The sequence below is a fragment of the Sceloporus undulatus genome, chromosome 3, assembly GCF_019175285.1.
Source record: "Sceloporus undulatus isolate JIND9_A2432 ecotype Alabama chromosome 3, SceUnd_v1.1, whole genome shotgun sequence".
Taxonomy (NCBI): Eukaryota; Metazoa; Chordata; class Lepidosauria; order Squamata; family Phrynosomatidae; genus Sceloporus; species Sceloporus undulatus.
Genome location: NC_056524.1, coordinates 2,795,170 through 2,862,981, shown reverse-complemented (window position 1 = coordinate 2,862,981; position 67,812 = coordinate 2,795,170). Strand labels below are relative to the sequence as shown.

General features: G+C 44.2%; 2 protein-coding genes across 4 annotated transcripts in view; both read right to left on the bottom strand.

The window, feature by feature from the left end:
* WDR73 (WD repeat domain 73) overlaps window positions 1–4,176 on the bottom strand; it is an 18,485-nt gene extending 14,309 nt beyond the window's left edge. The window contains exons 1-2 of one of the 3 annotated variants that reach the window (XM_042460696.1): window positions 3,756–4,176; window positions 1,100–1,188 (exon numbers count right to left, since the gene is read on the bottom strand). In XM_042460696.1, coding sequence (XP_042316630.1) covers window positions 1,100–1,170 — 71 coding nt within the window. In that variant the 5' untranslated portion in view covers window positions 1,171–1,188; window positions 3,756–4,176. The remainder of the gene's footprint in view (window positions 1–1,099; window positions 1,189–3,755) is intronic. The other 2 variants (XM_042460695.1, XM_042460697.1) reach the window with 2 other exon arrangements.
* A 3,363-nt stretch (window positions 4,177–7,539) lies between these two features.
* On the bottom strand, window positions 7,540–53,941 carry LOC121926566 (disintegrin and metalloproteinase domain-containing protein 21-like). Its single transcript, XM_042459635.1, has 21 exons — window positions 53,824–53,941; window positions 51,861–51,943; window positions 50,481–50,542; window positions 49,407–49,485; window positions 46,397–46,473; window positions 44,986–45,172; window positions 42,122–42,190; window positions 40,159–40,230; window positions 38,748–38,917; window positions 36,536–36,620; window positions 33,387–33,544; window positions 32,331–32,496; window positions 30,762–30,851; window positions 28,424–28,616; window positions 26,940–27,045; window positions 23,849–24,032; window positions 19,665–19,742; window positions 17,243–17,354; window positions 14,828–14,921; window positions 13,375–13,474; window positions 7,540–7,869 (listed from the first exon to the last, which is right to left on the bottom strand). Exons 1-21 carry the CDS (start codon window positions 53,867–53,869, stop codon window positions 7,852–7,854), a joined length of 2,229 nt encoding a protein of 742 aa, XP_042315569.1. The 5' UTR covers window positions 53,870–53,941; the 3' UTR covers window positions 7,540–7,851.
* Between the last annotated feature and the right edge of the window lie 13,871 nt (window positions 53,942–67,812).

The following is a 67,812-nucleotide window of genomic DNA, read 5'->3' as shown; positions in this document are numbered from 1 at the left end:
AGCAAGGTTGGCTGGTTTAAACCAGGTTAATTTAAAGCACAGTTTAAACCAAGGTTTAATGTAACAATGGTTTAAACTACCCTGCTTTAAACCATGGTTTAAGCTACCCTCTTGCTGGAACAGCAATGACTACACCAATCCAACACTTAATCTATAATAATCCAAAATTACTAGTCTGAATTAAAACATTGTAATTGTAACAGGGTTAAATGGCCCTTGTTCATTGTTAGACCAGTCTCCAGTACCAGCTGCTTCTTTTTCTAGTGCAAGAAATGCCATTTGGAAACAGATCCTTACCAAAAGAACTGGCTTTAGAAGAGCACTCTTTTTAAGAACAATTATTATTTAAGAGAGTGGCCAGAACATCTGGGCTGCATTTTCCTACTTAATGTTCCAATTTTGTCCAATACTGATGTAGTCCTATACTCCCACATATAAGCTACAAACGTCTCAATATAATTCCCGAACTTTGATTGAAAGATATATAAAAGCCTAGTAATTTTGGATTGTTAAAGTCTGAGTTAGAGACTACGACTCTAGAGACCTGGGTTCGATTGCCGGCTCAATTGCCTTGGGCGAGTCACACTCTCTCAGCCCCAGGGGAAGACAACGGCAAACCTCTTTTGAACAAATCGTGCAAGAAAATCCCATGATTTTCTGCCCCTTGCCTGCCTATTCTTAAATTTTAATGCTGTTTGTTTTAATTGTATTTATTTTAAAGGTTTAATTAATTTAAATTATAATTTGATGATTGTATTTTAGTTGAGGGATAAGGGAGCGAATTTTAGTCTATATGTGTTCAGTATTTTTATGTAATTTTGTAAACTGCCTTGATCTTTTGGAAAGGTGGTAGATAAATAAAAAATTATCATTACTTATTATTATGATAGGTTTGCTTTAGGGTCGGCACAAGTTGGAAACGACTTGAAGGCACACAACCCACACACCGCGTTACTAGATGGTTGATCAAGCTTTCAAATACCATCCCGTCCCCTGCAACCCTGTTATAAACTCTAGGTAGGAGGCTTAAAACAGGGATGGGATGCGAAGTCCCTCCCAAGTTCACAAACATTTGGAGTGTTGTTGGTGCCCCCATTACCTGGTTCTCCTTTGCGTACAGCCTCTGAGGTAGGACAAGCTGGAGAACTTCATTCCTCTTCCCAGTTTCATAGCCAGCTACACAGACACCTAAAGGAAGAATCACCAAACCCAGGACTCTGAGACCAACTCAGGTTCTGCAAAGGCCAAACAACAACGCAACACAGCCGGAGGGCAGTGCTCCTACCATTGGCACAACCTCCGAGTTGGCATGCCCTTCCGATAATAATCTTAATACAGATTGAGTTTCCCTTAGCCGGAATCCCAAAAGGTGAAATACAGTTGGCCCGCCACAGCCACAGATTTTTCTTTATCCACGGATGCAAGCATCCACAGGTTGAAAATATCCCAAAGAATGTAAATCCCAAAAAGCAAAGCTTGATTTTGCCATTTGATATAAGGGACACCATTTTAACTATGCTATTGCATGTAATGGGACTTGAACATCCATAGATTTTGGTATCCTTGCAGGGTACAGGACCCAAACCCCAGCGGATACCAAGGGCCCACTGTAATAATAATACTAATACTAATAATAATAATAATACCCCATTGCATTTAATGCAACTTGATTTTGGTATCCATGGGAAGTCCTGGAATCAAATCCCTGCAGATACCAAAGGCCCATTGTATTAGTAGTAGTAATAATAGTAGTAATAACAATAATACCCCATTGTATTTAATGCAACTTGATTTTGGTATCCATGGGAAGACTTGGAACCAGATCCCAGTAGATACCAAGGGCCCACTGTATTAGTAATAACAGTAATAATAATATAATACTCCATTGTATTTAATGCGACTTGAGCATCCATGGGTTTTGGTATCCACAGGACATCCTGGACCCAAACCCCAGCAGATAGCAAGGGCCCACAGCTTTATTTACACAGCGCTGTAAATTTACACAGCAATGTACATATAATCAGATAAAAATAGAACAAAACAAAATAAAATAAACCTGCCCAAGGTGCACATTCTACTAAAACAATTTAACATAATACATATTAATACTTGCAAATTTTATAGCGAGCTACACATGACATTAAATATGCTGCACATAACCCATCTCGATCCTCAAAAAGGGAGAGGCAGGAGGATACAAATAAACATTCTATTATTATTAAACCTACAATAACAATCAAGAGGTGTCTGGGAATGCTTCCCTGAACAGTATTCTTTAACTCAGCTTTAAAGCTGGGGAGTAGTTGTCATCATCGTCATCATCATGATCATCATCATCCCTCCTTATATATAATGGGATCTGAGCATCCACAGATTTAGGTATCCACAGGGGGTCCTTGGACCAAACTCCAATGAATATCCAAGGCCCACTGGAGATTGTGTATAAAATTACCTTCCAGCTTTGTATATAATGAGTCTTATGAAACATACATGAATTTTTTCTTTAGATTTGGGTCCCATCTCCAAGATCTCTCTAGTTATTGTTGTTGTTGTTGTTGTTGTTGTTACTATTAATCCTCCAGCCCCAGTGCAGAAACACCACTCACTTTTTTCTCCCGTCCATTCGATGACTCTGGTGGGATCCTGAAGCTCAAAGGCATGAAGGTCGTTATATCTGCGCAAGAGGAGCACATGGCTAAAAGGCATGCAATGTAGGCGGCTGAGCAGTGTGCATCATGTGTAACTGGCGAGTGGAAAAGGTCCATAACCCGCTCCCAAATAACAAATTAAGGCTACCAGCCTTTATATTTCCAAGGGAGCATGTCCTGGGGGTACCATTTTAACCACGTTGGACCCTTGGTATCCACTGGGGTTTGGTTCCAGGGCCTCCTATGGATACCAAAATCCACGGATGCTCCAGTACCTTATATACCACAATATGGTAAAATGGTGTCCCTGATATAAAATGGTGCAGTGGAGCTTTGAAAGCTTGCAATATATGATGCATTTGCATTTGCTGCATGTTTTGTTGCTCAATAAAGACACAACCTTTCTCCTCTGTGGATTTTGTGGAATAATAATAATAATAATAATAATAATAATAATAAATAAACAATTAAGAAACCAGTGGAGCTTGGAAAGCTTGCAACATGGTGCAATTGTTGCATTTTTGGTTGCCCAGAGTAGATACAGTCTTGCTCTTCTGTGGCTTGTGTTGAATAATAAGAATATAATAATAATAATAATAATAATAATAATAATAATAATAATAATAATAATTTAAAAATTATATCCCGCCTTTCTGGTTGAATTGAGGCAGCAAACAGCATTAATATTATTCTGTATTATGATATGATATTATTATTATCATTATTATATAATATTACGATATTATTCAATTTATTCTGTTTTATTGTATTAGACGTGTATTTGATTTTTGATGTTTTTATTGTGATTTGTGTGTTTATTGTGATGTAAACCGCCTTGATCTCAGGAAGGGCGGTATATAAATAAAATTTTTATTATTATTTATTTATTTATATTATTATTCAATATTGTTCACTATTCAATGTTCCATAGCAGTGAAGAGGCCACTCTGGAGCCTTGGAAGCTTGCAAGGGATGCATTTGCTGCACTTTTGGTTGGTCCATAGAGTCTTGCTCTTCTGTGGATTGTGTTGAATAATAAGAATAATCAATCAAGAAGACGGACCCAAATGCCTTGGAGCAAGGCAGCCCTAACGCAAGAGTCCCTACCTAGTTCCTAGAAAGATGGCTGGGGGATTCTGGGAGTTGTAGTCCAAGGAAAGAAAGTAAAAAAGGAGGCGGCGGGGCTTGCCTAGGCTTTGGTTTCTGCAATGGCCTGAAAAGCAAAGGCGGTTCCTACAGACAAAGGCCCGGGAAGCCCTTCGCTTACAGCCGGAGGGAGTCCAGGAGCCACGCTTCCTCCTCTGCTTCTGCTTCTTCTTCCTCGTCCCGCCGCTCCATCTTTCCTCTCCTGCGCTTTCCTTGAAGGCACTGGTTCCCAAATGGTGCCCTTTTAAGAGGATTTGGACTTCAGCTCCCAGAAGCCTCGGCCACGTTGGCCAATAGTCTGGGATTCTGGGAGATGAAGTCCAACAGCCCTTTGAAAGAGCACAGTTTAGGGACCATTGCTTGAAGGAGAACAGGCCAGAGGAGGGCGGGGGAGGGAGAGGAGGAGGAGGAGGAGGGGATCCCACGTGACCCAGCCCCAGCATTCCATCCTTCTTTGGCCCAATCAGCCTCCGCCGGAGCGGGTGACGTAGCTCCCTCGGCTGACGTCAGAGCAGCCATGGGGAACCCCCCCAGCTGTTGGTGCGTCGCTTTGCACGTGGGAACGCGCTCAGGATGCGGGCAAAGGGAGATGCGTGTCAAGGAGAGGGAGGAGAATCCTTTTTTTGGGGGGGGGGGGGGTTTGAGAGATGCCCAAGAAAACATCCCCCCTTATTCTGAGGCCCTCCTTTTCCAGGACCTGCCCTACATTTCGTCCTCCTGTCCGGGGAGGAATAGTCGAAACTGCCCTCCATTTGGAGCATCACTAAGAAGCAGGAGTTCATATTACATTCGTTTTTTCCTCAAGTGTCCAGTCCAGCCTTTGGGGGCCTTTGTCCTCCTCCTTTTGCCCTTAGGACATTGGTCACTCACTGGGCTTCTAGGGCTGAGCAGGATTTGAACCCAGGTCTTCAGAGCAGGACTTTATCACACAGGGAAAATCCGGGGTTTAACCAGCAATTAGCCCGTGAAAGTTGTGCGATTAAAGATTTGCACAGCGATATTGCGCTCAAAGGGCCATTCTCCTGAGAAGGGAAGAGGGCTTGGACTGGAGGGGATGCTCTGGCCTTCTGTCTCCATCAAGTGATATCAAGGAATCCGGCAGAAGACTCTCTTGGGAGTCCGCTTCCTCAGGTGCCTCAGAAGTGGCTTGGAAGGAGTCCAGAGGCGCTTATGCTGGCAATTTCCCATTTAGTCTCATGGAGAAGCAGGCTAAGCCCCCCCCCCCCCCAAAATCAAACAGGAGGCATTGCTCTTAAATTCAAATGAAAAGACAGTGGGGCCAGAACGCATTCACTTAAAGTCACTACTGTAGTTTAGCGTAATTGTGTGAATGCGCATTGCGTTCAAACTGGCTTGCCATTGCCCGAAATTGCGTGTGGTAGTCTAACACACAAAAACACAAAACCCCATGATTGCTTTCAGATTGCCATTGGATGATACTTCCAATTTCCCTTGTCTGATCAACTCCATTGACCCACTTGCCAGGTAGGGATGCCAAGGTCCCCTCCAACCAACCCTCCCAATCCATTAGGATCCCAAGAGCCCAAGGGGTGCTTCTAAACTATCCCTTTGAAGCCCTCATTGGCAAGAAGTGCTTTCACTGAGGTCTCATCTGCCTTTGCAAAATCAGTGCCGTTTGATGCTGCTTGAACTGCTGTGGCCCCATGCCATGGAGTTCTGGGATTTGCCGTTTGGTGAGATATTTAGCCTTCTCTCTCAGAGAGCCCTGGTGCCGCACAAACTACAAATCCCAGGACCCCAGAGCACAGAGCCATAGCAGTTAGAGCAGTGGACTTTATCAGATGGGAGGGAAGTGCCCAAATCCCGTGGATAGAGGGGAGGAAATCTGGGGATATCCTGCAAAAGTGGGATAGTTTTCAGATGACGTTGCTTGATGTCGCCATTATCCCAGACTTAAACCGTTCATTAACGTTTTTGCCGCTTATTTTGGGGGAAATTCTGGAGGAAATAAAAAGCAGCGCATTTTGGAGGCTTAATTCACAGGTTAAGTCCGGGATAATGGTGACATCGCACAACGTCATTTGAAAACAATCTCACTTTTGTAGGATATTCTCAAGATTTAAAACCTGTTTATCCACAGGATTTGGGTGCTTTGCCTCCTGTGTGATAAAATGTCATACTGGATTATTTCTGCAGTGCTCATGAAACATTAGAATCCAGAAGAACATCATGTGTTCCAACGGGATCAAGATTGAGCTAAGTATGGATTATTTAACAGGTGTGGATTCATCTTAATGTGCGTTGGTATTTGAATCCTGTGGTTCTCTGTTCTCCATTGCCCATTTTGACATGATAATCATAGAATCATAGATTTGGAAGAGACGGCAAGGGCCATCCAGTCCAACCCCCTTCTTCTGCCATGCAGGAACTCTCAATGAAAGCATCCTCATTGACAGATGGCCATCCAGCCTCTGCTTAAAGACCTCCAAAGAAGGAGACTCCATTCCATCCGAGGAAGGAGGGTGTTCCACTGTCAAACAGCCCTTACTGTCTGGAAGTTCCTCTTAATGTTGAGGCAGAATCTCTTTTCCTGGAGCTTGCATCCATTGTTCTCTGAGCAGCAGAAACCAAGCTTGCTCCCTCCTCAATATGACATCCCTTCAAGTATTTAAACAGAGCTATCAGATCCCCTCTTAACCTTCTCTTCTCCAGGCTAAACATCCCCAGCTCCCTGAGTCATTCCTCATAGGGCAAGTTGTCCAGTCCTTTCACCATTTTAGTCACCCTCCTTTGGACACGCTCCAGTTTCTCAATGTCCTTTTTGAATTGTGGGGCCCAGAACTGGACACATTGCTATTCCAGGTCAGGCTTGATCCTTGTGGCACAGTGGTTCAATGCCTGTCCTGCAGCCACTCACTCAAAACCACAAGGTTGTGAGTTCAAGACCAGAAAAAGGGCTCAAGCTTGACTCAGGCTTGCATCCTTCGGAGGAGGTCACTAAAATGAGTACCCAGATTGTTGGGGCAAATTAGCTTACAGTTGTAAACCGCTTAGACACTGCTTAGGCGGTATGAAGCGGTATATAAATGAAGCTTGTTTGTTTTGTTTGTTTTGATCAAGGCAGAATAAACTGGCACTGTTCCTTACCTTGATCCAAACGCTATGCTTCTATTGATGCAGCCTAGAATCGCATTAGGCTTTTTAGCTGCCACATCACACTGTTGACTCATGTTCAACTTTTGGTCTAATAGGACTCCTAGATCCCTTTCACACATAGAAGTCTCTCATTCAGCCAGGTGTTCCCCATCCTATATCTATGCATTTCTTTTTTCCCCCGCCTATGTGCAGTGCCTTACATTTCTCTGTGTTCAAATTCATTTTGTTAGCTTTGGCCCAGCTTTCTAATCTATTAATATTGTTCTATCCATGTGCACAAAGTCTGTACAAGTACAATTTTTGGAGAAATAGAACCACGTGGAAAACATGGAAAAGATGCTGGTATAGACCTTTTCTCCAGATGGATTTGTCCAGGAACGTGATCTCTACATGATAGCTATTATTAGTTTGACTCTGCTTTCTTAGAATCATAGAGTTTGAAGAGACCACAAGGGCCACCCAGTCCAACCCCATTCTGCCATGCAGGAACTCTCCCCTTTAACTGCCATGGCTCCATATATCTTTGAAGGAGGCCAGATATATAATACACACACACACACACACACACAGTGTTTTAAAACAGAACAGATCCGTGGGACTCTCAAGGTAGGGTGATAGATGTAGTATATTTATGGAGCTGCAGGGCTAACTCCTGCCAGAGAGAGACAGCAATGGGAATTTCATGCAAGGAGTCCAAGATGCTTTGTCTAAAACCCGATGGAGAGAGGGAAGGAAGTAAATAGAAATTCAGGAGCAGAAGACCAGACACAGAGACAAAGAGAGAGCATGCATAGATGGGTTGGTGAGCGCAAAGGCAGCTGGCAGAATGAGCTTCCTCCTTCCTTCCTCTCCAGTGACCTTCGCATGGACCTTCCTTCACATGTCTCTTGCCGGACAAATGGTCCTACGCAGAGTAGGACAGGATGCCACCTGCTGATGGTTAGCTTTCAGTCAATTCCTAAAACAACAAATGAGAATGATCCCTCTTGGGATGCTGAACGACCCTCTTGCCTTTCACCATATACTTATATATAATATGAGTTAAAATATAGTACTTACACTGACGCGTGGATATCTCGGCTCAGGTTTTTTTGGGTCACTTTTTAAACCTAAATTTCTAGGCTTAAACATGAGTATATACAGTATGTTCAGAATTAGTAGGCCATCGGCATTTGAAGCTCAACATGTCCAAGACGGAGCTTCTTGTCTTTCCTCCTAAGCCCACCCTTCAACACTCCTTCTCTGTCTCTGTGGACAACATTTCTATTCAACCGGTCCAGCAAGCCCGCAGTCTTGGTTTTATCTTTGACTCTTCTCTGTCGTGTATCCCTCAGATCCAGACCACAGCCAAGGCTTGTAGATTTCCAAAATCCGACCTTATCTCTCCGCCTCTACTGCCAAGATCCTGGTCCATGCCCTAGTGATCTCACGACTGGATTACTCTAACGTCCTCCTGGCTGGGCTTCCTCTTTCTCACCTCCGTCCTTTAATCTCTGTCCAGCATTCAGCTGCACGCATTATCACTTCCACCCACTGCTCTGACCATATCTCTCCTGTCTTGGCATCCCTTCACTGGCTCCCACTCCCTTTCCGCATTCAGTATAAGCTCCTGCTGTCAACGTTTAAAGCCCTCCATGGACTGGCCCCTCCTTACTTATCAGACCTTCTTTCTCCTCACCTTCCCACCAGGACCCTCCGTTCTGGTAGTCAAGGTCTGCTGTCTCAGCCCAGGATTTCCTCTGCCCCATCCCGGATTCGCCCCTTTTCACTTGCTGCCCCTCACTCCTGGAACCTTCTTCCCCCGCGAGACACAAGAGCCATCACTTCTTTAACCAGCTTCAAAACGGAGTTGAAGACCATCCTGTTCAGAGAAGCTTTCCCAGGCATTGCATAATTGTTGCTTACTATTTGATATTCTTTTGTTTTATTGAATCATTTCCTGTATTGCTATGTATTTATATGTATTATCCTACTAAAGAGGCAGGCTAGCTCCAACTAGGCTTGCCATAACCCGGTGGGAGGCGTGACTCCCCCGCTTTCTAGGGGGCATTCCCGGTCCCGTCACGCCCTCTTCAATTCTGCCCGGCTCCTGGCCTTGCTGCATCCCTATCTTGTGATGAGCGCAACAGCCAGGGCTGGAGCTGGCAGGGGAGGGCTCTGCTGCTCTGCCTTGCCCCTATTGGCCAGCCCTCCCAAGGAGCAGGCTTAGTCAGGCAGGGCAACAAGGCACCAGGAGGAGGAGCAGGGTCAGGCAGGCAGCAGCAGTGGACCCTGCCCATCCAGGCAGGCCGCTGGGAGAGGGGAGGAAAGGGCCCTTTTCTGGAACCCCTGCCCCCCAGCCCTTCTCCTCCTCCTGCTCTTGCAAGGAAGGGGCTCTGAAGCGCCAGGAGAGCTGCCTCACTAAAGGGGACCCAGCCATCGGAGAGGAAGAGGAGGAAGAGCCTCGGCAAGGCTCAGAAGAGGAGGAAGGGGCTGGCACCCAGGAGAGGCAAGAGGGCACCTTCCAGGCCCCTCCTGGGCCCCAGGCTCCCCCCAGGATCGCCCCCGTTGGACATTGGAAGCCCCCTCCCCAAGGCCCCCCAAACACCCCCCCTCTCCTCTCTAACCCTCTCTCTGACTCCCTCTCCCCCTGTTACCCCACTTTAACTGAGCCCTCTCTAACCCCCTTCTATCTACCTCCTTTTCTCCATCTAAACTCCCCTCTCTCTAACCCAGTGATCTCCAAACTGTGCTCTTGAAGTAATTTTGGACTTCAGCTCCCAGAATCTCAGACTATTGGGTAACATGTCTGAGGCTTCTGGGAGTTGAAGTCCAAAATCTCTTAAAGGACACAGTTTGGGAACCACTGCTCTAACCCCCTTATTTAATAATAATAATAATAATAATAGGATTTATTTATATACCACCCAATCACTGGGAATCCGAGCAGTTTGTGAAATTCACAGATAGCCAAACTACACAGGCAAATCAGCTCCTGGCACTGAACAAGCAGAGCTCTGCTCTGGAGCCACAACAAACTACATTTCCCAGAATTCCATAGCATTGATCCAGGACAGTTAAAGTACTGTCAGACTGGGTTATTTCTGCAGTGTGTATGTAGTCTGAGAGCCCTGCAGAGAGAACAACTCTGGTGCTTTAGAATTTAAGCCCATCTAATCCCCCTCTATCTAACTCCCTTAATTAAGTCTCTTCTAAGCCCCCCTCTAACTCCTCTCTATCTTACTCCTCCCTAACCCCCTCTAGGTACCCCATCTAGCCCTCCTTCTATACCCCCCTTTCTCAAACCCCCTTATTTAATCCCCCTTCTATCTAACCCTATATATATTTTTTAAAAACCAGCATTTCCCCCATGTCCTCCATTTTTATAAAAGTGTCCTACATTTGAAAAGGTTGTCCTACATTTGTCCCACATTTGTCCCAGTTTGGAGGTCCTGACTTATGGCAACCCTAGCTCCAACAGGCCTCCCTGGAAGATGATTAACCATCCATTAGGAAGCCAAGCCCTCCCTCCAGTCCCTCTCCCCTGATCCAGGCCTCGGAGGTAGAGAAGAACTGCTGGCCCTCATCCCCTTTCCCTCCACCACTCCCTTCTCCTTTTGTGTTGTGTCTTTTTAGATTGTAAGCCTGAGGGCAGGGAAACATCCAATTAAAAAGATTGTATGTACAGCGCTGTGTAAATTTACAGCACTTTATAAAGTGCTGATTTTATCCATTTCAAATTTGTTCTTTCTTCCTTCTCACGCGCCCTCTCTATGGCTAAACAGAATTATTACAAATCATTGATCTCTGCCAATGAGAGGCACCCACAGCGTTTGTTCTCCATCTTCAACACTTTGCTTAAACCTCCCTCTCCTCCTGTCTCTTCATCTTTCTCTCCTAATGACTTTGCTAACTATTTCATCTCTAAGATTACCACTATTCGCTCTGAGATAGTCCCTCCTGATTCTTCTTCTGCTCTTAATCTTCTATCACCTTCGCCTAACAAATTTTCTGTCTTTCCTCCTGCCTCTTTGGATGAACTCTCTACACTTCTGAACTCTTCCAAACCTGCTACCTGTCCTCTTGATCCTATTCCTACTCGTCTTCTAATCTCTATAGCTCCCTCCTTTCTGCCCTCGCTCCTCCATATCTTCAATCTCTCTCTCTCTACAGGCTCCTTCCCCTCGGACTTCAAACATGCTCTCATTTCCCCAATTCTGAAAAAACCTTCTCTTGACCCCTCCTCTCTGTCTAGCTATCGTCCGATTTCTCTTCTCCCCTTTCTTTCTAAAGTTTTGGAACGGGTTGTCTATTCGCGCTGTCTTGAGTTTCTTGAAGCCAATTCCATCCTTGATCCCTTTCAGTCTGGTTTCCGCCCAAGGCATTCTACAGAGACAGCTCTCACTAAGATCTCGAATGACCTTTTACAGGCCAAGGCTAATGGCCTTTACTCTGTTCTCATTCTTCTCGATCTGTCTGCAGCCTTTGACACTGTTGATCACTGTCTCCTAATTGACATACTCTCTGACCTTGGGTTCTCAGACTCTACTCTCGACTGGTTTAGATCTTACTTGTCTGGCAGATCTTTTGCAGTAGTTGCAGGGGGTCTGACTTCTTCTCCTGTTCCCTTCTCTGTTGGAGTTCCCCAGGGCTCTGTTCTGGGTCCCCTTCTGTTTTCTCTCTACACACTGTCCTTAGGAAAACTCATCAGCTCTTTTGGTTTTTCCTACCATCTGTATGCCGATGACACCCAGCTGTATCTTTCTGCCCCTGACCTTTCTCCAAGGCTTGAACAGCAAGTCTCATCTTGCCTTACAGCTGTCTCGCAGTGGATGCGCCATCGGCGTTTGAAGCTCAACATGTCCAAGACGGAGCTCCTTGTCTTTCCTCCTAAGCCCAACCTTCAACACTCCTTTTCTGTCTCTGTGGACAACATTTCCATTCAACCAGTCCAGCAAGCCCGCAGTCTTGGCTTTATCTTTGACTCTTCTCTGTCGTGTATCCCTCAGATCCAGACCACAGCCAAGGCTTGTAGATTCTTTTTGTACAATATTGCCAAAATCCGACCATATCTCTCCGCCTCTACTGCCAAGATCCTGGTCCATGCCCTAGTGATCTCACGACTTGATTACTGTAATGTCCTCCTGGCTGGGCTTCCTCTTTCTCACCTCCGTCCTTTAATCTCTGTCCAGCATTCAGCTGCACGCATTATCACTTCCACCCACCGCTCTGACCACATCTCTCCTGTGTTGGCATCCCTTCACTGGCTCCCTCTCCCTTTCCGCATTCAGTATAAGCTCCTGCTGTCGACATTCAAAGCCCTCCATGGACTGGCCCCTCCTTACTTATCAGACCTTCTTTCTCTTCACCTTCCCACCAGGGCCCTCCGTTCTGGTAGTCAAGGGTTCCTGTCTCAGCCCAGGATTTCCTCTGCCCCATCCCGGATTCGCCCCTTTTCACTTGCTGCCCCTCACTCCTGGAACCTTCTTCCTCCACAAGCAAGAGCCATCACTTCTTTAACCAGCTTCAAAACGGAGCTGAAAACCATCCTATTCAGAGAAGCTTTCCCAGCCATCGCATAATTGTCGCTTACTATCTGATGTTCTGTTGTTGGCTGTTTATCGATCCATTTCCTGTATTCCTATGTACTGTATATGTATTATCCTACTTGTGATTATGTATTTTCTCTGGATAATGATTAACCATCCATTATGAAGCCTTGCCCTCCCTCCAGTCCATCTGCCTTGGTCCAGACCTCGGAGGTTGAGAGGAACTGCTGGACCTCTTACCCTTTCCCTCCACCACTCCCTTCTCCTTCTGTGTCATGTCTTTTTAGCTTGTAAGCCTGAGGGCAGGGAACCGTCTAACTAAAAAGATTGCATGTACAGCGCTGTGTAAATTTACAGCGCTTCATAAATAAAGGTTAATAATAATAATAATAAAAATAAAGGTTAATAATAATAATAATAATAATAACAACAACAACAACAAGGAGGACAAGACGATGGGAGGCCTGTTTGTTGATTTATACAGGGGTTTGGGAGGGTCCCACCTTCCACTTGTCACCCTCCTACAGATTTCTATTGTTTTTCCTACCTTTATTCTTCACACACACACACACACACACACAAAAATATCTATGAATGAGGAAAAGACAGAACAATTGTACTCTGCCTTTTGACCTGTAGTGTAAGACACTCTTCTTCAGGAAGCTTCCCAATATTTTGTTTAGTATTAGGCATTGCTTCTGTATTTGTATTTCTTGGTGGGTTTCTTCTTCTTCTTAAAGGAAATGGGAAGCCTGGGTTAGAAGCTCTTCTGCAATAACACTTCTCAAACTTTGGCTCTCCAGATGTTTTGGATTTCCATTTCCACCAATCCCAGACAGCAGAGACATTGTCAAAGGATTGGGAGAGATGGGGAGGGCCAGCCTTTGAGAAGTGACATAGAAGAACCTTTTGGAAAAGAACTTGGAGACACTTACGGAATTTTCTGGAGCAGAATCCCCTTCTGGAGAAGAATCTTCTTCTGGAGAAGAATACATTGGCTCTGGAGATAGTTTTTGTCTCATTCCAAACCTACTCCTGCCAAAAAGAAAAATAAGAGGTCAACATACCGTCTATCCTCATTTATCAAATGACAAAAACTGCAGCACCTTCTCTGGATCTGCTGTTGTATTAAAAGGTGCCCCGTTACCCCAAACTCAGGCCCCAATCACCCCTCAATTCTGATATCAATTTAATATTAAAAGGGACACTGCAGTGGGTGACTTGGAAAGATGACTCCAAGGCGGAAACCTGGCAATATTATATTTGGGAATCTGGCTGGCTCCAGCAAGGGAGGAAGCAAAGGCACCCGCCGCCACAGTGAGATCAACCAAGGCATCGGCACAATCCCTTTTGTCTATGGAGGGCGATGATGGGATTTTGGCTGAAGGAGATCGAAGGAGAAGGACTGTCTGTGCATACTCAGACTGAGGACACTTCTTCAAGAGTGCAAGATTTCCTTTGTCTGAGATATTCACACCAATTGTCCTAGCATTTTCCTTAGTCTCTCAAGCATTCTTCTCCACCTAGGAAACCATTTAGTTAATCCATTCATTCTGAAATTACTGCCCCAAGACATGATTTTGAGTACCTATATCAGTGCTTGCATGCTAGCAGTTTGGTCTAGTTTGGGACTGTGCAGACACTCTGTTGGTTCTACTAGGCTCCTCAATAAGCCGGCTGCCTCACATGCCAAGGTGGCTACTGAAACCTATCCATTCCAGATGTCCATCGAGTTGAACCAAGCTTCAATATTGGTACAGTATCACCGTTAGCAAGGCCCCCACTATTCACATTCTCCCCCCTTTCCTTTGTTAGTTCTTGTTATGTGCGCATGTGCATGTGTTTGCTTCTGCATGTGTTCATTATTTTCTTAATAAAACTGCAAAACCTATTTGGAAATGCCTCTGGAGTTCTGTGTGATTTGGAGCCGGTATAACAAGGGTTAAGATCCCAAGGCTGAATATTGCCCCAGACAAGGTATTTCATGTGAGCTATTAAAATTCCCTCTAAAACATATCAATTTGTGGGTGCCCTCCTGGGACCCCCAGCATTTTGGGTAAAAGTCCACCCACCCGCCGCTGTCACCTGAAAACATGTTTTGGAATAAAATCATCTGGGAAACAGTACTGTAGGAGGGCACGGTTGGGGTTTCTTTCGTACAGAAGAAGGCACAACTGTCAGGGAACAGAGCACACTCGGGTTTGAATGGAGAATAAGCCCAAACTGCCAGGGAGCACAGCAAACTTGGCGGCTAGACTAGATGGCACTTTGAGTCCTGTCCAATTTTACACTTCTGTGATTTGTCCTCTACGCAAACTGTTTTCAGGAAGAGAATACTGAGATGGCCAGGGACTTTTCTATATGGAGAATGCAGGAAATGTTACTTACCAAGCATATATATACTTCTTAGTCATTATACCAATAGTCACCAAAAGCAAGGCCACCCCAAGCAGTGAACCTAGCATTAGCATTTTTTTGGATTCTGGAAAAAAAGGAGAGCAGAAGAAGCAAAAAAGAGAGGTCACCTCTGTTCACAGGCCTGGAAAGAGGGTTTCTGGGGGTGTTTTTCGAATACCTCTTGCATACCTCTGGGCTCCAGGATCTCTCCAAATGTCAGCTACTTTGCATTTGATGCAGTGTTCATGTTTGACAGCCAAGTGGGCAGTCTGCAAACATTTGAACCCTTGGAGAGGTATGAAATGTGTTTGCAGGTAACAATCATGGAAAAAATTTGCACGAAGGACTTGAGTGGACATGTATCTGAAGGATCTAATGTGTGCATCACTTTGTAGTTAGGGACAGTCAGCCACTGGTTTTTATACTTTGCACTAAGGGTAGGCATGCTCCTGATCCTGGGGGACCACACTGGCAGATTTTGGCTCCTTCAGAGCTCTGGAGGGCCATTTTGGTAACTAGAAGTCCCAATGTGACACTTCTGGCTGTTTTTAGGGGATAGGGTTAACTGTTATAGATATGGGGAGCACCCTGAATCAGCATGGGATGATCTTATACAGAATGGTTTCATATTTAAGATGTGTTTGTGTGTGAGGGGAGGCTGGGCTGCAAAACAACTTTTCCAGTCAAATTTTAAGGGTGTGTGTCCCAAGGTCTTGAGGTCCCAGAGACTTCACTAGGTCCCTTGAAGGCTGCATACAGCCGGTGAGCCACATGTTTCCCTTTGCACAATTCCCATGGGACTCTGGGTGTCCTGTTATCTTCCCAGCCAAGGTGACTAGATGTCCTCTTTTTTCAGGACATGTCCTACATTTCAGCCTTCTGTCCAGGAGGAATTTTAAAAATGTCTTCCATTTTGAGCATGACCAAGAAGCATGAATTTATATTTATATGGCCCCATTCCCACTTACAAATAAATCAGTGTGCAATCTGAATTGATGGAGAAGAGCGGAGCATGGTTCCCACTGCATTTGCCCTGATCACATTTTCTCCAACTACATTTGCCCCGCTCGCATTTTCCCCCTCTAAAATAATCCACTTGTGGTTCCCATTCGTGAATGAGTCAATTAAAAACGATTCGGTTCCAGCGGCCGAAGGGGAAATTTAAATCAATTCTGATCTGCATGTGGTTCTCACTTTTGCACATTCGATTTACAAAGAAGCTGAAAAAAATCAGCGTCAAAAAGACACGGGTTAAATGGGTCTAGTGCATGGCACCCCTCTCAGAATCGCTTCACCTATTCAGATTAAGTGGCAACCAGGGTTGTTTGAATTGGTTCAAACCGATTCACGATTCAATTTAAAAGGCAGTAGGAATGAGGCCTATGAGTGTTTTTAGCTTTTGTTTTCTAACGCCCTACTTTTGTATTGAATACCCTACATTTTGCAGCTCCTTGTCCTCCTTTGCAATGATGACCTCTGATCTGCCTATGTCCAGCTCCGTTCTAGAGCCCAAAGGGCTGTTTCTGCTCTAGCAGTTCCATATGGCCCTGGCCTTCAGTCCCTGAAGGAACCCTCACTGCCAGAAATGGAGGTCTTTGGTGACCTTCCAGCCCTTCTTTCAGCAAATAACTCAAATGGGGTAGGTAGACCTCAGGGATGGCACTTTTCTGGGCGACGCGTGTTGAAGTAGCAACCAAGATCTCTACCAACTGGCATGCAGGAGGGGACTTACAGGATCCCGCAGGGCAATCCTAATGTATGTTTGGACCACTCTGAATCCCATTTGCCTTGTGAAAGCTTATGCGGATGTCATGATGAGTTGCATGTGCACCTTGCCTGCCATAATATGATGGGAGTCTGGCTTATACATGAAAAACAGCATTGCTGAAACATGGTGATCTCAGACACAGATGCTGAGATAGCAATGGAAGGGAGGCGAGCTTGAGTCAAGATTATTCAAGGTTGTTTCACAACTACAAAGGGGTGGCATGGGAATGGGCTTGGATTGATAGTTTTTTAATAAAGGTTTTCTGAGTTATAACTACTGAATCTTTGGATCACTGAACTTGGTATCCTTCCAGCTGTGACAGTGGCATGTGGCTCCTATCCTTTGTGGGAGCCCGGCAAGGGTCTCCAAGGGTCTTTCATGACCCCTGCCACAGCCATAGCCAATTTTGCTACGCAGTGTGTAAAGCAGCATTTTCCCATGTGCTCTCATCAGACTTAGAGCCAAAGTCTCAAAATGTAAACTGCCTAGGTTATTCAACCTTTCTTTGGTGAGAGATGATGAATCCTTTGCAGCAGGCACAAAAAATGAATGCAAAGGGCATGCCTTTGGGGCAACAACAGGGAAGCTGATGGAAGAGTGAGGGAACCCAGGATAACTCAAGATATTGTGATACTCACTGATTTGTTCTGGAGGGGGCCCACTGTCAATGCTTCCTCCGAATCCCCGACTGCTACAGTATGGAGGAGCCCATCCATAAGCACAATGGCAATTCTTGTTGTTATTGCACACCTGAAACACATCAAGTAGTCGAGCAGCACATAAGGGAGTGGATTGGTCTCCCTTTTCCCATATTAATTGATTATCTTGGTCTTGGGGTCTTAATATGCTACAAACTAAGCATGAGTCAACAGTGTGGTACAACAGCCAAAAAAGGCCAATGCAATTCTAGGCTGCATCAATAGGAGTTTAGCAACCAGTTCAAGGGAAGTAATAGCACCACTCTATTCTGCTTTGGACAGGCCTCACCTGGAATGTGTGCAGTTATGGGAACTACAATTCAAAAAGGATTTGACAAGTTGGATCATATTCTTTCCAAAAGAAAGCAAACAAGATTTAAAGACCTTGGAGGTCTTGAAACAGAGGCTGGATGGCCATCTGTCAGGGATGCTTTGATTTGGATTTCCTGCACGGCAGAATGGGGTTGGACTGGATGGCCCCAGTGGTCTCTTCCAACTCTACGATTCTATGATTCTATGATTCTAATATAGTAAAAGGTCAGGAAACCAAATCCAATGAGCAGTGATGTATTCAAGTCTTTTAGTCCACGTCTCAAGTCACATCTCAAGACTCTACATTCAAGCCTCAAGCCGTGTCTCAAGTCCTTGCAAGACACTTTCAAGTCAAGTCTCAAGCCAACTTTTAACACAGGGGTGCATTTCTCAGAGAGGAACAGCAAACACATTAGGCAATGGGCTTGAAGTGAGGGTTGAGGTCGCTTGGCAGCCTGTCGCTGCTGCACATGAAAAGCTTTCAAAGGATTCTGGGCACCACAATTCAAAAAGGATGTTGAAAAATTGCAGCATGTCCAAAGCAGGGTGACCAAAATGTTTAAGAGTCTGGAAACCATGTCTTATGAAGAAAGACTTAGGGAGCTGGGTATGTTTACCCTGGAAAAGAGACGATTAAGGGATGATTAGATAGCCCTCTTTGAGTATTTGAAGGGATGCCATATAGAGGAGGGAGCAAGTTTGTTTTCTGCTGCTCCAGAGACTAGAACTCGAAACAATGGATGCAAGCTCCAGGAAAACAGATTCCACCAAAATATTAGGAAGAACTTCTTGAGAGTAAGGGCTGACCGACAGTGGAACACACTCCTTCCTGAGAGTGTAGTGGAGTCTCCTTCCCTGGAGGTCTTTAAACAGAGGCTGGATGGCCATTTGTCAGGGATCCTTTGATTGAGTTTTCCTACATGGCAGAATGGGGTTGGACTGGATGGCTCTTGGAGTCTCTTCCAACCCTAGGATTCTATGATTCTGCCTTAAGCCCACTGCCTAACACATTTGCTGTTTACTTCTGAAAAATGCACCCTGCACTTTGGGGGCAGGTTTTGCCTGCTGCTTAAAATGAATGGCACAGCAAGTCAGTCACTAAAAATATACAAGTCTCAAGTCAAGTCAAGTCAGTGTATCGTTTTTGCCAAGCCAAGTCCAAGTCATTAAAGCAACTTAAGTCTGACTTAAGCCCGAGTCAATTGACTCAAGTCTACCTCAGTGCCAACGAGGAATGATTTAAGGGACCAGGAATATTAGCTTGGAGCAAATTGAGAGGTGACATGGCAGTCATCTTTAAATGGCCATCATTTCTGATCTTCAGGGATACTGAGGGTAACCATGGCTCTTCCTGTACATCTATGAATCAAGCTCAGATGCTTTTATTCTCTTCCTCAATTGGCCATCAACCATGCTATAAACAGTAATGGAGATAGGCAATAGATTGGAGAGAGAGACTCAAGGAAAGATGTTATTTTTAAGAAAGAGTGAAAGGAGACATTGAAAGGGAAAGGGGGGGGACTAGAAGTGTGTGTGTGTGTGTGTGTGTGTGCATGTGCCTCCCAGTTGCCTGTCGACTTATGGCGACCCATGAATTTCAGAGGGTTTTCTTAGGCAAGGAATCCTCAAAGATGGTGCTGCCAGCTTTCTCCCTTCAGTATCTTGGCGGTCTCCAAGAAAAATATTTTGCAGCATTTTTTTTGATAAAATATCTGAAATGTTTTACTGTACCATCAACATGCAGCAAAAATTTTAAAAGTCAGCATCAACAAAAACAACCTATTCCGTTCATTCAAGCATGATTTTTCCAACCCTGTTTTAATTTTCCTTTTGGTGTTTTCTAACCTCTATTATAAACGTCAATCTTGAACCCCAAAGGAGTGGATTCCCTTACAATTTACTTCTGCAAGGTTTTAGGGTGTGTGTGTGCGTTGGTTTTAGAGAGACCAACTCCAATAAACCATCTTCAGGAGCTGGGAAGGCAACAGAGGGATGCCACCAAAACAGAAGCAACTTAATAGACCGCTTAGTTCGCATCTTTGCTACTTACGCCTTGGTGGTTGCACTTTGAGAAATCACAGTCATAATTCAGAATTGTCCGACTGACACATGATCTATTTACACATATCTAGAAAATGAAGGTATAAATAATTTAATTAAATAACACATGCAGAAATGGGAATCTGATGACTATCAGAACATTGATTGAATTACACTCTGTTATTCTGTTTTTATTATCTAATCATAAAGATCTTTATCCGGTCAATAAAGAATGAGCTATTGCTGTAATATCAAATGGGAGAAAAAGGCAACTTCAGCAAAAGGGATGTTTAGCAAACCATTCTATAATATATTTATCCATCCCAGGTGCCTCTCCAAATGGCAAAGAAATCTGAATTACAGTCAGCCCTCCCCATTTGCAGCTTTGGCTTTTGCATCTTTGATTATCCACGGATTTGATTAATATATTATCTCTAGGAACCTTTAAGTACTCCAGCATGACTTTATGGCCAACATTTGATAGAAGCTGTGCTAGAAGACCTAGAGACTCCTTGAGAGAACACTTCTCTAGGCACAATTCAGTGGTCAAGTTCCATAGAATAGATGTTGACCACAGAGTTGTGCTGAAGGACCTAGAGATTCCCAAAGAGCTGTTATCTCAGGTTCTTTTTTTTTTTTTAAGAATGTTTTTTAATGGTGATTCTTTCACTTTTGTGGGGGTCTTGCATCCCTAACCCCAGCAAATGTGAAGAGCCCATAAGGATTTGTCTTTAATCTAAGTAATGGAGACTTGGCCCATAGCATGTGGAATATTTGTGGCTATGCCTGTTCCACTCTGTCAAAGAGTTTGTGTTTTTCTAATATTGTTTCCGTTGTCTTCCTTTTCTGGGAAAGACACAACATTTCAGAAGGAAAAGCAGCTGTAGGAAAAATGCAGAAATCCATATTACTGTACAGTTGGCCCTCCATTTTTGAGGGGGATCCATTCTGGACCCTCCCTGTGAAAACAGAGGCTCACACATATTCAAGCACCATAGGCTTCAATGGGGTGCGCGCTCATGTATGTGTGCCAGGTGCGCGCCCCGTTGAAAATAGCAGAGGTCAACCCTCTGCGGATTTTTGAGGTCGTAGATCTCAGATCTGTGAGTTAGGAGGGGTGACTGTAATGTCTTTGCTAAGCCTAACAAAATGTGAAAGCATGACCCCTTGTACTGCCTTTCTGTAGGCAAGGCAGTACAAGAAGCAGGTGGCAGGGAATTGTGGGGAGGAGAAAGAGATGGAGTGAAAGTCAGGGGGCCTACATGAATAGTCTTGTTACGCAAAGGACTGGGACCATTAAAAACAACACCCTTATCTTTATCTTTTCTATAAGATATAGAAAAGAGATATAGAAGAATAATCTTATACATGGTAACTTCAGCAAGAATCATATATGCTAAACAATGGAAAAAACCTACAATACCTACAAAAGAGGAATGGCTTCATAAATTGCTTGAAGCAATGGAAATGGATATCCTAACCGCTTGACTAAAGAATGCCCAAACAGAGGCAATAAATGAAAGGGAAAAAGAATGGCTATGTGTAGAAAAATATATGGAGAAAAATAAATAAGTATGTAGGACTAGCCACATAACACCGGTACTGAAAGATCTCCATTGGCTGCCCATTCGCTTCCGGGCTCAATATAAGGTGTTGGTGATTACCTATAAAGCCCTAAATGGCTTGGGCCCAGGATACCTAAAGGACAGCCTCTCCCTGTACATTCCGCCTCGCACCCTCAGAACGTCTGGGCAGCATTTACTGAAGGTACCTGGGGCTAGATTATCCTCCACCACACGGAGGACATTTTCCACGGCTGCCCCAGCCCTTTGGAACACGCTGCCCACCGAGCTCCACTCATCTACCACCCTGGCCCAATTCAGGAAGGACTTAAAGACCTTCCTGTTCCAACAGGCATTCCCCGACTAAAATCCTGTGGGCCTCCCTCCTCTTCCGTGGCCAAGAGGTTGGGCTAAGGGGCTTTTAACCTGTTATTTTTATTGATTATATGGTCTACCTTGATGTATTTGTATTTTTATATTGTTTATGTATTGTTGTTTTTAACCTATGTTGTAAGCCGCCCTGATCGTAGGAAGGAGCGGGATAAAAATAAAAACTTTATTATTTATTTATTTATTAAATATGTCAGAAAGGTTAGAAAGGCTATGAATATTAACTTCTCCTAATATAGGTAATTATGTTATAGATAACATTTCACATTGATAGATAGTAAAGAGGAATTTGCAGGCTGTGGACTCTTATTTTCTTTGTATTTCTTTACTTACTTCTTTTGTCAAAAGGACACTTAAGATAAATACACACCAGATGAGAGGAAAGAAATGGATATAAACAAATAAGAGTGGTAAAGACCACCCAGGAAGTATAAAATAATTGATGTAAGTTTTGGTTTAGAATCTAGAATATGACTAATAGATAATGGAAAGCTATTATGTCTTTTCATTTTGTTGTTGACGTCTTTTTTGTTATGTTATTGTGTTTTGTGTTTTGTGTATATATGTATGTTATGTTTTTGGTATATGTGTTTTATAAATAAATAATAAAAAACAACAACACCCTTATGAGATGCAATGGGGGCATCACTAGTCGAGGGCGGGGAGTGTGGACTGCACCAGAAGACCCCCAGGAGACCCCCAAGCATAATGGTGGGAGGGGACTGCTGTCTGTGTCTGGTGGCTTTGCTTGCTGGATTGGAAAGAGAGTCTCTTTCCTGCCTGGCCAACAGCTCCAGCAAACCCAGAAACAACATGGCATGGTAGCAGCAGCCCATGCCCACCAAAAGCCATGGCTTTTAAAGAGAAGGTAAAGGCCATTAAGAAATGATCCATGACCTGGTCAAATATACTAGGTACACCAGCGACCACATGAACAGTTGAACAATCTTATAAAGTTTCCCCATCTAGGTAGATTTAGCATTAAAAAACAACAACCAATCAAACAAACAAACAACAAAACCCAGATATTCCTATTTCTGTGGTAGTTAGGGGCTGCTGGGAGTTGCAGTCCAACGACATCTCGAGGGCTGCACAACACCCACACTTGTTTTAGGATGGTGCATAATAAGAGGTGCCAAGTCCGTAACTGTGCCAGTTCCAGTTTTCTGGAAATAATCTGTTTAGAGAGGTCAAGGCACATCCATGTGTGCAAGATGAAATTATTTTAATTTGATGAGGCTTTGGGCTTGACTTAAAAGCAGCATCTTAACCTGGTTATTTATATTAGATGATCCAAATAATAATAAGAATAATCATAAAGAGAATCAGAGAGAGCACAATGTTCCAACTATGTGGGGCACCAAGTTCAAGACCAATATGAGGGGTACTTCAGCCAGTCCTAGGGGTTGTTCACACTACTTTATAAAGCCATTTGCAAACTGGTTTAAAAGGTGCTAGTTCACACTTGTGCCAATTTTTCCTGACCCGAATTCCAAAGGGAGGGGGCTCAAATCTTCCTTAACCTGGTTCTTTTGGAAACTGGGATTTCAGTGTGTCTTTTCAAAAGAACCAGTCCTTTTTTTGACCAACTGCAAATGGGAACTTGCTGCCAATTCAGTTTGGAGCATTGTATTCTGCTTTGCTCAGGCCCCACCTGGAATATTGTGCCCAGTTCTGGGCACCACAATTCAAGAAGGACATTGAGAAACTGGATCGTGTCCAAAGGAGGGCAACTAAAATTGTGAACGATCTGGAAGCCAAGCCCTATGAGGAAGGATTTAGGGAGCTGGGGATGTTTAGCCTGGAGAAGGTTAAGAGGTGATATGATAGCCCTCTTTAAATACTTGAAGGGATGTCATATGGAGGAAGGAGCAAGCTTGTTTTCTACTGTTCCAGGGAAAAGAACCCACAACAAAGGATGAAAGCTACAGGAAAAGAGATTCCAGCTCAACATTAGGAGGAACTTCCTGAGAGTAAGGGCTGTTTGACAGTGGAACAGACTCCTTCCTCGGAGTGTAGTGGAGTCTCCTTCTTTGGAGGTCCTTAAACAGAGGCTGGATGGCCATCTGTTAAAGATGCTTTGATTATGAGTTCCTGCATGGCAGAATGGGGTTGGACTGGATAGCCCTTGTGGTGTCTTCCAACTCTACGATTCTATGATTCTAAAATCTGTGAATGCCCAACCCACATGTCCCATCTCTATTTGCACACAGACAGATGCTAACCATCCAAATTATGTTACCTTGCCAGGACCACAGGCCGATCCATCTTTTATTGCTCCGACATCATACATCTCCTCCTCTTCGTGAAACTCCGTACCCAAACACAAGATATTGCCCGTGGGTGTCTGGATTACACCTTGCTTGTTTGAAATTATTGGGATCTTCTTGACGTTGATACACTGGATCCTTCCGCAAAAGACATCCCTGAGAGAAAAGAAAGGATGTAAAAGTCTGAAGGGGTCCTTCTTCACTCTGGCTGTGAGAAACCAAAGACCACTCTGGGATACCTTAATGCTTCCCTCAGAGCCAGCTTTGAAGGAACATCGAAGTGTGTTCCACCAAAGGCAATGCATAGCAGCTGATGGCTGTGAGGGCCTTTGTCAGAAGCATTCCTATACAGCAATGATTTTGAAGCAAGGGGTCAGGGTGCTAAAAATTTGGAGTCATCCTAAGGAAAGGGAGCAATAACCATTCACCTGCAATGCCAACCTCTGGGAAGGCATGACTTCTTGTAAAAGGGGTGAACAAGTATGAGAGGGTCAAGGGGGCATTCCCCTAATTGCCTGTGTGCTATGCTCTCCTGACGTACCATTTTTTTTGGGTTGTATTCCAGCTGAAATAGTAACCAGGAGTATTGCCCACATCCATATGGGTTATCTAGAGAAGAGAAGATTGATAGATGATGTGATAGCCCTGTTTAAGTATTTGAAGGGTGTCATATTGGCGATGGGGCGAACTTGTTTTCTGCTGCTCCAGAGAATAGGACCCGGAGCAATGGATGCAAACTAGAGGAAAAGAGATTCCACCTAAACATTACGAGGAACCTGCTGATAGTAAGAGCTGTTCGACAGTGGAACACGCTCCTTCCTCAGAGAGTGGAAGAGTCTCTTCTTTGGGGGTCTTTAATAATAATAATAATAATAATAATAATAATAATAATAATAAAAATAATATAGTTTATTTGTAACCCGCTTTTCCAAAATTTTGATCAAAGCGGCAAACAATTATATATAAAAACATTCCAATAAAATCAATTAAAAACAGCATTAAAAACAACACAGTAATATTAACAACAAAAGGGCCAGATAGAAGGGGAAGTCGATATATACATTCCAGGGTCATCAATGAAAAGGGGTAAGGGAAAAATGATTTTTCATGGTGGGAAGGCTTGGGAAAAGAAATACGTCTTCAGGTTCTTTTTAAAAAGAGCTAAAGATGTGGTGGAGCGGAGCTCATCTGGGAGACTATTCCAAGATCTGGGGGCCAGGATAGAGAATGCCCTTTGTGAGATCCTCGCATAGCGTGTCGCTGGGACCTCCAACAATTTCATCCCTGTTGACCTGAGTGTGCGGGGCGGATTATATGGGGAGAGGCGGTCCTCCAAGTACTCTGGGCCCAAGCCATTTAGGGCTTTATAGGTCATTACCAACACCTTGTATTGAGCCCAGAAACAAATAGGCCGCCGGGTTTGGTACAAGGGTTGCCCCATGTAGAGCACATTACAGAAATCCAATCGAGAGGTTACCAGAGCATGTACTATAGTTTCAAGCTTCCTCTGATCCAGGTAGGGGCGCAGCTGGCGTATCAACCGAAGCTGATAACAAGCACTCCTGACCGCCGCATCCACCTGAGAAGACAGCTGGAGCGACGAGTCCAGGAGCACTCCCAAGCTGTGGACCGAGTCCTTCAAGGGGAGCGTGACCCTGTTCAGGACCAGATGACAAATCTCACCACCCAGATCCGGGGAACCTATCACCAGTACTTCCGTTTTCTCTGGATTCAGACTGAGTCTGTTTTCCCTCATCCAGCCCATTACTGACTCCAAGCAGGCATTTAGAGGAGAGATGCCATCCCTAGTCACTGCATCAGTTGGGGACTCAGAGAAACATATTTGGGTGTCATCAGCGTACTGATAACACCGCGCCCCGTGTCTCCGGATGATCTCTCCCAGCGGTTTCATGTAAATGTTAAATAGCATGGGAATCACTCCTTGAGGGACACCAGATGTAAGCGCCTTCCTATCAGAGCAAACGTCCCCAGCTGCACCATCTGGAATCTGCCCGAGAGATAGGAATGGAGCCACTGGAGCACAGTGCCCCCGATATCTAACTCCCCCAGGCGTTCCAGAAGGATACCATGGTCAATGGTATCGAAAGCTGCTGAGATGTCCAAAAGCACTAACAGGGACACGCTTCCCCTGTCCATGCCCAGACGGAGATCATCGACTAAGGCGACCATGGCAGTCTCAACTCCATAGCCCGCCCGGAAGCCGGTTTGAAATGGGTCCAGAAATCCATTTCATCCAAGATTGATTGAAGCTGGAAGGCGACCGCTCTCTCGATCACCTTCCCCAAAAATGGCAGCAGCGATATAGGCCAGTAGTTATTATAAGTCAGGAGGTCTAGGGAGGTTTTTTTTAGCAGGGGTTTAACCACTGCTAATTTTAATGTGTATGGTTGGACTGGATGGCCCTTGGGGTCTCTTCCAACTCTATGATTCTATGATGGTGTTTTCCTGCATGGTAGGGCATTGGACTGGATGGCACCTGGTGGTCTCTTCCAGCTCTATGGTTCTATGAGTCTATATATCCATTTATGTATTATTCATCCATCCATCCATCCATCCATTCCTTCATTTTATTTATATGATATTATTATTTGAATTGGTATTCACTTTTCTCCCAAAACTGGGAGCCAAAGCGGCTTACAGTATAAAAACGTGCAACTAAAAACTAACACAGGTACAATGAAAAATGTACAAAAGTGACAATTAAAAAAGAATAAAACTATTGCAATATTAGAACAAATTATTTGTTTAAAACATAGAATACAATTAAAAGATAAAAGCCCTTAAAAACCATACACATTAAAACAATATGTCACCTTTCTCTGAGAGCGAGACTCAAGAGGCTTTAGAGCAGGAAATCCAGCCTGACCTCTCTCTAGAAGCCAAATTTACTAAACTGAGACTGTCATACTTTGGACACATCATGAGACAACAGGATTCCATGGTTCTATGAAGATGCTGTTATCAGCTCCTTCCGGCAGACAATGAGCTCCTTCCCATAGTAAGATCAGGGAGCCAGGCCCCCTGCCCCTAAGTGGGACTTACTCTTCTTTGCATTTCTTGTATTCCAGGTCAGCCTTGCCACAGTTGCCGGTCCGGTCTCCTCTCATGTTAACTTCCTTGTAGCAACTCAGTGGAGCAGGTTTTGCATCTGAACATTGGAGGCGCAGAATCAGGGGTTGGAGGAAAGAAAGATAGCACCGGTCAGAAACAAAGTCAACGGACATACATACATACACCTCAAAAAAAAAAGACAAGACCATCTTTTTCCGAAGGCTGGGAAATTCTGGGAGTTGCAGGCCAAATGTAAATGATCAACATGTCCAAATCGTTGTAATGCACAGTTGAATTTATTCAGATGTCTAAGTCAGCCATCAGCCTCTCAACTAAAACAGTTTGAACCTGCTTTAACTGTCATGGCTCCATTCTATGGAATCCTGGGATTTGTAGTTTGCTGTGGTACCAGAGCTTTCTGATAGAGAAAGCTAAACAACAACAACAACAATGGTGATGATTTCTTACCCACCATGGATTGATATTTCACAAAACTACAACAGTCCCAGAATTCCATAACTTTTAATCAAGGCAGTTAAAGCATTGTCAAACTGCATTAATTCTGCAGTGTTGACGCAGCCCTAGCCCAGCCCTGGAACCACTGCACCATGCTGGTTCCATTGTCATGTGCCTTCATGTTGATTCCAATTTATGGAAACCCTATCATCACCCATTGGGTTTTCTTGGCAAGATTTATTCTGAGGAAGTTTGCCTTCCTCTGAGGCTGAGAGAGTGGCACTTGATGAAGGGCATCCATTGGGTCTTCATGGCCAAGGGATTCAAACTTTGTTTTCCCAGATTCCTAAGCCAATGCCCAAACCACTGCACCATTTTAGCTCTATAATACAAAATAGGTACAGTGTGGATTCTTTATCCATAGATTCAACCATCCATGTCTTACAAATATCATTTAAATATATATATATAAATTCCAAATAGCAAACCTTGATTTTGCCGTTTTATCTAAGGGACACCGTTTTACTATACCATTGTATTTAATGGGACTTGAACATCCCTGGAGTTTAATAATTCATTTTTTTGGCTTTGTATTTAAGGCTGTTTCTGTGTTTTATCCTCTCCTCTGCCATTTTATTGTGGTCTTGGGATTCCCTCTCACAGAACTGTTACCTTTTTAAAAAGTTGTGCCCTGCTTTTTCTGTGGGATTATGGGAGCTGCAGTCCACTTAAGTAAAGGATGGGGGCAATATGCCACTTAGCATGGAGAGACAGAGAAAGAAATGGAGGGAGGTCAGGACAGCTCCAGGTCCAGAATACTTTGGGATGTTATATGTATTCTGGCCAGTGCAGATAGGGCCTGTTATTTGCTTAGTTATCTTCCTCCTTCCCTCAAAGTCATTGCAGTCATTGCAGTGCCAGGACTCACCCTCCACTCTGCATCCACCTTCTGGCTAAAAGAAAGTAGGCTAGATTAAATTATCCCATCTCCCTATGTAAGTGAGAAGCAATGACCTAACCTTTGCCGAAGAGAGTTCTGCAGTGGAAGTGAAGGTCAAGGCACTCCCCTAAGTAGCAACTGTTGTTGGTCCCACACGGCGTCCCGTCTTGCTTGTACGTGTCTTTTGGGCAGCTGCCAGAACCCCCGGTGCAGTACTCCGGCAGGTCGCATTTGTTGGTGGCTTCTCTGCAGAGCATCCCTTCATTCACAAACTGTGGGAAAGAAGCAGATGGTCTTGAACAGAGTGGCTGCATCACTTTTGCTGGAGGGGGAAGGCTGTTGCATTACATAGAATTGTAGAACTGGAAGAGACACCAAGGGCTATCCAGTCCAACCCCATTCTGCCATGCAGGAACTCTCAATCAAAGCACCCCTGACAGATGGCCATCCAGCCTCTGTTTAAAGACCTCCAAAGAAGGGGACTCCACTGCACTCCGAGGAAGGAGTGTGTCGGACAGCCCTTACTCTCAGGAAGTTCCATCTAATGTTGAGCTGGAATCTCTTTTCTTGGAGCTTGCATCCATTGCTCCATTGTGTCCTGTTCTCTGGAGCAGCAGAAAACAAGCTTGCTCCCTCCTCAATATGACATCCCTTCAAATACTTAAACAGGGCTATCATATCACCTTTTAACCATCTCTTCTACAGGCTAAACATACTCAGCTCCCTGAGTCTTTCCTCATAAGGCAGACACTTCCCTATCCTAATGTATTAGATAAATTATGGGAAAGTATAAGTAAGCGTGCAATGGGTAGTAAATGCAATAAAGTACTGTAAATGATCTGTTGGGAGTATAGAATGGTTGGAGTGTCTGGTGACTGGCAAAACCTCTGGCCATGTCTATTCTGGCTAGAATAGTCTGGAAGCAGCCCAGAGTATTCTGGCCCTGAAGCTTCCCCTGAACTCCCTCCGCTACCTGGGCACTGCTATGCTGGGCAGGTGTTCACCCATGCATCCCTCTCTTCTGCTTACTGTTGCTGCCGGTGGCACAAGTTGCTCCCCCTGAAACCGAAAAAAAAGGCCACTTAGGGGTAATACCATGGCTGGCACATCGTTCTGATGTCAAGGGGAGCAGCTTATGCTAGCAATAAAGGTTGGCACAGTGGGACACATTTAAACAGCTGACTGGCATTGTTCTGAAGGGCTCCAGATTTTCTTGGAAGATGAGTTTTGAAAATCCAGTCATTTCCAATCTGTGGGCCATTGTTTTGTTTTAATATTTATAATAATAATATTTATTTATACCCTGCTCTTCAGCCAAAAGGCTAATTGTTAATTAGACATTTTCCGTATTTGCTGACAGATTTTAGTTAGAATTAGAGCAGATTTTTTCCTTGTAGCTTGAAGCAGCTGTATTGGTTTGCCATCTGTTTCTGATTATTTAGGCTTAATAGATCAAATCTATTTTTATATTTTTCTCTGGGAATGCTCTTTAGGTTGTATTTTAGCACACTGGTGAGATTAGTGTATTTACTGTCTATACGTGTGTACTAGTCAGCCTCATGTATAAGTCGAGGGAAGGTTTCAGAGTCAAAATCCTGGGTTTTGATATGACCCTTGGATAAGTCGAGGGTAAAATTTAGAGGGCTGTAAGGACGGATGGAAAGGGAGAAATACCACTTCTGTCCCTCTTTCTCCTTCTCTGGACCTCTCCCAAATGATTCCCAGGGGCTGGAGGAGAGGTTTTAACATCGGATCGAGAAAGGAAGCAAGTGGTTTTTAAATGGAGAGCTTTTTCCATAAGAAGCAAGGTTTTGCAAAATGGATTAGAGGGGGAAGGGATTGGTGATAAATGGGGATTGGGGCATTGGCTTGCTTGCTTTAGGACCTATCTAAGCACTATTGGTGTATTGACCCTTATATGTCTACCCAGAATTTTAGGGTCAATTTTGGGGCATAAATTTCTCAACTTATAGTCAAGTATATACGGTAAGCTTTACTCTAATTTTTGATATTAGCAGTTCACTGTCTGTACCATAATTTCCTCCTAGTCTTGCTTTTGCAGCAAAGATTGAGTTTCTCCATCTTCTGCTTTGATTATGCCATCTATTTGATTTCTAGATTGGCCATGGCATGATGTTCGCATATACGGTTGCCTCTTGGGTTGCTTGGAGAATGCATTTGCAATGGACAAACCATTGGCCTCGCAAAAATTCAGTGCTTGGGTGCCATGATAATGTCCGGAGACGTCATAGACATTTCCTCAACTACAGTTTGAGCCTGCAATTCCTGCCAACAGCAGTGGCTCCTCCGTCCCAGGGATCCCACTAAAGAGTTTTCTTTGAGGGAAAACAAATGAAGCCCAAAGTGTTTGAAACGCAGACACAGGAACATGAAATGAACCATGGCTGTGAGCTTACCTTACATCTCTCACAACACTTTCCATGAGAGCAGCTGGCATTCGGACTCCAGGTACAGTTCTGTAGGCAACAGCCGTTCCTTTGGCAGGCCTGTCAGTGAAGATGAATGGTGGATTAAACACTCGCCCTGGGGACCCGGGATTAAACATCCGAGGCTGAGGACCCTCTGTATACCCTCATCGCCTAGTCTTCTTCCTAAATCCCACCAGACCAAACCTTCTTTGTCAAATAGTCCTCTGTGGACTGGTACAGAAAAACACATTGAAAAGAAAACCATACCCCCTCCTTGCCCCTTTCTTTCTTGGAACTGTCCTCTATACTGTCACAATGTCCTCTATATTAGGGATCCCAGATCTCAGGGCCTGGCCCTTTTAGGGCTATAAGCCCCTTTGTCTATTCCTCAGGTGAAAAGAAATGAACCTCGAGGCACGGACATCACCTTAGAAAGGTGCCATATATGTTCTCCTCGCTTCTTAGACTTGCCAAAGGTCACCCAGCGTTTTTCCATGGCTGATCAGGGACTCAAACCCGGTCTCCAGGAGTGCTATTACAACACTCAGATCATGACACCGTGATGGGTCTAACCCTCGGTCAAGACATTTAAAGGGAGAAATAAACTGGAAATCTACAGAGGGAGGAGAAAATGTGAGGAAACCTCATGGTTTACACATCAGTGTCCCCCGGGTGGTAACTCATGATGTCCCCCCTCCATTGACCTCCTCCCATTTCACACCATAGAGAATACTTAATAATATATTATTTTGCATTAACGTTACTCATAAATCGTAATTCCCATATACCACCGAATGTAATGCTAATAAGAAGTTGTGACATAAGCAATGAGCAAAATTAAAATTACACTTTCTAATTACAATGTCATGTGCACAACCTAAATGTATGGCCTCATTCCCACTACCTTTTAAACCAGATCACAAATTGGTTTGAACCGGTTCAAGCGACCCTGGTTTCCACTTAAACTGAAGTGCTGAAGCGATTCCAAGAGGGAGGCCATGTGCCAGACGCATTTAACCCATGTCTTTTTGACACTGATCTTTTCTGCGTCTTTTCCAATAAATCGATTCCGTGCAAGATGCGGACTGGAATCGATTTAAATTTGCCTTTTGGCCAGCACTGATTTCAGGTCGCACACTGATTTATCTGTAAGTGGGAATGGGGCCTATATGTATTTATACATATAGTGTGAAGATTTGGTTAAAATGTGATGTTTTTAAAGAATTTTTAAAAAAGATTTTAAAAATTTAATTTTTTAAAAATAAAAATTCTGGGGGCTTCTCCTTTCTTGTCCCAATGAGCCTCACCCCATTCACCCCATCTCTTAAAGCGTTTTAAAGGGAAGTGGATGAATGCCACAGCCTGTTTCTGCCAAAAGGTAGGTTTTTGAGGACCAGTGGTGTCATCACCCCCCTTTTCAAGGTGTCACCTGGGGAGGTCCGTAACCCGTGCATCCCTCTAATGACGCCACTAGTTCATATGGCAGCAAAGAGTAAGCACATCCTACTATTAATACTCCTGTAGTAAGACGGGTTGCGTCAATGCACAAGCTCTAACCTTATCCGTACCGCAGTCACACTCCTCATTGGCTTCCACCACGCCGTTTCCACATATCTTTCTAGACTTCTGATCTTTTGGCAGGTTCAGGAAACATCTCCCCCCATACCGGGCTAATAAGGTACGAAACCTGTTTTTGCTGCAGTTGCTCAGTCTGTGACACTCCCTGAAAGAAAATAAATGCAACCGGCTGTTAAGCAGAACATTTATCCTTTCATATAAGTGTCTAGTTGCTTCTAAGTGTTTTTTAGCACAATACTGTAGGAAGTATGCAGCAGTACCTTGAAAGCAAACCTGTGCTACTTCCTGAGGGGGGGGGGGGGATAATCACTTGTGGAAGGCAACCCATTTGTTCTGGGGGTTTGGTTTGCTGTTGTGTGTGTTCAAATACTTTCTGACTTCAAATACTTTGAAGGGATGTCATACTGAGGAGGGAGCAAGCTTGTTTTCTGCTGCTCCAGAGAACAGGACACAATGGAGCAATGGATGCAAGCTACAGGAAAAGAGATACCACCAAAACATTAGGAGGAACTTCCTGAGAGTAAGGGCTGTTCGACAGTGGAACAGACTCCTTCCTCGGAGTGTAGTGGAGTCTCCTTCTTTGGAGGTCTTTAAGCAGAGGCTGGATGGCCATCTGTCGGGGATGCTTTGATTGAGAGTTCCTGCATGGCAGAATGGGGTTGGACTGGATGGCCCTTCTGGTCTCTTCCAACTCTATGATTCTATGATTCTATGAAAACAGAAGTAGTGGGTCATTCTGAAGAGGTTTCTGTGTGGAGCTGCATATTTTTGGGAAAAACACACCACTTTTTTAAAAAGGGGGGCTTTGGGGGTTCTCAGGGGTTGCAAAAGTCTGGTCCAGGGTTTTGCTTGTGGTCCACAGGTTGCACTTTGGCATCCTGTGCTTGATGTTGTGCCAGGGCAGGGCAGGATCTTAGCCTGAGTTCATGAGTTGCCATATGTTCCTTGATCTCACAGGCCTCTCTTCTATATTTGTCATAAGTAGGTGCCCTGGGGAATGATCATCATTAAAACAGACACAAGCATGGGACTCACGCAACAGCTGAATGCATGACGCAGTGGCCAGGCTTGGAGTTGCAGTTGCAATCACACATTCTGGCTTCAGGCCTCGGGAGATCATCATGGACAAATCCAATGGCATGGCCCAGTTGATGTGCTGCCCATGCACCACTTTGCATCAGTGAGGAGGAAATCTGCTCACAGCGATCAAAGAGAAAGATAAAGAAAGGAGGAATAAACTCAGAGGAAGCAAAAAGCACTTTCAGAATACAACAGCGTAACTGTGATTGCTGAGCCATGTGTGTGTTTGTTTGGGGAGAGAAATCCAATTATTATTTGTGACAAAACAACAGCAACAGCAACTAGACATTGGGGAAATGTTTTGTGCTGACAGCTCAACTCACTATTACATGGTTATGAATTTAATGAATTAAACAGCAAGATTATTATAGTTCAACAAGAGATTGTCATGGACAAGAAATTAAAGAAATCATACAGGGGGCAGGGGGGAACCATTGCCTAGAAACCTGTTGGTGTCTTAAGCATGCATAAGCTTCCCTACAGAAGCAGGTGAACATTTTTGTCTGATGGGGAATGTCTCAGTTCGGTTCACATTTAGAAAATTAAGAGTTGCTCACACACGACGCACTGCACACTTATGTTTTGCCAGGTCAATGCAGACTCTGGCCTGCATTGCACATTGTACATGCAGATATGAACTGAGCACACAAAAACCACAGACAGTGGTTTCCACATTTGATTGCAGAGCATTGCAGTTCACTAACAAAATGGCTTTGTGCAATTGCCACATCACTCCCATAAGTTAAAAGTTGCATTCTTTCTTCTCAGTGTGAGAGCTCAGCTATACTGCACATGTTAGTATTGCTGGACCTCTGAGCATGTTTTATTGCCATTATCTACTAGGACATCCTTCTTGATCAGCTGAACAGGATGTTAGTGTGGACTTGGTGGTCAGTATTTTATCCTGGTTCCTATCTGCCAGGAAGGTAAATTCTGGCAGAATTTTGTTGCTGGTTGCAGCAGTTTCCGCAGTTCCTCATGAGCCTTTGGCTGATGCACTTCCCCCTGGTTCCACCTTGCCTCCCCAAATGGTCCAGCGACCGTGTGAAATGGATGGGAAATCTGCTCATGAGTTAAAGTTCAGTAGATGATGGTGTGTAAAGAAAATGCTTATGAACTGTAAATTTCATTATGTTTCTCAGAAGTTAAGATGACAGGGAGTAAAATGACTTCAGAACCTGTTTTGGAAGATGAGGGATATGTAGAGTAGAAGCAAACAAAGGAAGACAAAGTGTTTAGGTGTGTAAGACATCTCACCCCAATAGCAAGGAGACCTGTGCAAACAGGTTAGCAACAGAGAAAAATCCACTCCCCATCTCCACATCTTTCCCCAGCCTCAAACTGTAAAGCAAATGCAAAAAGTGTCCAGTAAGGTCCCTAATATGCAAGCAAATTTTTCACACCACTGGACAGCTATTAACATTTGGCCACAATGCCAAGAAAGACTCCAAATCCCATCTGCCTTGTGGCAGAGGTCCAGCTCACTCCAGAAGCTCTATCTTGCCCTGCCTAGAACATGCCTTGGTGATCTCCGGTTTGATCTGCCTGGGAGACAGCCTTGTACAAATATTTAGAAACTGCAGTAGATTCCAGATTCCTGGGGAGAAGTCTTTCCTGTTTGGAGCAAGTAGCTCTTTTATCATCCATTTTGGATTATATATCTTTGATGGAAAGGATGTCATAGATAAACGTTATTAACTTAGAAATCAGGAAGCAAAACCAGACAGTTCCAGGCGAAGGATTTATTTGCAAGGAGATGCAGAACCAAGTTCCAGGATGGAAGCAAACACTCTGACCTCCTCCTTAGCAGCTCACAGCAACACAGAGCAAAACTAGAACTCTCGCTGACACAAACACCAACTGCATTGACTCTCCACTACTCCACAACTCCACAACTATAACCCACTGTTTTCAATGACCCATGCTTGTTTACATTATGTGCAGCCATATATATATATATATAGGCTGGTGCAACCTTTCAGTACATGGCATTAGATATCACATCATACAGAATCTCAGGTGCAATGTGCAATACATAAGTAAGTGTCTGGCCACGTCAAGAACTTTTATCACCAGAGGTCCTGGCCTTGTCACACAGTCCACACACACACATCATGGCTGGGAGAGAGTGAAAGGACAGGCCCAACGTCATCGGGCCTGAAGAGGAAGAGCCCTCCCCTCCCTCCTTCCAACTGTCATCTTCTGGCCTGGGAAAGAGTGAAAGGACAGGCCCAACGGCATTGGGCCCGGCCTCGATTAAGAAGAAGAGGCCCCCCCCTCCAGTCCATCTGCCTTGGTCCAGGCCTCAGAGGGAGAGAAGAATGCTGGACCTGATCCCCTCCCCCCAAACCATTCCCTTCTCCTTTTGTGTCGTGTCTTTTAGATTGTAAGCCTGAGAGCAGGGAACTGTCTGTTATCCCCTCTGTTGTAAGCCGCCCGGATTCCCAGTGATTGGGCAGCATATAAATAAATCCTATTATTATTATTATTATTATTATTATTATTATTATTATTATTATTACGATGCAGTTCTCCAGATCTAACTGGATCTAACAAAGTCTCCATAAATCTCAACAGCATGCAGGATCATGTGAGAGCGAGAGGGATGAAAATATCTAAGGCTTTGCCAGTGATAGCCAGCACCTCCAACTGGCCTTGGAAATAAAGCAAGGACCAGTGGAAATGAACAGCTAAGTATCTCAAGGTCTGGCAGACATACTGAAAATCACATTCACGCCTCAACCTCAGCATGACAGACTTTGCTCTACATCCTACAACGACTGGCAGTGTGGACTAATGGCACGGCCGTTTGGGTCATATCACCATTATCCACAACATTGCTCCTACCCTTAGGAAGGCGGCCTATCTTGTCTTCCATTTATAGAAATGTTGCCATATTTAGATGGGACTTCAACTTGGATTGATTTCTGTTTTGAGTTTTTGCTTAACACTTTTTAAAAAATTCCTGGTATCTTCTTTTTCATCATCAACCTCATCATCTTCACCTTCATTGTCAGCCTTAGTCCTAACAAAGGAGACTCAAGGCCGCTTAATGCTAATCTGTTCAAAAAAGAGAGGACACTGATAGACTGCAGACCGCTTACCTTGACAACAGAAACAGAGACATTGGTAGGAAGGCAAGAATGTGCCTGCCACTGCTTTCCAGAGGGCTTGAGCTCATTCTTAATCCTACAATACAGAAAATGTGGGTGTAAATAGCAGAATTCCATCCTTCAGATAGACCTGTTGTGGGCAGCAGTAGGGGCTGGTTGTCTCCATTGTGTTGGAGCAGTGAATCGATGCTTTGATTGAGAGTTCCTGCATGGCAGGGGGTTGGATGGCTGGCCCTTGTGGTCTCTGCCAATTCTATGATTTTAAGTTTTACAAGAGTTACTCCAACTTGTGCAGGAAACATACCCAAGGATAGCTGTGTTGGCTACATAGCCAAGTACGATAACATCCAACAGTGACACCTTTACTAGGCTAAACAAAATGCATAAAATACAGCCAGCCTTCTGTTTTCATGGGGGATCTGTTCTAGACCCCCCCACTCACAAAAACGGAGACTTGCCTATATTCAAGCCCCATAGGCTTGAATGGTTTGTGTGCCTGCGAGTGCATGTGGGGTGTGCGCCACAGGGGAGTGCTCCATTGAAAATAATGGAGGTCACCCCTCCGCGAATATTCAAGACAGTGGACCTCATGTCCGTGAGAAAGGAGGGACGACTGTACATGTCATAAGCTTTCAAAGCTCCACTGGCTTCTTTTTATTTGGTCGGCCCAATAAAGGTTATCACTGTTTTGTGGATTTTGGATGTTATTGTACCCAGCTTATGCAGGGACTTTGTAAAGTCCTGGACCCTGTCCTCAAAACAGGTTCAGCACTATGGATCACCCCAATAAAATGTTTGTGGTTTGGAGTATGCTTCCCAGCAGGCCTGTGCCATACCTTGATCTGCTGTTGTGCACCTTCAAGTCATTTCCAACCTTTGCTGATACACAGCTGAAAGAAGAGGGATTTTGAGAGGGTGGTCAGGTGTGTATGGTCAGGTGGACGGGGTGGACATGGCCATCAACTCCACTGCAATTGTCTACATCTGATTTAAATGTGGAAAGAATATAGGCACAAACATATATGGGGGCATACTGTATATGCACATCCAAAGCCATAATGGATTCAGAAACCTATCAGTTTTTGTGTGCCTTCAAGTAGTTTCCAACTTCTGGCAATGCTAAGGTGACCATATTACAGGATGTTCCTAGCATGATTTCTTCAGAAATGGGTTTCCATGGCCCAGCGGGGATTTGAATCCTGGTCTCCAGAATTATAGCCACTCAAAGCACAATACCATGCTGACTCTCCATATCTTGATTGCGGCACAACATTTATCAGCATTTCTCACGACTCTTAGCTGGCCAGGTGGCACTAAAAAAGTGGGTTGTACAACCCACTAAACCAGCGGTTCTCAACCTGTGGGTCGCAACCCCTTTGGGGGCAAGCGACCCTTTCACAGGGGTCGCCTAAGACCATCAGAAAACACATATTTCCAATGGTCTTAGGAACCGAGATGAAAATAGTTTGGGGGGTCACCACAACAAGAGGAAATGTATTAAAGGGTCACAGCATTAGGAAGGTTGAGAACCACTGCACTAAACCTTGTTTCCAGAATGATTTCAAAACCTTGGATAGCTCCTTTAAATTTAGACTGAAAACCAGAGTAAATACACCACTCCGCTGACATGGAAACTGGCAGCTGCTGTCTCCTGGTAGATAGGTAAGGTACAGGTCCAAAACACACTGCAGAAATCATTCAGTTTGAGACCTCTTTAACTGCCCTGGCTCAGTGCTAGGGAATGCTGCGAATTGTAGTGTATTGTAGCAACAGAGCTCTCTGAATGAGAAGGCCAAATGTCTCACGAAACTACAGTCCCCAGAATTCCCTAGCATTGGGCCAGGGCACTTAAAGCGGTCTTAGACCGGATTATTTCTGCTGGGGCAGCGAAAACTTTTGTCTACTTCTCAAGGTGCATGGAGTGAACTGGTGCCCAGGAAGGACCTTGGCAGTTTTTGTGCAAAACCAATTTTGCTCAAAGATGTGCTGAAATGCAACAAATCCTTACAGGGCAGGTTGACCATTTTCTTGATGGGTGAATTTTGATGATGAGACTCCCTCTCTCATCAAGGAAATACATCTTTCCCAGCATTCCTCACACTCCAATTGCAGAGCTGGTCTTTCTTTGAGGAAAAGGCCCAATATTCCTACTAGCAACAGCAGGGAGAACAGAGAAGCCAATACGAAAACAGGAGAGACTCACGTGAATAAAGCGGCATGGTCAAAACCAGCTTGATGCCAAAGCTGAGCATAAACATAGTTGTAAAACATATCCAGAGTTTCACTGGGTTTATCACTAATTATCAGATAATCTCGCTCTGTCCATAACTCTATTCCTGTCAAAACAATGTTAAGACCGATGTCTTCATATATCTGAAAATAGAGAACAAGAAATCATCTGCTGATGTAATGTAACTGAATTTGTAACCTATACCATAGTTTAAAGTGTTTGTCTGCTCTTCTGTAAAGTTTGCGTTTTCAAATGGGGAGCCAAACTGTATTGTTCTTACTGTCTTTAGAAATATTATTGAATTTTATAGTATGATTACCAAAAAAAACCCATAAAGAAGAGAGACAGGGAGGTTGCATTTGCACTGCAGAAAGAATTCAGGTTGATGCCACGTTAACTGCCATGGCTCAATGTTATGGGATCCTGGAAATTGGAGTTTATTGTGGCACCAGAGCATTCTGACAGAGAAGGCTAAATGTTCCACAAAACTACAGTTCCCAGAATTCCATAGCAGTTAAAGTGGCAGTTAAAGCCGTGACAAACTGCTTTCATTCTGCAGTTTGGAAGCAAAGAAACGTTTTGCATTTTTGTTTTGCTGCAGAATGCATGTTTATGAACGGGTTTTGATCAAACTTGATCTTGAAACTTAGTTGGAGATCTCATACATTTTTATGCAAGTATGGACTGAGGGATGGGAAGGGCAGTTCTGATAGAACTAGACAAAACCCTAAAGTGTAAAAGGTATACAGGTTAACACCAAAGTTAGCATCGTCCAAGTCACTGTATTCCCCATCACTATGTACAGATACAAGAGCTGGACAGTGAAGAAAGCAGATAAGAAGAAAATCAATTCACTGGAGATGTGGGTCTGGAGAAAAGGGCTGAGGATGTTGAAGATGGCCAAAAAGATAAACCAAGGAGTTGTAGAACAGAACAATCCTGAACTCTCCCTGGAAACCAAGTTGATCAAGCTGAGGCTGTCCTACTTTGGCCACATCATGAGAAGGCAGGACTCATTGGAGAAAACAATAATCCTAGGAAAGGTGGAGGGAAGTAGAAAGAGAGGGAGATCCCAGGCCAGATGGAGAGACTGGATCAGGGAGACCATGGTCTGAGCCTGCAGGACCTGAGCAGAGAAGGAAAGGCGAGAGGGGCTTGGAGACGTCTCCTTCACAGGGTCACCAGGAGTTGAGGTCAGATCGAAGGCAGCTAACAAAGATGTCTTTCCCCCTTGAATTGCAGGTTCAGCTCCTTTAAGGACAAACAAATCATCCCCAAGGACCTGACTTTTTGACGTCTGTTTTCATGCAATGTGTCCTTTACCCTAGGATGGCAGTCTCCAACCTAGGCTGTGAGCCAGAATAGCTGCCATCGGCATACGTACGTTATGAAGGATGGAAAAGACCTGAAGGATCACCAGGATCACTCGGGTTGCATTTTGCTCTTCTCGCTGAAACTGAACAAGAGAAAGAGAGAGAAGGAGCAGACCTTAGAATATTAGCTCATGCAATTGCTTGCTAGGTCCTCCAGTGCAACTCTCTGGTCCACATCTGCCAGGCACTGGCCACAGAATTGCTCTGGAGGAACCACAAATGCCTAGCAGAGTGTTCTCTCTAGGAATCTCTGGGTCCTTCAGTGTGACCTTTGGTTAAAGCGAACCACAGAGTTGCACTGGGGGACCTAGATATTCCTAAAGAGAATATATTGATAGAATCTGTGAATAATTAAATCTGCAAAAGTCAAAGCCGCAAATGGGGAAGGACGAGTGTATAATTACAAAGGAAGGAAGGAGGAGGAAGAGAAGGAGGAGAAACAACAACAACATGAAAACCTTTCCACTAAAATATGGGATTTAATCCTTTTGTTAATCCCAACTAGGCTGGAACCATTGGATCAACTGGATTTACTCACATGTTGTGTCACCCTTCAACAATTGACTGAACAGCTCTACTTTGGCTGGGACTAATGAACCCGATTTCAGCTGGCTAGGAACATAGGCTAGGAATATACATTAACATAAGATGACTATATTTTCAAAAATACATTTCCTGTAGGTTGACTGATGTAAAATACATTTTCCGGCATAGCCAAAGCATTAAGATATTCTGACTTTCAAACTATCCAAAAGTATAGGTTTTCTCTTTCCAGCCCTGGAACATAGGTCTTAGCATAGGTTAAAAGCATGCAGACTTTGGCCAAGTTTGGTTTTGCATGGTTTGGATTGCATCTATGAGAAGGACCACGATTTGAGGGGTTTCTTTTCTGCTGGAGGCTGGAAAAAGAAAGGCAGCAGAGAGGGAATCTGAACTGAAGAGACTGGTGATCTTCCGAACTGTCAAAACCAATTGTACTGCAAACGTTCCAGAGAGAAGCTGTGGCTCCGTAAATGGGATTATCAAGAAAAGTAACAAGATTTGCACCACATAAATATAATCATCCCTCAGCATTTGGGGCTTTGACTTTTGCGGATTTGATTTGTGTGGATTTAATGACTATGTTCTCTCTAGGAATGGCTAGGTCTTCCAGTGCGATCCTCTGGCCAACTTTCACCAGAAATTGACAGGAGGATCTAGAGCAGTGGCTCTCAACCTTTGGTCCTCCAGATGTTTTTGACTTCAGTTCCCAGATTCCCTCATCATTGGTGCTGCTGGCAAAGACTTCTGGGTGCTGAAGTCCAAAACAGCCGGAGGATCAAAAGTTGAGAACCTCTGATCTAGACAGTCCTAGAGAGAACTCTTCTCTTGCATTCGTAGGTCTTCCAGCACAATTCTATGGTAACCTTCCAGCAGATGTTCATCATAGAGTTGCACTGGAGGACCCAGAGATTCCTAAAGAGGTGTTCTCTCAGGTTAAAAAAAGTGGGTTTTTATTTGTGGTTTTTCCATTTTTGTGGGGGTCCTGCATCCCTAACCCCATCAAATGTGGAGACCCTACAGTATATTGACTTATGGAAGCTCTCATTCATTGAGGACCATTAGAATCATAGAACCATAGAGCTGGAATCCATCCCTTTCTGCCATGCAGGAACACTCCATCCAAGCCCTCCCTGTGTCAAATGGCCATCCAGCCTCTGTTTAAAAAGGTCCAAAGAAGGAGACTCCACCATCCTCCGAGGCATTACCTTTCACTGTTGGATAGCTCTTAACATCCGGCTGTTCTTCCTAATGTTTAGGAGGAATCACTTTAGATTGAACTGAATTGCTTGCGCTCTGAGCTGGAAGTCACCTTTCCTCTCTTAAGCTTACAACAGCAGGTAGACTTTAGTAAGGAAGAACAAACCATAAAATAGCCAGACATCTATGAATAGGTAGCGATTACAACAAACAGCGCAGGCTGTCATAACTTACCAATGAATGGCCAGAAACAGCAAAATACGCTAGATATCTGGACACTGAACGAGCTCCAGGGAACTCTGTCTGAAACGAAAAGTAGACAGCTTAGGGCACAGATGGGAAGGAAAGGGGCAAAGTAATGGAGAACGGGAGACATTCTACCGCCAGCCAAGAAAGCCAAGTGGCCGGGAGATGTAGCAGGTATTATTATTATTGTTATTACTATTATATTATATCCTGCCCTTTCCCCAAAACTGGGATTCAGGGCAGCTCACATTAAAAAACAGGGCAATTAAAAGCATACACAGATAGTACACTGAAGAATTAAATTATTCCAATATTAAAACAAGTTACACATTAAATGAGTAAAATACAATTATAACTATCAAAATGTTAACAAATACTTTAAAAACCCCAATGACTTTCAGAGGTCCGCAGGTTGCCCACAAAACCCAGGATGGCACAGAGGTTTGAAGATCAGGCTGTGACTCTGGAGACCAGGGTTTGAATCCTGGCTCAGCCATGGAAACCCAGTGGGTGACCCTGGGCAAGTCACACTCTCTCAGCCTCAGAGGAAAGCAATGGTCAAGTACATCTGGTTGACTGAATATTGGTTATATCTTCCCCATCCTTTTTCCAATTGGCCAAAGGCTTGAAAGCTGTACTTCTCCTCTTGTTGTTTTGTGCAGAGGTTAAATGGTGGTCCTGCAGCCACAAGGCTGTGAGTTCGATCCCAAACAAGGCTCCAAGGTCGACTCAGCCTTCCATCCTTTTGTAGATTGGTAAAATGAGTATCCAGCTTGTTGGGGGCAATTGGTTTACAGATTGTAAACCACTTAGGGAATGCTGAGTTCACTGATAAGCAGTAAAGAAATGTAGATGCTATTGCTATTACTATTGAGAGAGAGCCTTTAGGGCTGAAGGGCGGGGTAGAAATACCATAAATAAATAAATATTCAGTTTGAAAGGATGCTTAAATATTAGCTACATATATGTAAAACAGATTTAAAACTAGCTGAACAATGATTTCTTCATTAAACAGTATTAAATTATTTAAAATCCTCCCAATCATTATTAATAAAGAAGATCCCACTGGTCTTACTTATTATTACATTTATATATATCAGCACATGACCGTTCAATGTACAATAACATCCAAAATCCCCAAACGGTGACACCTTTATTGGACCAACCGAATGCAAAAAAATACATGCTGCAAGCTTTCGAAGCTTCACAGGCTTTGAAAGCTTGCAACATGCATTTTTATTTTGCATTCGGTTGTCCCAATAAAGGTATCACTGTTTGTTGGATTTTGGATGATATCATCATAGAATAGAATCATAGAATCATAGAGTTGGAAGAGTCCTCCAGGGCCATCCAGTCCAATCCCATTCTGCCATGCAGGAACTCTCAATCAAAGCATCCCCTGTGACAGATGGCCATCCAGCCTCTGTTTAAAGACCTCCAAGGAGGGAGACTCCACCACTCTCTCAGGAAGGAGTGTGCTCCACTGTCGAACAGCTCTTACTGTCTGGAAGTTCCTCCTAATCTTGAGGCGGAATCTCTTTTCCTGGAGCTTGCATCCATTGTTCCGGGTCCTGTTCTCTGGAGCAGCAAAAAACAAGCATGCTCCCTCCTCAATATGACTTCCTTCCAAATACTTAAACAGGGCTTTTATATCACCTCTTAACCTTTTCTTCTCCAGGCTAAACATCCCCAGCTCCCTAAGTCTGTCCTCATAGGGCATGGTTTCCAGACCCTTCACCATTTTGGTTAGGGTTGCCATATCCTGGGAACAAGCGGGACTATCCCGGGCTTTGAGGGCTTGGCACGGTCCCATCCCACTTGAACTAATTTCCCGGGTGGCTGCCTGGTCGGGGGCGCAGCCACACAGGGCTCCATACTCCCTCTCCTTTTATAATGGAGGCAATGTCGCGCTCGGGGCCCTGGCCATGGCCTCCTCCAGCCACGGCAGAGCCGCTCGGGGCCTGGACGGCCAGCCGGGCCCCAAAAAAGGAGGCCGCCATGACAAGGCCTTCTCCAGGCTCAAGCAGCAGCAACTAGTTGGCAGCATGAGCTTTCCTAGACAAGTCCACTTCCTGAGATGCATCAGTCTCACAGGTATGACATCTTGATATCTTTGAATTCTACTGTTGTGTGCCTTTTTAAAAAAATAATTAATGTTTTTGGCTTCTGGTTGGTTGTGTCCTCCATTCTTCTCGAATGTCCTACATTTTGTCCTACATTTTTTCTATGTTTGTCCTGATTTGGTGGTAGCAAATTATGGCAACCCTAATTTTGGTGGACCTCCTTTGGACACGCTCCAGTTTCTCAGCATCCATTTTGAATTGTGGTGCTCAGAACTGGACACAGGATTCCAAGTGGGGCCTGACCAGAGCAGAATAGACTATGACTTCCCTTGATCTAGACTTTTATTGATTCAACCTAGAACTGCATTGGCCTTTTTAGCTGCTGCATCACACACTGTTGACTCATGTTCAATCTTTGGTCTACTAGGACTCTTAAATCCCTTTCACACATATAATCTCCTTAAGCCAGGTGTCCCCCATCCTATATCTGTGCATTTCATGTTTTCTACCTAAGTGCAGTATCTTACATTTCCCTGTGTTGAAGTTCATTTTGTTAGTTTTGACCTAGCTTTCTAATCTATTAAGGTCATCCTGAATTTTGAAGCTGTCCTCTGGGGTATTAGCTGCTCCTCCTAATTTGGGGTCATCTGCAAATTTGATAAGCAGGCCCTCTATTCCTTCATCCAAGGCACTTCAGAGGAAGGCTTCAGGGGCCTCATTTTGAGACCCCAAATACCACATTTTGCCCACCTCTGACCCAGAAGGACCCACTGTGCCCCCCAAACCTACCACATGCCTGGGCTCCCCTGCTCCTCTCAGCTGAATCTCATTATTCGCCAGCTCATCTTGTTCCTCAGGCATTGCCTTACAGGGTTCCTGCTGCTGTCGCTCCGTCCGATAAATAAGGTGATGAAATGCAGGCGAATTCTGTACAGGTTGGATTTCGTACTTCAGACCTTCAATCTGTATATATCCCCTGGAGGGAAACGTTGCAGAAGACAATTAGTTGCAGGTATACAAAGAAGGAAATACATGATGGTGAACAGGATATGGACAGGTTGAGTTGCCCTTATCCAAAATGCCAGGGACCAGACGTGGTTTAGATTTTGGATTTTATTTTATTTTTATGTGAGAATACCTATACACTCATCCTTCCATATTTGTGGCTTTGATATTTGCGGATTTGATTATTCACGGATTTGATTAATATGTTCTCTGTAGGAATCTCTAGATCCTCCAGCACAACTCTATGGTCAACTTTTATTGAAAGTTGTACTGAAAGACATAGAGATTCCTAGAGAGAACACTCCACTAGGCATTTATAGCTCCTCCAGCGCAATTTCTATGGTCAGTGTCTGTCGGACGTTGACCACAGAGTTGCCCTGGAGGACCTAGAGATTCCTAGAGAGGTGTCCTCTCAGATAAAAACATGGTGTTTTTGTTATGTGCGTTTTTTCCATATTCACGGGGGTCTTGTGCCCCTAACCCTAGCAAATATGGAGAGATAAGTGTATAATATAATATAATATACATTATACATGCTGAGATAACTTTGAGATAGGACCCAAGCCTAAAAACAAAATTCATGTATGTTTCCTATAAACATTATACACATAGCCAGAGGGTAGATGTTATACAATTTTAAAAATAAATATTGTGCACAAAACAAAGTTTGGGTACACAACTGGAACATCAGAAAGCAAAGGTTTCGTCCCTATCTCAGCCACTCCTGAAAAAAATGTTTTTGCTTTTTGGAATATTTCGGATTTTGGGATTCCCGATAAGGGAGACACAACCTGTACAAGCAGCAAAAGTTAGTCAATAAACATAACTTGGGCTGCATCTACACTGTAGAAATAATCCAGGTTGGCACCACTTTACTTGCCATGGCTCCATGCTATGGAATTCTGGGATCTGTAGTTTGTTTTGGCCCCAAAACTCCCTGATAAGTGTCTCACAAAACTTTGTTGTTGTTGTTAACTGTCATCATCATCATCATCATCATCATCATCATCATCATCATCATCATCAAATGTTTAAACTCTATATTGCTTTTAATAGGATTTGAGCTGTCCTGGGTCCAATACCAGCATGAAAGCAGGATATTAAAATAATAAACAAAAGCCTGTTGCTGAGGCCTGACATTAAGAAGGGAAGAAAGGACGGGTTTCAGTGGTTGCTCCTAGTCCGCAGCCATTACCAAAGCCCGGTGCAGGTAGAGAGGACCACGTCAGAGTCCAAGGCATCTTCCACATATCCTCTATAATAGCAGTCAACCTGCAAGGTTTTAGTTAAAAGAAAATAAATCTGCTTCAGAATATAATAGATCAGGATATCACTGAGTCAGAGAAAGCAATAAAACCCAAAATAGCTATGCAGAGGTGAACGTTTGCTAAAGATACACAAAAACCAAAGTCTAGAACTTGCAAGTTGTTCAGGAGCAGAAGTGGTGTACTGGGGTTTTGAACTTTGAATAAAGGAAACACAATAGCATGAACCTTGTTGGAAGTCTTCAACTGGAGCACAGAATCATAGAATCCTAGAGTTGGAAGAGACCCCAGGAGGGCTATCCAGTCCAATCCCATTCTGCCATGCAGGAACTCTCAATCAAAGCATCCCCTGTGACAGATGGCCATCCAGCCTCTGTTTAAAGACCTCCAAGGAAGGAGACTCCATCACTCTCCAAGGAAGGAGTGTGTTCCACTGTCAAACAGCCCTTACTCTCAGGAAGTTCGTCCTAATGTTGAGGCAGAATCTCTTTTCCTGGAGCTTGCATCCATTGCTCCGGGTCCTAGTCTCTGGAGCAGTAGAAAGCAAGCTTGCTCCCTCCTCAACATGACATCCCTTCAAATACTTGAACAGGGCTGTCATATTACCTCTTAACCTTCTCTTCTCCAGGCTAAACATCCCCAGCTCCCTAAGTCATTCCTCATAGGGCTTTATGGTTTCCAGACCCTTCACCATTTTAGTCACCCTCCTAGACACACTCCAGTTTCTCCACATCCTTTTTGAATTGCGGTGCCCAGAACTGGACACAGTATTCCAGGTGAGGCCTGACCAAAGCAGAATAGAGTGGCACTATTACTTCCCTTGATCTAGACACTATACTTCCATTGATGCAGCCTAAAATTGCATTGGCCTTTTTAGTTGCTGCATTGCACTGTTGACTTACATTCAGCTTATAATCTACTTGGACTCCTAGATCCCTTTCACACGTATTAGTCAGGTATCGCACATCCTAGCAGATCCATTAAATCAGGGCTGGGCAACTGTCAAAGGGCAGGAGGTGAATTAGGCTCCCCGGGAAAGTACGAAGGGCTACATGGCTCCCAAATGGCATACCTTTATGCACAAATGCCCTCAAACACCCTCTGAGGGATGTGGGGAAAATTTTCACCACATCTCTCCAACACCAACATTTTAGGGTCAGGAGAACCTTTTTGAACAAATAGCATTTTCATCATCACAGTTTGCTTCCATGGACATCAGGTAAGTCAGGATTATGTTCTGACCATGCAACAAGCAACATCCACACCCAATTTCACCTTGTAAGTTGCACAGCCCACTCCCCAGCACATTTCGTGTTGTCAGAGAGTGAGGGGATGTGTGGGGCAGATGCATTCGACTATTTTCTTGTAGCTGAACATGTTGTAAGAGTGTGATCTGCAGGGATCTTTTAAGGAGCCCTGTCTCAGCATGTCCAGCGACTAGAAAATAGCTGGAGTCATCTCTGCTCATACCTTGCTCTCTAACAACATGGCAATAGCTATATTGGGAGGGGGCTGCCATGCTTACAAGGTGAGTTTTTTTAGGGGTGGCTAACATCAGGAGATGTATGAAAAAGGATCTTGTAGCACCTTTGAGACTGACTGTGCAGAAGACGTTGAAGCATAAAGTTTAGTAGACTTGGTCTACTTCTTGAGTTGCATGGAGTGGACTGCTGCCCAGGGAGGACCTTTATAACCAAAGCTATGAATAGCTATGGAAATGCAAAACTTGTGGGTCTGGTGATGAGGCAACATGGTGAGTTTTAAATATGGTCCTTGAGGGACAAAGGCAGGAGGAAAGATGTTGCCTAAGGCCAGGGTGGTTGGGTGACCATATGAATGGCGGAGAGAGTTTTGGGACATGGTCCATGAAGGCTGGGAACCAGAAAGGAGATGTAACAAACCGGCTAAGAGCATCCTTCTGAGGTGGAGTGTTAACCAGTGTTATAATAGGCCTAGTTCACGCCATGCGTCTGAGGAAATCTATAAAAACTTATGCTACATGTTCTTTCACACAGAAAACATGCCGGAGTAGCTGTGTTGGCTATTTAAGAAATCCAAAGAAGAAAACACTAGTGATACCCTTATTGGCCAATTTCAGTTGGCCAATAAAAGTATCACGGATGGATTTTTGTTCTTTCACACAGTTAGTCTCAAAGTTGCTACAAGATCTCTTTGTATCAGGAGATGTAGCTATGAAAAAGCAGCTATGTGACCCATGTATGCTTTTTGATACAGGATCTCAACCAATGTTTTCTGCACATTGGTTTTTCTGTGCAAAAAAGAAGAAGGTTTGTTTGATTTTTGTGGTGCCAACTCCCCAAACAAACAAACAAAACCCTTCCACGTGTCAAATAGCAGGAACATTGTACAAAATTCTGACTGGTGTATTCTTTTCCTAACAGGGCTTTCCATCTGTTCTCCTTGGAGTGAACAAACCCATTTTCCCTTCTGGGAATGAATAATTCCTAGTTCAATGGGCCCTTGGTATCTGCTGAGGTTTGGCTCCAGGATCCTCCATAGATACCAAAATTTGTGGATGCTCAAGTCCCATTAAATACAATGGCATAGTTAAATGGTGTCCCACATACGTATAAAATGGCAAACCGTGGATGCTTTAATCCTTAGATTTAAAAAAAGTGGAGGGCTGACTGTATTTTTTCCATTCCTAGTTAGGAAAGGTTTACCCAGCACCTATTTTTCACCAGAATAATATCTGCTAGAAAAGAAAAGAAAAGAAAAGAAAAGGATCTTCTTACTGCTGTATTACAAAAATCTGCTCACCATTAAAGCAAAGGGGTTAAAAAGCAGCCCTAACCATATATATTGGGCCAAGTTGAATAATTGACTACATTTGAATTTTTTAAATAATTCAAGCACAGCCTTGAAAGCCGTCAGTTTTTATGACATTTTAATGTTCCTGAGGCTATGAAGAAAATGTACCTTTATATAGGGATGATCTTCCCGCCGGTTTCCTTTCAGATCAAAAGAGTAAACAGGCATATTCCGAAATATAAAAGACCTGCGTGTAGAAAAGGTGCTATTAGAAAAGCAGGGTTCATTCACCAGCAAAGTGCTCTTCTACTGAATGAGGATCTGATTATAGCAAAGCTCCGCTGCGGAAGATAATGTGAATGGAAATGTCTTATGCTGATATTTCTCTGCCACCTGCCAAAGACCTCTGTCCACTGCTGGTTTTTACATGCTAGAAAGCCAAAAGCCACAAACCAATAGAGCTAATGGCCTCGGTGCTATTGTTAACCCTGTTTAGTGTGTGTGTCTTTCAGGTTGCTTGTTGACTTATGGCAACCCCATGAATTTCCCAGGGTTTTCTTAGGCAAGGAATGACCAGAGCTGGTTTTGCCAGTTCCTTCCTCTGCAACACAGCCTACAGCACCTGGGATTCGTTGGCAGTCTCCTATCCAAGTAATGAACATTGCTGACCCTGCTTAGCCTCCAAGATCAGACAGTCTTTGGGGTTTGGGGGCCTCTTCCAGTCATTGTCTGTTGACTTATTTCCCCATGAATCTCATAGGGTTTTCTTAGGGAAGAAATTCTCAGAAGGGGTTTTACCAGTTCCTTCCTCTGAAACGGAGCCTTCAGCACCTGATATTCCTTGGTGATTCCTTTCCAAGTCCTAACCAGGGGTGAACCTGCTTAGCTTCCAAGATCAGAAGGCATCTGGTGCCTTCAAGGTTTTGTGTGTGTGCCCTCAAGCCGCCCACCGACTAATGGCGAGAACTGCTACAAAAAAGAGGTGTTTTTGAGGGGGCACCAGATTTGGGGGCATGAGAGGGGATTTTTGTATGTTTGGACCACTTCTTGGCATCTTTCGATGTGGTCTTGGTGCAAAAATCACCTGAAGATCTTCACCTCATCAAGGAGCTTCAAGGGAACGGTGGCAGGCTTTGCGTCAGGGGAATTTTGCATCCTGTGTCACATTTTTTCCTCCCCAGATGGAATTCATCAAATTCCTTCCATGGCCCATAGACAACTCAAAGACATGAAGCCACTTACTTTTGACGTAGGTGAACTATCCTGTTAACTCCTTCAATTCTTACTTTATAAGACAGTTCTTTCTAAAAGGATCCAAAGGAAAGATCTTGTTACTTAAAACCTGGACCAGTTCATCTTATGACTTCACATAAAAAAGGAAGGAGCCCCATTTTGTCATGCAGGAAGAGGCAATCCAAGCATTCTCAACAGATGGCCATCCAGCCTCTGTTTAAAAACCTCCAAAGAAGGAGACTGCACCACCCTTCTTTCTAATAGGACGCGGAACAAAGGATGGAAGCTACAGGGAAAGAGATCCCACCTAAACATTAGGAAGGGCTTCCTAAGAGTAATACCTGTTTGCCAGTGGAAGACACTCCCTTGGAAAGTGGCGGAGTCTCCTGCTTTGGAGGTCTTTAAACAGAGGCTGGATGGCCATCTGTCGGGGGCACTTTGTGTATTCAGGTTGGATTTGATGGCCTTTGGGCTCTCCTCCAGCTCTAGGATTCCATGATTCTATGATCCTCCAAGGCAGCAGCATCTTCCACCTTTTGCTAGGAAGTTCTTCCAAATGTTGAGGTGGAATCTCTTTTCCTGTAGTTTGAATCTATTGCTCCATGTCCCAATCTCTGGAGCAGCAGAAAACAACCTTGCTTCATCTTCACTATGATCTCCCTTCAAATATTTAAACAGGGCTATTAACTTTCTTTTCCCCAGGCTAAACCTACCCATCTCCCTAAGTCTCTCCTCATATTGCTTTATGGCTTCCAGACCTTTCACCATTTTGGTTGCCTTCCTCTGGACTCTGTGTCGTCCCTCTCCATCAAAGTTTCCATCTTGCCTTGGGATTGTCTTTCTACAACTTCAGCCCCTAGTTGTTTAGACTACACTTACCATCAATATCAAGGCTAAAGGACTGGCGTTGATGGGATTTGTAGTCTAACTACACTAAGCACTTTATCATACTAGCGAGAAACAGGATTTAAATTAGAAATAAATGAGGGGAAAACCCTGCAAATGCGAGAGGTTTATCGCACGATGTTTCGCCAGACCAGAAAAAAGGTGAAGATAAAGCAGAGGCAAAAGGGACAAAAGTGGCAGCTTTTTACTTCTGGAACTTCCTGAAAGTAAAAAGCTGCCATTTTCGTTCGCTTCATTTTCAATTTATTTAATGATTGTGTGATAAACTTCTTGCATTTGTGGGTTTTTTTCTAATTTAAATCTACTTTAAATTATCCCGTTTGTCAGTGGGATTTCGCTAGTGTGATAAGGTCCTAGGAGAGACTGCATTAGCCTGGAGAAGACTGGCACAGGCTATACTTTCCTTCCGATTTTTCTTTTAAGCTTCATGGCAGTTGATTGGAAAGAATATTGATCAGTCACCAAGTAGGTAATCCATATTACCTTGGAGTGGAAGCCAGTTTGTGGTCCGAGTTCCTTTGGCACGATGACTTCAAAGTAAAGGTATTTCGATGCTCCCACAAAGCCTGAAAAAGGGATTCTTTTTTAAAAAAGCAAAAAAGTAAAAGCTTTTTGCAATAAATATGTTGTGTTTGAGTCAGAACGGCCCGGCGCATGGTGCTTTGGAAATGCCCAGCAGAGTGTCCTCCGCTCCTAAATGACTTGTTTTCCCACCACTATTTTTGCCTGTTTTTCTTAAGCCCTTATTTTTGCAGAGAAGACGTCAAAATAGCTGCTTGGTGCTTTCTAAGGAAGTATAAGGAGGCTTTTGTCTGGAAAAACATGCCACCCAAACTGAAGGGTGCATCTACACTATCGGTTTAATGCAGTTTGACACCACTTTAACTGCCATGGTGCCATCCTCCAGAATTGTGGGGTTTGTTGTTTTGTGAGGCACCAGCATTCTTGGACAAAGAAGGCTCAAGACCTTAACAAAACTACAGATCCCAGGATTCCATGGGATTAAACTACAGCACTTAAAGTGGTGTCAAAATGCATTGTTTCTAGCGTGTAGACCCACTCGTAGTCCTATGCTCAAACCACTACGCCATGCTGCCTTTCCCTTCCAGCTCTATGGACTTTATCACACGGGGAAAATCAGGGGTTTAAAAAGTCAATATCCCAGGAGAATCATGCCATTGATTGTGGTGAAGATTTTCACATGACGCCACAATTAAAGAGCACTTATTCTGGGAATTAACAATGGAATAACCAGCAACAAATCATTCACGGGATTTTCCTGGGATATTGACTCTTTAAACCCCCAATTTCCCCCCTTGTGATAAAGTCCTATAACTTTATAATTCTATGATTTTGAAGAGCTAGACCTCTCCTTCATAGCCTTAGGAACGTGTGGAGATGGTAAAAATAGATGAATTGAAGCAGCGAGACTGGACTCTACAGGCCAATGGTTATTCCGGCTCAGACATCAGAAGGGCTGCCAGACCCAGAAAAGCCCAGAGAAGTGAAGACAAACAGCCACCCGAAAGGAAGGTATTTTTACCATACATCAAAGGGGTCCCAGACAGAATAGGCAAAGTGGTGAGGAGGAAGCACAACCTGCAAATGGTTTACAAACCGACCAAGAAAATCCAGCAAATGCTGAAATCAGCTCAGGATGGGAGCGATCCTCTCGCGGCCGCAGGAGTTGACCGCATACGGTGCAGCTGTGGACAAGTCTACATAGGAGCCACCAAAAGCAACGTCCAAAGACGAATCAAGGAGCATGAGAGACACTGCTGTCAGAAAAATCAGCAGTAGCCGAACACATTATAAACCATCCTGGGCACAAAATGCTATTTGAAAACACTGAAATTCTGGACGATGCCAACAACTATCAGGTCAGAATGTACAGAGAAGCCATTGAAATCCACAAACACCTGGATAACTTCAACAGGGAAGAAGAAATCCTGAAAGTGAACACAGTTTGGCTCCTAGTCCTGAAGAACACCAAAGTCAAGACCCAGCAAAATGCAAAGGAAAACCACCCAGAGTCAGGAGTTTTCCCAGCAGACAATGAGTCATTAAGTAAATGGACACCTGGAGGCCTTGCCATTCAACAACAGAACAATACACACATTAACATCTAATATTGCTTCTTCTCAACCAACAGTATATATACCCCACCCTCTTCCATGCCAGCATTCTTTGAAGATGCCAGCCACAGATGCTGGCGAAACATCAGGAATAAACTCTTCTAGAACATGGCCATATAGCCCGAAAAACCCACAAAAATATGGATGCCAGCCATCAAAGCCTTCAGCTTCACACAGTCGCTTTCAAGTTAGGACTAGAACCCAAAACAGGGTCCACTGCCTCTCTGCCAGGAAAGACAATGACTGCTAAGGACCCAGAGGCTCCTGAGCATATGCAGAGGGCTTGGCCATTCACCCCACTTTCCACGCACCCAGGCCAAGGAGGAGCAGGGCGAGGGGTGCTCCAGAGCCCGACATTCCCTGCTCTCGGCGCTGAAAGGAAACAAAATGGAGGGCCAAGGACTCATGCAACTTCCCTGTTGCCTGTTTGATGCCAACTGCCAACCGCTCTGATTCCACTGGCCTTCCCGCCAGTCAGGCCCAAGTCTGGACATGAGTGGCCGCCTTGGCCTCAAGTCCCGCCCCACAGAGCGCCTCAACATTCCGACAGCCATTTTGTGGTTCTATCTGTCCACTCGGCCTCCATTTTACATCCCTTTTTGGTCCTCCAGGTGTTTTGGATTTCAGCTCCCAGAATTCCAAGCTGGCTGGGGCTTCTGGGAGCTGAAGTCTGGAACACCCAGAGGACCAAAGTTTGGGAACTGCCATTCCTCCTCATTCTCACAGCCCCACAAACACCCCAAAATGCCGGCTTCCCATCTATCTATCTATCTATCTATCTATCTATCTATTTCATTTATATTCCGTCTTTCTCCCTGGAGGGACCCAAGGCGGCTCACAGAGAAAACCTATAAAATTATTATACAATTCAAACAATTAAAACATTTCTATATAAAATCACATAAAATACATATAATAAAATATAATATATATTTTCTATAGTGCTTCCCATTCCAGCTTTTTGGGCTGCATCTGCACTGATGAAATAATCCAGTTTGACATCACTTTAACTGCCATGGCATATTTTGGAGAAAAGTGCAATGCTTTGGACAGTTCCTCTACAGTTTTGACCAAGGCTGCATCCGCATGTCAGAAATAATCCAGTTTGACATAACTTTAATTGCCTTGACTCCATGCTATGGGATTCTGGGAACTGTACTTTGTTTTTGGTACCAGAACTCTTTGACAGGGAAAGCCAAACGTCTCGTAAAACTACAGTTCCCAGAATTCCGTAACATGGAACCAAGGCTGTTAAAGTGATGTCAAACTGGATTATTTGCGGATCCAGCTTTGGTCAAAATGGTAGAGGAACTGTCCAAAGCCTTGCACCGTATCTCCAAAATATGTTTAGCACTCAGGGAAAGGCAGGAAATAAGTTTTAAAACCCTCCTCTGAACAAATCCTGCCAAGAATACCCCATGATAGGGTTGCCATAAGTCAGAAATGACTTGAAGGCACACAACAACAACAACAACAACAACATTAAAGGAACATCTCCTTCAAGCTGTTGATTCTTGTCAACACTGCAATGACTTTGAATCTCACCCTTCATTTCCTATTGCAAGAGAATGTAGCGAGACCTTTTGGTTGCTGTTATTGTTGAACTGCAACTCCCAGCTTTCTTCACCCATGGCAATGCTGGCTGGGGCTGCTGGGCATTGCAGTTGGACAACATCTAGAGGGTTACACTATTCCAGTGGTTACCAATCTTTAGTGCTCCAGATGTTTGGGACTCCAGCTCCAGCAATTTGTGAACGTTGGCCAAGTTGGCTGAGGCTTCTGGGATCTGAGGTCCAAAATAAATGGAGGACTAAAGGTTGGGAACCACAGAACTATTTGTTCCTCCAGTCCCACAACTTCAAGCCTGGGAATCATGCAGCCTACACCGCGGGGTTGTCAGACTGAAACTTTGAGGGCTCCTGTACCTTCAACAATTGTGTTGAAGAGGGGATTTCAGTGAGGTTTGTCATGCAACTGAGGCTGCATCTGCACTGCAGAATTAATGTCGTTTGACACCACTTTAACTGCCATAGCTCCATCCTATGACATTGTAGGATTTGTCATTTTCTGTACTATTTTGCCTTCTCTGTCAAAGAGCTCTATGCCACAACAAACTACAAAGCCCAGCACCCCCTGGGGAGGAGCCATGGCAGTTAAAGCAGTGCCAAACTGGATTATTTCTGCAGTGTGGATGCAGCCAAAGTGGGCAAATGGCGACCATTGGTGGGGAAAGTGCCCCAAATGGGCAACCTTTCTCCACAATCACTTCTGAAGCCCTGCATCTGTGGCTGGCATCTTCAGAGAATGCTGGCATGGAAGAGAGTGGGGTATATATATTGGTTGCTTGAGAGGAAGCAATTTCCATGTTAATTTGTGTATTGCTCTGTTGTTGAATGGCAAGGTCTCAGGGTGTCTATTTATATAATACATAATAATAAGCTCTTCTAGAACATGGCCTCATAGTCCAAAAAACACCCATAAAAGACTATGGATGCCGGTTGTGAAAGCCTTCAACTTCACGTATAAATAAAATTGTTTGGACCTTGCACTCTGGAGTTCTGTTCCTTGGAACCAGAATAGCCTGCCTTGAGTTGCCCAAGCCTTCTTGGACACTTTCATTTGGGTTAATAAAATTCCCCTATTGAATAGTAATCATGGGTACCCTTCCAGGACCTGTTTACTCTTTCACTGTTTCCTTGGAAGAGGAGTTTTCCCAGGGATGGGAAGGAGGAGAAATGACACAACTACGGCATGCGACGGCCAATTGCTGGACCGACAGGAGAAGCAGCTGCAAGGGATTTTAGAAAAGGCAAGGGAGGCAAAATACCTGAAAGTAACAGCAGCAGTTGCAGAAGTCTAGTTCTGTAGCGGTTGGAGGACAGGAACTGAAGCAGAGGCTGGATGGCTCAAAACTGAATGACAGCAAAGAATCTGAAAAGCCTGTTTGCTGTGGGATCTTTAAATGCAAGCTAGAAGGCAATAGGAAAAGAGGAAGCCCCCATTACAGGCGGATAGACACAGTCAAGGAAGCATGAGGCTCTCTGAATTTCAGAAGACCTGAGCAGGTTTGTTGAAGACAAGGGTGACTTGGAGGTCTTTCATTCATCCATGTGTGTATGTATGTGGATGTGCCTTCAAGTCACCTGTTGGCTTATGGCAACCCCATGAATTTCATAGGGTATTCCTTGGGTCATGATATGTTGAAGTTGCCTTGGCAGCAGTTGACAACAACAAATGCTGTAATTAAAGCTTTCATAGAATCAAAGAGTTGGAAGGGAGCCCAAGGACCATTCAGTTGATCCCCATTCTGCCATTGAGGAAGACACTAATTCAAGCCTCCAAAAGAGATTCCGCCTAAACATTAGGAAGAACTTCTTGACTGCAAGAGATGCTCATCCAACCTCTGTTTAAAGACCTCCAAAGAAGGAGATTCCATCCCTCTCCACTGTCAGGATGTTCCTCCTAATGTTGAAGTGGAATCTCTTTTCTTTAGTTTGCATCCATTGCTCCAGGTTCTATTCTCTGGAGCAGCAGAAAACAAGCTTGCTCCATCCTCAAAATTGGAAGCCAAAAGACGAGTTCTGCCAGATCAAACAAGACCAGAATCCTGCTTTCATCTCTTGTGTATTCCTAAGCGGCCCTTTCCAGCCACCTCATTCCTGGGGGCTCCAGATCTTGTCTAGGTGTCATAAAGTCCACGAAGCATCGTCAATCACAATCAAACTTTCTTTCCTTTCCCAAATATCTAAACAAACTCTCCACTTTGGAAACCTTCTCTGATGTTATTACTGGTATAGCTGGTGCTGGGATCCTGCATATGTTACCCTCCCTCTCTTGCAAACCCAAGCCAAGTGTCCCCCAAGCTAATTCAAGATAGACTATTGCTATCAGAGGAGGCTTTAAAAGCTTCACACATTTAGGATAACAGGGCTACCTTGGAGGGCGATGGATTATCCTTCTTTGGAGTTCTTTAAACAAAGGAAGGATGGCCATCTTTCAGATGGGTTGTCATTGTGAATTCCTGTATGACAGGTTGTGGGAAGGAGGGGGTCTTCCAAGATTATGTGATTCTACAAACATTTCACCCCAGTGAGGGTGACAATGGGCTTTGTGGAGCCCACCAAAGGTCCCAGGTTTAACTCCCAGGAATCCCTAGTCACAAAACGTGGCAGGAGCTAGAAGGAGGGACCAAAACCCTGACATAAGGTGCATCAGAAGTGTAGAAATAATGCAGTTTGACACCACTTTAACTGCCATGGCTCCGTCCAACAGAATCCTGAGATCTGTAATTTGGTGAGGCACCAGCCCTTTTTGGCAGAGAAAGCTAAAGACATTGTAAGACCATAAATCCCATGGTTCCATGAGATGGAACTGCAGCACTTAAAGAGGGGTAAAACGGCATTATTTCTATAGTGTAGATGCCCTCTCAGATCCCCTGATAAACTACTTTATACCTTAATCAGTTTTCCTATCATGCTATGCTTTCACTCACAGGTCTGCAGTGCCTCCAAGTGGCCAATCCCGGTACTGCAGCTCAGTAGGCAAGTACTGTATATCAGCCTTCATGTGATGTTTTCATAGCATATAATAAGTCAAGGGCTTAATCCTTTGGAACTTAGTCTACTTGTCGCTTTTCCCAAGCTAGGTACCAGATTATGACACTATAAAAGTTGTGTGTGTGTGTGTGTGTGTGGGGGGGTTACAGTGCACATGAAGGAACATATACATTGCAAACCTCTGCTGAACCCTACTTTTTCTAACCTGCTCCTGGTTTGCTGCATCCCTCTCTGGAAAAGAAAGATCTGGCATGGTAATACTTGCCTCCTGATTATAGAATCCTAGAGTTGGAGGAGACCTTAAGGGCCATGCAGTCCAACCCCATTCTGTCTTGCAGGAAGACAGTATCCAAGCACTCCCTGTGATCATGTGACAGATGGCTATCTCTGTTTATAAACCTCCAAAGAAGGAGGCCCCACCACACTCTGAGGCAGCATCTTCCACTGTCGAACAGCTCTCATGGCCAAGAAGTTCTTCTTAATGTTGAGGTGGAATCTCTTTTCCTGTAGTTGGCATCCATTGCTCTGGGTCCTATTCTCTGGAGCAGCAGAAAACTCTGTCTTCAATATGACACCCCTTCTATTATTCAAACATGGCTCTCATGTCACCCCTTAACTGTCTCTTCTCCAGGCTAAACAAACCCAGCTCCCACAACCTTTCCTCACAGGGCTTACTGGTTTCCAGACCTTTCGCCGTTTGGTTGCTCTCCTCTGGACAACCTCCAGTTCGTCATCATCCCTCTTGAATTGTGGTTTCCAGAACTGGACATAATATTCCAGGTGAGGCCTGACCAAAGCAGAACAGGGTGGGACTATGACTTCCCTTGATCTAGACCTTACACTTCTGTTTATATAGCCTGGGATCATATTTTGCACGTTTAGCAGTATGATGCTTCTGAGGATATAGGCTCAAGTCTACAAAAGCGCTTGCTACCAACATCTTTCTTTTAATTAGTCACAAAGGTACTACAAGATCCCTTTGCATGCCAATTTTCCAGGCTAGCATGTCTATGGCCTTGAATTCTAGGAGCATATTGGCTTTTTTAGCTGCTGCATCACACTGTTAGCTCATGGCTTGGGCCCAGGATACCTTGAGGACCGCCTCTCCCCATATAATCCGCCCCGCACACTCAGAACATCTGGGCAGCAACTACTGAGGGTTCCTGGGGCAAGATTGGCCTCCACCTCAAGGAGGGCCTTTACCACCTCGGCCCCAACCCTCTGGAACTCGCTGCCCGGAGAGCTCCGCTCGGCCACCTCCCTGGCCCAGTTCAGGAAGGGAGTAAAAACCTTCCTGTTCAGGAAAGCATTCCCAGATACAGGCTCCAATTAGCCTTCCCCCCTCTGATAGCATTGACAAGCTGGCCAGAACTGTTTTTTTTTAAAATGTGATTTTAATCTGTATTGTTTTTATGACTATGTGGATGTGTTTTTATTGTTGTACACCGCCCTGATTGCAAGAAGGGCGGTATAAAAGTAAAACCTTTATTATTATTTATTATTATGTTCAGCTTGTGGTCCACTGAGACTCCTAGATCCCTTGTCAGTGATGCCACCTGGGGGTGCGAGGATGAAAACCACACCAGGTGACACCAAAAAGAGGGGTGATGCCCAGTTGGACACTTTTCTCCATTCCCAGATGCTCTGGGATGCCCGGGATGGAGGAAGAGGAGGAGCATGAATGTGCCCTTGTAGGCTGCTCCATCTGTGGCTTCTTCTCCAGGGAGAAAGCCCAGGAAAAAGCTGTTTGCAAGGGCACATACATGCTCCTCCTCGGTGACAGGCTTCTTCCCTGGAGAAGAAGCCCAAGATAGAGCATCTGGGAAGGGCCCATGTACATTTCTCCTCTTCCTTCACCCAGGGCTTCTTTTTCAGGGAGAAAGCCCAGGACAGAGCTGCCAGGAAAGGTGCTTCTAAATCCTCCTCCTCCTTCTTCCACTCCAGCCATAGGTTTTCTCCCTGCCCTCTGCCACTTACTTGTGACTGTATTTGTACATTTCTTTTTTTTCCCCCTGCTAAAGTGTAGTACCTTGCATTTCTCCCTGTTGACATTCATTTTGTTAGTTTGCTACTATGAAAAATAAAATCTTTGGAAACAGGCCCTGGTGCAGAATGTGGCTGTGAGGCACGGTAGCTTGTAGACATCTTTTAAATCCACATTATGCTCGGTCTAAACAGCTGCAATTCCAATTGGTTTTGAAGCTTCATTGAAAATGCTGGGATGACCTCCAAAGCCTCAAACAGCCCAGGGCTAAGCTCTCAGGAAGACGGCTCCTTCTGTAAGAAGTTTCTGCTGAAAACATCTTGTGCATTCCACTACCAAAAGGAAGTTGGTCTGGGAGAAATCCAAGGCAGGCCCTAAAATCCTACACGGTGCTAGCTTAGTGTAAATCTACACTCAGGTAATTTCCTGGTTGTTGTACGCAAGTTGCCGCAGCCCCAATCTGGCACTCCCTTCATCCCTTGGTCTTCTTCTCAAATGCATAGCATGAACTGGTATTCCTAAACAACCACAGTTTCATAGACCTGGTCTACTTCCTCAGATGACTGGAGTCTAGGAAGGTGCCCAGGAAGGAACAAAGCTTTCATAGAACTAGGGCCAAAACAGATGGGCCAAACGAAGTGGCTTCTGGTGTCTTTGGAGGCATGGCATTCAAACAATACAGACCTCCTGGCATAAAGCTGCGCTCTGGTCCTTTGGACTGGAGCAAAAAGGAGCTCAGATAATCCGACTCCTGGCAGCAAAGGTTGGGTCCTACAGCCATGGCCTGCTTTGGGAGCAGTCGGTGCAGTTGGTGTGGCCCTGGCCCTGTTGCGGCCGGAGCAGACTCAGGCCACTCTTTTGCACTTGTCTGCTCCGGCCTTTTGTCTCCTTCCTGAGATGCATGGACCCCAGTTCACTCCATGCATCTGAGGAAGGAGACCTAAGTCTACACAACTTCTTTCACGCAGTTAGTTTCAAAGATGCTGCAAGATCCCTTTGCATAGTGATATTCCAGACTAACAAGGCTATATCTCTTAATTCTGACCACTGATGTTGACCCTCTTTCCATTGTAAAAACAATTTTGGGGTTTTTGCCTAAAGAGGCATAAGACATCCACAGGAGGTGGGCCAATGTCTGATTTTAAGCAAGGATCTCCTTGCTCTCTCAGACACCCATCACTGCAGCAATGAATGACAACAGAGACTTTGAAGATCTGCATATGAAATTTATTTGGAAAAGAAAATCCTCATTTTGCCCCCTTCACAGCTATTCGGGGAGGAAAAAAGAGGAACCCAAACCCCCAAACCAGAATATCTTAAACTATTGTCAGAAAGAAAGAAGAAAGAGAGGAAAGTTAGAAAAGATTTATTTTTCGGTCACACCCACAAAAAGAGTTATATCCTACTGACCAGACTCTCTCAAACATTATCTACATATGGACAGATATTTATATATAGAGATATACAGATATATCTATATATATACACACACACACACACACACACACTCCCACATACACACAGAGGAGAGAAAGAGAAAGGGCGAGAACATACACACCAATGTTAAAATCAGTAAAGATATGGCCAGAGCAAGGAATATCTGTGTCACTGGACAACTCATTGTTTCTGCTTGAATTATTATTATAGTCAAGCCTCCATTTTTGCGGACTTGGGATCCATGTCTCTTGCTTATGTGCAAGCGGCAAATGGAGGGGGATAAAATGGGGTGTGCACCCATGGGCACATAACACCATTCAAGGCAATGGGGCTTGAATATTGGAGGTTTTCGTTTTCGTGGAGCGGGATCCAGAGCGGATCCCCCGCAAAAACGGAAGAGCAACTGTATTTGCCAATATCCTAGAGTATATCTGCACTTGCTGGAGTACTCAGAGCTGTTCCTGGAGTATTCTGGCCCAAATCTCCTCCCCTGGAGGTCTTTAAACAGAGGTTGGATGGCCATCTGTCAGGGATGCTTTGATTGTGATTTCCTGCATGGCAGAAGGGGGTTAATCAATAATAATAATGATGATTTTTATTTATATTTCCTGCCTCTCCCTGCAGATTGAGGCAGGATTACATCAATAAAATAGTACAAGACAGTATAAAAATATAGTTAATAAAATACTAACATTAGTGCAATAAAATAGCTAGACAATCATCTAATCATCCAATAAACATACAGTCATAGTCCGAAGTGGAACATTTCATTTTAATGATCTCCTATATAAGGTCGGGTGGGTAAGCCTGCCGAAGAGATCCGTCTTAAGTGCCTTCTTAAAGGCATCTAAGGTGGTAATAAGATGGATCTCCTCAGGCAGGGTATTCCACAGTTTAGGGGCCATAGCAGGGAACGCTCCGTGGATTGGACTGGATGGCCCTTGTGGTCTCTCCCAACTGTATGATTCTATGGACCTTATCGCACATATTTTGGTGCCCGATTTGAGCATGGGCCAGGAATGCTTGCACACCGAAACTGTGCTCAAAATGGCCCCATTCCATCCCCGGCACCAGGCCAGCCCTATAAGTGCTGAGGTGTGTCCTTTTGCTCTGCCAGAAAGTTTCGGGGGGGGGGGGGGGGGGCGGGAATAGGAACGGCCTGGTGCTGGGGATGGAATGGGTCATTTTGAGGACAGTTTCGGTGTGTGGTAAAAACCGTTTTCCTTTGGCAATGTGTGGGAACCAAAATGCCTGCGATAAGATCCATAGAATCATACAGTTGGAAGAGATTCCAAGGGCCTTCCAGTCCAAGCCCCTTCTGCCATGCAGGAACTCACAATCAAAGCATACCTGAGAGATGGCCATGCAGCTTCTGATTAAAGACCCCCAAAGAAGGAGACACCACCATCCTCCATGGGAAGGTATTCCACTGTCTTACTTTCAGGAGGTTCTTCTTAACACCATGAGTTACCGCACCGGAGGAGACTCCACCACTCTCCAAGCTTATATATTCCACTGTCAAACAGCCCTTACTGTCAGAAAGTTCCTCCCAATGTTGAGGTGGAATCTCTTTTCCTGTAGTTTGAATCCATCACTCTGGGTCCTATTCTCTGGAGCATCAGAAAACTATTCATTTTACCTAAGAGAACACCTTAAGTGCAACTCTATGGTTAACATCTGCCAGAAGTTGGCCATAGAATCATGCTGGAGGACCTACAAATGCCTAGAGATGTGTTTTCTCTAGGAACATCTAGGTTTTAAAGCACAACTCTATGGTCAACATTTGGCAGAGTTGTGCTGGAGGACCGAGAGATTCCTAGAGAGAACATATTAATCAAACCCACAAATAGTCAAAGCCGCAAAAGTCAAAGCCACAAATGTAGAGAGACAACAGTACATCCCTAACTTCAATCCTACTTTATCTGTGATGGCTGCATCCTAAGTAATCCTGGGATCTGCATATAAAGGGATCTTGTAGTACCTTTGAGACTACAAGGTCCCTTTACATATCGGTATTCCAGAATAACACAGCTATGTTGTTTCTGAATCCTAACCCTGCAGTTTGGAGAATCCATAGAGCACTAGAGCAGATAATTCCTAAAGACGTCATGAAACTGCACATCCCAAGATTACATAGGATAAAGGCATGGCAGTTTAAGTGGGATCCAAGTGCTGCAATTGAAGAGCATGAAAGGGATACCAGCCATGATTTGGGTGTCAGCCACAATGTAAAAGGTGGGGAGTGTTTGTGGAAAGAAATTAGAATGCAAATAAAAATTTGCATCTTATGTTGAAAATGCAAAACGCAAACAGAAATTGGCCGGCTGGGTTAGATTCCCATTTATCCAATGAAATCCATGATTGTAAAGAGCAGATGTTGTTAAATTATTCTGGTAATGGTTCCAGTTCGGATGCTTTGTTCTTTGTGAAAGTAACATTTCTGCATCCACCGCTTTTCCAACAAGTGGATTTTGCATTTTTGCAACAGGGATTACATCTCGTGCGATGCTAGGCTTGGATGATTTGACCTTATGATGCCAGCAAACCACTTGTTCTCTGCCAACACTCAGCTGGAGCTCAACTTTAATCAGGAAATATAAATTCACTCAAAGATCTGGCTTTTGAAAAAAGAACTTGTATGTTAATAAAATCTAGAGTTTCAAACAGGCGAAACTAAATTGAAATATTTGCAAAGACGGAGAAGATTCTCTCTACTTCACTGACAAAAGAAGGGCTTGACCCCATATTATCCAATTCGAATACTCATTTTGAAAGCAGCTAAGTTGATGAAAGTTATTATTTTACAATCCTGCTCTTATGTTGCCTACAATCCCTTATCATCCATATCCTCACTGCTTCTACTTCTCCTTTGCACCATATTCCTTCTTGTTCTTTTACAGCTTCAGCTTGGGCCCATTTATACAATGTGTTTATTGTTGGAGGGCCTGTTTTTCGATAAGCAAGGAAGTCAGGGGAGTTTCATTGGAGCCCTGGTTTAAAAATTAGGCAGCTGAGATACTCCATCCCAGGCTACGATGTGTAACTTTACAGCCATGTTTCTACTTCTCTGGCAAAATACACAACCCTTCTAGTGAATTGTGACACATAGGCGAATACCACACTATACTGTTATAGCACTATTATTCCACTTTTACTGCTATGGTTGCCTTCTGTGGCATTCTGAGCTTTGTAGTTTAGTGAGGCCTAATTGCTCTTTGGATGATGATGATGATTTTGATGAAGATGATAATAGTAATATGTTGCTTTTTTCTGGGACTCAGAGCAGTTTAGAATTTAAAAGCACAGTACAATTACAAACTTGCAAAAATGAATTGTAAATGTCCTTCTCTAAACTGCAGCTCCCACGATACTATAAGAGGCAGTCACAGCAGTAAAAATGGAACAGCAAGCACTATAATAGTGTAGTGCAGAATCGTCCTATATATCTCTGCTCCCATCCTGAGAATCAAAACATTGCGCAACGGCACAATCCAACTTTACACAAATCTAGGTTGGTTTGTGGTGACCGAACTTCCCGACAGTTGCCCACTGGCATGTTTTTGCACCATGTTTGGCACACAGGTACGCACTGACTCACACAGAAAGCCACACTGGTTTTTCAGGTGTGCCATCAACGTGTGTTTCCAATGACTGGTTGTTCTGCTCTTGGTTTTCGTCCAGAAATGGAGATGACCCTTTAACACATTTCAGCAACATGTGTGTATATTATCCCTTAATTTGTTTCCTGATCAAATAGTATACTTCTAGACTTGCTCCCCACCTTGAGACATTTGACCAAACCTCTTGGGTAGTTTTCAAAATGCTAATTTTAATGCTTCCACAGCAAAAGGGATATGAATGATCCCTTTTTAAAAACAGGGATGGTCTTTGTCTTCTTCATCCTCACAGGCAAGAACAAATCATTCTTGCCATGCTCCTTCATAGAATCATAGAGATGAGAGCACAAAGATTTCCGCATTGTTCTCAAGTGCTTTGGGACACATGCATCTGTGCAGTAATCCACATTTTTATACCTAGAAAACACACTTTCTGCACAAAAACCCTGCTTGTTGCAGAGACACACACATCTCCCCCCCCCCCAATGCAGAAATGCATGTGGTTTTTCTTGCAGAAAACGCATTTTCTGTGGAGAAATGGACTTTCTGTAGTAAAGTGCACAAGTTTTTCTGCACAGAAATACACTTTTCTAGGCATGTGCCCATCCATGTGATTGACACTGGGCACCTCATTTCTGATCTGAGAGGGTCAAGTTCAGGCCAGGGGTGGTGGCACTGAGTGGCACAGTGGCCACTCCATTGCTGGTGAAGAGCAGCAGGGATCAGAGAGACTCATGGCTATGTCCCCCTAGCCAGGGTCAAGGCATCAAGGTCCTTTGGAGGTCTCCATGGATGGTGTCATTGCTCCTTCCAGGCTCTGGAAACATAGCCAGATAATTCTCTAATGATAACTTCTGCTCTCCACAAGCCATGGAAGGGGGGTGGGGGTGAAAGTTGTGGAAGAAGGAAGAGAATACCAACCTTTGCAATGACCAAACAATTTACATATACTAGCGTAAGGTGCTTGAGGACACCACTGATGGGATGCTAGCCATCAATTGCATCCTGAACCTGTAGGGTTGGTGTTGTAGGTGACGGAGAGTCCACTAGGAATTTGAAAATGAACTAGTCTGGGAAAGCTTAGAATCGTAGAATCATAGAGTTAGAAGAGACCACAAGAGCCATCTAGTCCAACCACCCTTCTGCCATGCAGGAACTCTCAATCAAAGCATCCCTGACAGATGGCCATCTAGCCTCTGTTTAAAGACCTCCAAAGAAGGAGACTCCATCATTCTCTGAGGGAGTGTCTTCCACTGTCAGACAGTTCTTACTGTCAGGAGGTTCTTCCTAATGTTGAGCTGGAATCCCTTTTCATAGAATCATAGAATTGGAGAGTTGGAAGAGACTTCAAGGGCCATCTAGTCTAACTCCCTGCCATGCAGGAATTCTCAATCAAAGCATACCCAACAGATGGCCATCTAGCCTCCGTTTAAAGACCTCCAAGGAGGGAGACTTTTCCTGTAGTTTGACTCCATTGCTCCAGATCCTATTCTCTGGAGCAGGAAAAAACTAGCTTGCTCCCTCCTCAATATGAGATCGCTTAAAGGGCTGTCATATCACTTCTTAACTGTCTCTTCTCCAGGTTAAACAAACCCAAGACCTTCCTCATAAGGCATGGTTTCAGACCCTTCACCATTTTGGTTGCCATCCTTTGGACACTCTCCAGCTTCTCAGCATCCTTTTTGAATTGTGGTGCTAGAACTGGACACAGGATTATTCCAGGTGGAGCTTGACCAGAGCAGAACAGAGGGGCACTATTACTTCTGGACCAGGCTGCAAATCATAGAGTGCATCTACGTTCAAATTTCTGAACCTTGCCGCATGTTCAGTCCCTCTCAGCCTAACCGGTCCAATTTCTAATGTGATAGACCTAGGCACGACACTCTGGTCTTCTAAAAAGGAAAAGCAAACTTTGTTTTAAAATCTTCTACCTAAATAGCTTTCTCTCTCTAATCAGTTGGCCCTCCAAATGTCCGGCTTGGATTTTTGCAGATTATTTGAGGGTTTGGATACATTCTCTCTAGGAATTTCTAGGCCCTCCTGCCAGAGGTTGCCAGAGAGGTGTGCTGGAGGACCTAGACGTTACTAGAGAAAACATTTCTGCAAGCATTTGTAGGTCCTGCAGTGGGATTCTATGGTTAGCGTCTGGCAGCAGTTCACCACAGAGTTGTGCTGGAGGACACAGAGATTCTCAGAGAGGTCTTATCTCAGGTTAAAAAAAACAGTCTTTTTTTATTCATGGTTTTCCCACTTTTATGGGGACCCTATGCCCTAAATACAATGAATGTGGAAGGACTAGTGTAAATGGCTAATCCCAAAGTATAGCCCATGAAGAACTTGGTTGTGCCTTTAGTCTGACTATGCCATAATATACCATCTACCAAAAAGTGCCAGCTCTACCCAACATGTGCGGAGGTTCTGCTCCAATTGTGCCTCTCCTTTGCAAAGTGGAACCCCTGTTCATGGTCCTGTTCACTGATTCCTTACTCAAAATAACACTGGAATGGCCAGATCAGTCCATCACTCAGTGGACTGTGCAACAGGCAGCACTGTCATGCATTCAGTCATTTCCCAATGATCAGTCCAACTCCCACCCATCTTTAAGGGATGCACTTGGGTTCCTAGCTGGTGTAGAGCCCTTTGCACAAGCAATTACACTTGTCACAGGGCTTGTGCAACCCTGAGTAGGATATAACCCTTCTTCAA

Excerpts from the sequence above, each read along its gene's own strand:
- LOC121926566 (XM_042459635.1), bottom strand. The coding sequence starts at position 53,869 with ATGTCGGGCTCTGGAGCACCCCTCGCCCTGCTCCTCCTTGGCCTGG. Across the intron at positions 38,918-40,158 it reads TCTTTTCCATCCTTCATAAC|ATATATGAAGACATCGGTCT; the intron begins GTACGTATGCCG and ends CTCTATTTTCAG. Across the intron at positions 19,743-23,848 it reads CGGCCTGTGGTCCTGGCAAG|ATATGTGTAAATAGATCATG; the intron begins GTAACATAATTT and ends TTCATTTTCTAG.